This window comes from Symphalangus syndactylus, chromosome 14 (assembly GCF_028878055.3).
Source record: "Symphalangus syndactylus isolate Jambi chromosome 14, NHGRI_mSymSyn1-v2.1_pri, whole genome shotgun sequence".
Lineage (NCBI taxonomy): Eukaryota > Metazoa > Chordata > Mammalia > Primates > Hylobatidae > Symphalangus > Symphalangus syndactylus.
Genome location: NC_072436.2, coordinates 302320 through 374408, shown reverse-complemented (window position 1 = coordinate 374408; position 72089 = coordinate 302320).

The following is a 72089-nucleotide window of genomic DNA, read 5'->3' as shown; positions in this document are numbered from 1 at the left end:
GCTGAGCCTTACTTTTGAAGGAAGAGTTCTGAAACACTCTTTGTGTAGAAACTGCCAGTGGACATTCAGAGCGCTAAGTGGGTAATAGTCAATAAAGGAATATCTTCAACTAAATACTACACAGAAGCATTCTGTGAAACTACTTTCTGTTCTGTGCATTCAACCAAAAGAGGTGAACCTTACTTTTCATTGAGCCGTTCTGAAACACTCTTTCTATAGAAACTGCAATTGGACATTCTGAGCGCTAAGAGGCCTATATTGGTAAAAAGAATATTTTCATATAAACACTACACAGAAGCATTCTGTGAAACTTCTTTCTGATCTGTGCATTCAGCTAACAGAGTTAAACCATACTTTGGATTGAGCAGTTCTGAAACACTCTTTCTGTAGAAAATGCTACTGGACATTTGGAGCGCTAAGTGGGTAATAGTGGAAAAAGGAATATCTTCAAATATAAACTACACAGAATCATTCTGTGAAACTTCTTTCTGATCTGTGCATTCAGCTAACAGAGTTAAAGCATACTTTTGATTGAGCAGTTCTGAACACTCTTTCTGTAGAAAATGCAACTGGACATTTGGAGCGCTAAGAGGGTAGTAGTGGAAAAAGTAATATATTCAAATATAAACTACACAGAAGCATTGTATGAAACTCCTTTCTCTTCTGTGCATTTAACTAACAGAGTTGAACCTTATTTTTGATTGAGCCGTTCTGAAACACTCTTTCTTTAGAAAATGCAAGTGGATATTCGCAGCGCTAAGACGGTAATACTGGAAAAGGAATATATTCAAATATAAACTACACAGAAGCATTCTGTGAAACTTATTTCTGTTCTGTGCATTCAACTAACTGAGTTGAACCATACTTTTGATGGAGCCGTTCTGAAAAGCTCTTTCTGTAGAAACTGCAATTGGACATTCTGAGCGCTAAGAGGCCTATATTTTGAAAAAGAATATCTTCAAATAAAAACTACACAGAAGCATTCTGTGAAACTTATTTCGGATATGGGCATTCAACTAATAGAGTAAAACCATACTTTTGATTGAGCCGTTCTGAACACTCTTTCTGTAGAAAATGCAAGTGGACATTCTGAGCGCTAAGAGTGTAATACTACAAAAAGTAATATCTTCAAATATAAAATACACAGAATCATTCTGTGAAACTTCTTTCTGATCTGTGCATTCAGCTAACAGAATTAAACCATACTTTTCATGGAGCAGTTCTGAACACCCTTTCTGTAGAAAATGCAACTAGACATTTGGAGCGATAAGAGGGTAGTAGTGGAAAAATGAATATATTCAAATATAAACTACACGGAAGCATTCTGTGAAACTTCTTTCTGTTCTGAGCATTCAGCTAACAGAGTTAAACCATACTTTTGACTGAGCAGTTTTGAAACACTCTGTCTGTAGAAAATACAACTGGACATTCGGAGCGCTAAGTGGTTAATAGTGGAAAAAGGAATATGTTCAAATATAAACTACACAGAAGCATTGTATGAAACAACTTTCTGTTCTGTACATTCAACTAACAGAGTTGAAACTTACTTTTGATTGAGCCGTTCTGAAACACTCTTTCTGTAGAAACTGCAATTGGACATTCTGAGCCCTAAGAGGCCTATATTGGGAAAAATAATATATTCAAATAAAAGCTACACAGAAGCATTGTGTGAAACTTATTTCTGATATGTGCATTCAGCTAACAGAGTTAAACCATACTTTTGATTGCGCAGTTCTGAACACTCTTTCTGTAGAAAATGCAAGTTGAAATTCGGAGCGCTAAGAGGGTAATAGTGGAAAAAGCAATATACTCAAATATAAACTACAAAGAAGCATTCTGTGAAACTTCTTTCTGTTCTCTGCATTCAACTAACTGAGTTGAACCTTGCTTTTGATTGAGCCGTTCTGGAACACTCTTTCTGTAGAAAATGTAATTGGACATTCTGAGCGCTAAGAAGCCTATATTGGGAAAAATAATATCTACAAATAAAAACTACACAGAAGCATTCTGTGAAACTTCTTTCTGTTCTGTGCATTCAACTAAAAGTGTTGAACCTTAGTTTTGATTGAGCCGTTCTGAAACACTCTTTCTGTAGAAAATGCAAGTGGACATTCGGAGCGCTAAGTTAGTAATAGTGGAAAAAGGAATATCTCCATATAAAAACTACACAGAAGCATTCTCTGAAACTCCTTTCTGTTCTCTGCATTCAACTAACAGAGCTGAGCCTTACTTTTGGAGGAGCAGTTCTGAAACACTCTTTGTGTAGAAACTGCCAGTGGAAATTCAGAGCGCTAAGAGGGTAATAGTCGAAAAAGGAATATCTTCAACTAAATACTACACAGAAGGATTCTGTGAAACTTCTTTCTGTTCTGTGCATTCAACTAAAAGAGTTGAAACTTAGTTTTGATTGAGCCGTTCTGAAACACTCTTTCTGTATAAAATGAAAGTGGAGATTCGGAGCGCTAAGAGGGTAATAGTGGAAAAAGGATTATCTTCAAATATAAACTACACAGAATGATTCTGTGAAACTTCTTTCTGATATGTGCATTCAGCTAACAGAGTTAAACCATACTTTAATTGAGCAGTTCTGAACATTCTTTCTGTAGAATATGCAACTGGACATTTGGAGCGCTAAGAGGTTAGTAGTGAAAAAAGCAATATATTCAAATATAAGCTACACAGAAGCATTCTGTGAAACTTCTTTCTGATCTGAGCATTCCGCTAACAGAGTTAAACCATACTTTTGATTGAGGAGATTTGAAACACTCTGACTGTAGAAAATGCAACTGGACATTCGGAGCGCTAAGTGGGTAATAATGGAAAAAGGAATATGTTCAAATATAAACAACACAGAAGCATTGTATGAAACTTCTTTCTGTTCTGTGCATTCAACTAACAGAGTTGAACCTTACTTTTGATTGAGCCGTTCTGAAACACTCTTTCTGTAGAAAGTGCAATTGGACATTCTCAGCTCTAAGAGGCCTATATTGGGAATAATAATATCTTCAAATAAAAACTACACAGCAGCATTGTGTGAAACTTATTTCTGATATGTGCATTCAGCTAACAGAGTTAAACCATACTTTTGATTGCACAGTTCTGAACACTCTTTCTGTAGAAAATGCAAGTGGACATTCGGAGCGCTAATACGCTAATAGTGGAAAAAGGAATATATTCAATTATAAACTACACAGAAGCATTCTGTGAAACTTCTTTCTGTTCTGTGCATTCAACTAACTGAGTTGAACCTTACTTTTGATGGAGCCGTTGTGAAACACTCTTTCTGTAGAAACTGCAATTGGACATTCTGACCGCTAAAAGGCCTATATTGGGAAAAAGAATATCTACAAATAAAAACTACACAGAAGCATTCTGTGAAACTTCTTTCGGATCTGTGCATTCAACTAACAGAGTTAAAAGATACTTTTGATTGAGCCGTTCTGAACACTCTTTCTGTAGAAAATGCAAGTGGACATTCGGAGCGCAAAGAGGGTAATAGTTGAAAAAGGAATATATTCAACTATAAACTACACAGAAGCATTCTGTGAAACTTCTTTCTGTTCTGTGCATTCAACTAACAGAGTTGAACCTTAGTTTTGATTGAGCTGTTCTGAAACACTCTTTCTGTAGAAACTACAATTGGACTTTCTAAGCGCTAAGAGGCCTACATTGTTAAAAAGAATATCTTCAAATAAAAACTACACAGAAGCATTCTGTGAAACATATTTCTGATATGTGCATTCAGTTAACAGAGCTAAACCATACTTTTGATTGAGCAGTTATGAAACACTCTTTGTGTAGAAAATATAAGTGGACCTTCGGAGCGCTAAGATTGTAATAGGGGAAAAAGGATTATCTCCAAATAAAAACCACACAGAAGCATTCTCTGAAACTCCTTTCTGTTCTCTGAATTCAACTAACAGAGTTGAGCCTTACTTTTGAAGGAACAGTTCTGAAACACTCTTTGTGTATAAACGGCCAGTGGACATTCGGAGCGCTAAGTGGGTAATAGTCAATAAAGGAATATCTTCAACTAAATACTACACAGAAGCATTCTGTGAAACTACTTTCTGTTCTGTGCATTCAACTAAAAGAGGTGAACCTTACTTTTCATTGAGCCGTTCTGAAACACTCTTTCTATAGAAACTGCAATTGGACAATCTGAGCGCTAAGAGGCCTATATTGGTAAAAAGAATATTTTCATATAAACACTACACAGAAGCATTCTGTGAAACTTCTTTCTGATCTGTGCATTCAGCTAACAGAGTTAAACCATACTTTGGATTGAGCAGTTCTGAAACACTCTTTCTGTAGAAAATGCTACTGGACATTTGGAGCGCTAAGTGGGTAATAGTGGAAAAAGGAATATCTTCAAATATAAACTACACAGAATCATTCTGTGAAACTTCTTTCTGATCTGTGCATTCAGCTAACAGAGTTAAAGCATACTTTTGATTGAGCAGTTCTGAACAATCTTTCTGTAGAAAATGCAACTGGACATTTGGAGCGCTAAGAGGGTAGTAGTGGAAAAAGTAATATATTCAAATATAAACTACACAGAAGAATTGTATGAAACTCCTTTCTCTTCTGTGCATTTAACTAACAGAGTTGAACCTTATTTTTGATTGAGCCGTTGTGAAACACTCTTTCTTTAGAAAATGCAAGTGGATATTCGCAGCGCTAAGACGGTAATACTGGAAAAGGAATATATTCAAATATAAACTACACAGAAGCATTCTGTGAAACTTATTTCTTTTGTGTGCATTCAACTAACTGAGTTGAACCTTACTTTTGATGGAGCCGTTCTGAAAAGCTCTTTCTGTAGAAACTGCAATTGGACATTCTGAGCGCTAAGAGGCCTATATTTTGAAAAAGAATATCTTCAAATAAAAACTACACAGAAGCATTCTGTGAAACTTATTTCGGATATGGGCATTCAACTAATAGAGTAAAACCATACTTTTGATTGAGCCGTTCTGAACACTTTTTCTGTAGAAAATGCAAGTGGACATTCTGAGCGCTAAGAGGGTAATACTAGAAAAAGTAATATCTTCAAATATAAACTACACAGAATCATTCTGTGAAACTTCTTTCTCATCTGTGCATTCAGCTAACAGAATTAAACAATACTTTTCACTGAGCAGTTCTGAACACTCTTTCTGTAGAAAATGCAACTAGACATTTGGAGCGATAAGAGGGTAGTAGTGGAAAAAGGAATATATTCAAATATAAACTACACGGAAGCATTCTGTGAAACTTCTTTCTGATCTGAGCATTCAGCTAACAGAGTTAAACCATACTTTTGACTGAGCAGTTTTGAAACACTCTGTCTGTAGAAAATGCAACTGGACATTCGGAGCGCTAAGTGGGTCATAGTGGAAAAAGGAATATGTTCAAATATAAACTACACAGAAGCATTGTATGAAACACCTTTCTGTTCTGTACATTCAACTAACAGGGTTGAAACTTACTTTTGATTGAGCCGTTCTGAAACACTCTTTCTGTAGAAACTGCAATTGGACATTCTGAGCCCTAAGAGGCCTATATTGGGAAAAATAATATATTCAAATAAAAACTACACAGAGGCATTGTGTGAAACTTATTTCTGATATGTGCATTCAGCTAACAGAGTTAAACCATACTTTTGATTGCGCAGTTCTGAACACTCTTTCTGTAGAAAATGCAAGTGGACATTCGGAGCGCTAATACGGTAATAGTGGAAAAAGTAATATATTCAATTATAAACTACACAGAAGCATTCTGTGAAACTTCTTTCTGTTCTGTGCATTCAACTAACTGAGTTGAACCTTACTTTTGATGGAGCCGTTGTGAAACACTCTTTCTGTAGAAACTGCAATTGGACATTCTGACTGCTAAAAGGCCTATATTGGGAAAAAGAATATCTACAAATAAAAACTACACCGAAGCATTCTGTGAAACTTCTTTCGGATCTGTGCATTCAACTAACAGAGTAAAACCATACTTTTGATTGAGCCGTTCTGAACACTCTTTCTGTAGAAAATGCAAGTGGACATTCGGAGCGCTAAGAGGGTAATAGTTGAAAAAGGAATATATTCAAATATAAACTACACAGAAGCATTCTGTGAAACTTCTTTCTGTTCTGTGCATTCAACTAACAGAGTTGAACCTTACTTTTGATTGAGACGTTCTGAAACACTCTTTCTGTAGAAACTGCAATTGGACTTTCTAAGCGCTAAGAGGCCTACATTGTTAAAAAGAATATCTTCAAATAAAAACTTCACAGAAGCATTCTGTGAAACATATTTCTGATATGTGCATTCAGTTAACAGAGCTAAACCATACTTTTGATTGAGCAGTTATGAAACACTCTTTGTGTAGAAAATATAAGTGGACCTTCGGAGCGCTAAGATTGTAATAGAGGAAAAAGGATTATCTCCAAATAAAAACCACACAGAAGCATTCTCTAAAACTCCTTTCTGTTCTCTGAATTCAACTAACAGAGTTCAGCCTTACTTTTGAAGGAACAGTTCTGAAACACTCTTTGTGTAGAAACTGCCAGTGGACATTCGGAGCGCTAAGTGGGTAATAGTCAATAAAGGAATATCTTCAACTAAATACTACACAGAAGCATTCTGTGAAACTCCTTTCTGTTCTGTGCATTCAACTAACTGAGTTGAACCTTACTTTTGATGGAGCCGTTGTGAAACACTCTTTCTGTAGAAACTGCAATTGGACATTCTGAGCGCTAAGAGGCCTATATTGGTAAAAAGAATATTTTCATATAAACACTACACAGAAGCATTCTGTGAAACTTCTTTCTGATCTGTGCATTCAGCTAACAGAGTTAAACCATACTTTGGATTGAGCAGTTCTGAAACACTCTTTCTGTAGAAAATGCTACTGGACATTTGGAGCGCTAAGTGGGTAATAGTGGAAAAAGGAATATCTTCAAATATAAACTACACAGAATCATTCTGTGAAACTTCTTTCTGATCTGTGCATTCAGCTAACAGAGTTAAAGCATACTTTTGATTGAGCAGTTCTGAACACTCTTTCTGTAGAAAATGCAACTGGACATTTGGAGCGCTAAGAGGGTAGTAGTGGAAAAAGTAATATATTCAAATATAAACTACACAGAAGAATTGTATGAAACTCCTTTCCCTTCTGTGCATTTAACTAACAGAGTTGAACCTTATTTTTGATTGAGCCGTTCTGAAACACTCTTTCTTTAGAAAATGCAAGTGGATATTCGCAGCGCTAAGACGGTAATACTGGAAAAGGAATATATTCAAATATAAACTACACAGAAGCATTCTGTGAAACTTATTTCTGTTCTGTGCATTCAACTAACTGAGTTGAACCTTACTTTTGATGGAGCCGTTCTGAAAAGCTCTTTCTGTAGAAACTGCAATTGGACATTCTGAGCGCTAAGAGGCCTATATTTTGAAAAAGAATATCTTCAAATAAAAACTACACAGAAGCATTCTGTGAAACTTATTTCGGATATGGGCATTCAACTAATAGAGTAAAACCATACTTTTGATTGAGCCGTTCTGAACACTTTTTCTGTAGAAAATGCAAGTGGACATTCTGAGCGCTAAGAGGGTAATACTAGAAAAAGTAATATCTTCAAATATAAACTACACAGAATCATTCTGTGAAACTTCTTTCTCATCTGTGCATTCAGCTAACAGAATTAAACCATACTTTTCACTGAGCAGTTCTGAACACTCTTTCTGTAGAAAATGCAAATAGACATTTGGAGCGATAAGAGGGTAGTAGTGGAAAAAGGAATATATTCAAATATAAACTACACGGAAGCATTCTGTGAAACTTCTTTCTGATCTGAGCATTCAGCTAACAGAGTTAAACCATACTTTTGACTGAGCAGTTTTGAAACACTCTGTCTGTAGAAAATGCAACTGGACATTCGGAGCGCTAAGTGGGTCATAGTGGAAAAAGGAATATGTTCAAATATAAACTACACAGAAGCATTGTATGAAACACCTTTCTGTTCTGTACATTCAACTAACAGAGTTGAAACTTACTTTTGATTGAGCCGTTCTGAAACACTCTTTCTGTAGAAACTGCAATTGGACATTCTGACTGCTAAAAGGCCTATATTGGGAAAAAGAATATCTACAAATAAAAACTACACCGAAGCATTCTGTGAAACTTCTTTCGGATCTGTGCATTCAACTAACAGAGTAAAACCATACTTTTGATTGAGCCGTTCTGAACACTCTTTCTGTAGAAAATGCAAGTGGACATTCGGAGCGCTAAGAGGGTAATAGTTGAAAAAGGAATATATTCAAATATAAACTACACAGAAGCATTCTGTGAAACTTCTTTCTGTTCTGTGCATTCAACTAACAGAGTTGAACCTTAATTTTGATTGAGACGTTCTGAAACACTCTTTCTGTAGAAACTGCAATTGGACTTTCTAAGCGCTAAGAGGCCTACATTGTTAAAAAGAATATCTTCAAATAAAAACTACACAGAAGCATTCTGTGAAACATATTTCTGATATGTGCATTCAGTTAACAGAGCTAAACCATACTTTTGATTGAGCAGTTATGAAACACTCTTTGTGTAGAAAATATAAGTGGACCTTCGGAGCGCTAAGATTGTAATAGAGGAAAAAGGATTATCTCCAAATAAAAACCACACAGAAGCATTCTCTAAAACTCCTTTCTGTTCTCTGAATTCAACTAACAGAGTTGAGCCTTACTTTTGAAGGAACAGTTCTGAAACACTCTTTGTGTAGAAACTGCCAGTGGACATTCGGAGCGCTAAGTGGGTAATAGTCAATAAAGGAATATCTTCAACTAAATACTACACTGAAGCATTCTGTGAAACTCCTTTCTGTTCTGTGCATTCAACTAACTGAGTTGAACCTTACTTTTGATGGAGCCGTTGTGAAACACTCTTTCTGTAGAAACTGCAATTGGACATTCTGAGCGCTAAGAGGCCTATATTGGTAAAAAGAATATTTTCATATAAACACTACACAGAAGCATTCTGTGAAACTTCTTTCTGATCTGTGCATTCAGCTAACAGAGTTAAACCATACTTTGGATTGAGCAGTTCTGAAACACTCTTTCTGTAGAAAATGCTACTGGACATTTGGAGCGCTAAGTGGGTAATAGTGGAAAAAGGAATATCTTCAAATATAAACCACACAGAATCCTTCTGTGAAACTTCTTTCTGATCTGTGCATTCAGCTAACAGAGTTAAAGCATACTTTTGATTGAGCAGTTCTGAACACTCTTTCTGTAGAAAATGCAACTGGACATTTGGAGCGCTAAGAGGGTAGTAGTGGAAAAAGTAATATATTCAAATATAAACTACACAAAAGCATTGTATGAAACTCCTTTCTCTTCTGTGCATTTAACTAACAGAGTTGAACCTTATTTTTGATTGAGCCGTTCTGAAACGCTCTTTCTTTAGAAAATGCAAGTGGATATTCGCAGCGCTAAGACGGTAATACTGGAAAAGGAATATATTCAAATATAAACTACACAGAATCATTCTGTGAAACTTCTTTCTGTTCTGTGCATTCAACTAAAGGAGTTGAATCTTAGTTTTGATTGAGCCGTTCTGAAACACTCTTTCTGTAGAAAATGCAAGTGGAGATTCTGAGCGCTAAGAGGGTAATAGTGGAAAAAGGAATGTCTTCAAATATAAACTACACAGAATCATTCCGTGAAACTTCTTTCTGATCTGTGCATTCAGCTAACAGAGTTAAACCATACTTTTGATTGAGCAGATCTGAACACTCTTTCTGTAGAAAATGCAACTGGACATTTGGAGCGCTAAGAGGGTAGTAGTGGAAAAAGTAATATATTCAAATATAAACTACACAAAAGCATTGTATGAAACTCCTTTCTCTTCTGTGCATTTAACTAACAGAGTTGAACCTTATTTTTGATTGAGCCGTTCTGAAACACTCTTTCTTTAGGAAATGCAAGTGGATATTCGCAGCGCTAAGACGGTAATACTGGAAAAGGAATATATTCAAATATAAACTACACAGAAGCATTCTGTGAAACTTCTTTCTGTTCTGTGCATTCAACTAACTGAGTTGAACCTTACTTTTGATGGAGCCGTTCTGAAAACCTCTTTCTGTAGAAACTGCAATTGGACATTCTGAGCGCTAAGAGGCCTATATTTTGAAAAAGAATGTCTTCAAATAAAAACTACACAGAATCATTCTGTGAAACTTCTTTCTGATCTGTGCATTCAGCTAACAGAATTAAACCATACTTTTCATAGAGCAGTTCTGAGCACTCTTTCTGTAGAAAATGCAACTGGACAATTGGAGCGCTAAGAGGGTAGTAGTGGAAAAAGGAATATATTCAAATATAAACTACACAGAAGCATTCTGTGAAACTTCTTTCTGATCTGAGCATTCAGCTAACAGAGTTAAACCATAGTTTTGACTGAGCAGTTTTGAAACACTCTGTCTGTAGAAAATGCAACTGGACATTCGGAGCGCTAAGTGACTAATAGTGGAAAAAGTAATATGTTCAAATATAAACTACACAGAAGCATTGTATGAAACAGCTTTCTGTTCTGTACATTCAACTAACAGGGTTGAACCTTACTTTTGATTTAGCCGTTCTGAAACACTCTTTCTGTAGAAACTGCAATTGGACATTCTGAGCGCTAAGAGGCCTATATTGGGAAAAATAATATATTCAAATAAAAACTACACAGAAGCATTGTGTGAAACTTATTTCTGATATGTGCTTTCAGCTAACAGAGATAAACCATACTTTTTATTGCGCAGTTCTGAACACTCTTTCTGTATAAAATGCATGTGGACATTCGGAGCGCTAAGAGAGTAATATTGGAAAAAGCAATATATTCAAATATAAACTACACAGAAGCATTCTGTGAAACTTCTTTCTGTTCTCTGCATTCAACTAACTGAGTTGAACCTTGCTTTTGATTGAGCCGTTCTGGATCACTCTTTCTGTAGAAAATGCAATTGGACATTCTGAGCGCTAAGAGGCCTATATTGGGAAAAAGAATATCTACAAATAAAAACTACACAGAAGCATTCTGTGAAACTTCTTTCTCTTCTGTGCATTCAACTAAAAGTGTTGAACCTTAGTATTGATTGAGCCGTTCTGAAACACTCTTTCTGTAGAAAATGCAAGTGGACTTTCGGAGCGCTAAGATAGTAATAGTGGAAAAAGGAATATCTCCAAATAAAAACTACACAGAAGCATTCTCTGAAACTCCTTTCTGTTTTCTGCATTCAACTAACAGAGCTGAGCCTTACTTTTGAAGGAGCAGTTCTGAAACACTCTTTGTGTAGAAACTGCCAGTGGAAATTCAGAGCGCTAAGAGGGTAATAGTCGAAAAAGGAATATCTTCAACTAAATACTACACAGAAGCATTCCGTGAAACTTCTTTCTGTTCTGTGCATTCAACTAAAAGAGTTGAACCTTAGTTTTGATTGAGCCGTTCTGAAACACTCTTTCTGTAGAAAATGAAAGTGGAGATTCGGAGCGCTAAGAGGGTAATAGTGGAAAAAGGATTATCTTCAAATATAAACTACACAGAATCATTCTGTGAAACATCTTTCTGATATGTGCATTCAGCTAACAGAGTTAAACCATAGTTTTGATAGTGCAGTTCTGAACACTCTTTCTGTTGAAAATGCAACTGGACGTTTGGAGCGCTAAGAGGGTAGTAGTGGAAAAAGGAATATATTCAAATATAAGCTACACAGAAGCATTCTGTGAAACTTCTTTCTGATCTGAGCATTCCGCTAACAGAGTTAAACCATACTTTTGATTGAGGAGATTTGAAAAACTCTGACTTTAGAAAATGCAACTGGACATTCGGAGCGCTAAGTGGGTAATAATGGAAAAAGGAATATGTTCAAATATAAACAACACAGAAGCATTGTATGAAACTTCTTTCTGTTCTGTGCATTCAACTAACAGAGTTGAACCTTACTTTTGGTTGAGCCGTTCTGAAACACTCTTTCTGTAGAAACTGCAATTAGACATTCTCAGCTCTAAGAGGCCTATATTGGGAATAATAATATCTTCAAATAAAAACTACACAGCAGCATTGTGTGAAACTTATTTCTGATATGTGCATTCAGCTAACAGAGTTAAACCATACTTTTGATTGCGCAGTTCTGAACACTCTTTCTGTAGAAAATGCAAGCGGACATTCGGAGCGCTAATACGGTAATAGTGGAAAAAGGAATATATTCAATTATAAACTACACAGAAGCATTCTGTGAAACTTCTTTCTGTTCTGTGCATTCAACTAACTGAGTTGAACCTTACTTTTGATGGAGCCGTTGTGAAACACTCTTTCTGTAGAAACTGCAATTGGACATTCTGACTGCTAAAAGGCCTATATTGGGAAAAAGAATATCTACAAATAAAAACTACACAGAAGCATTCTGTGAAACTTCTTTCGGATCTGTGCATTCAGCTAACAGAGTAAAACCATACTTTTGATTGAGCCGTTCTGAACACTCTTTCTGTAGAAAATGCAAGTGGACATTCGGAGCGCTAAGAGGGTAATAGTTGAAAAAGGAATATATTCAAATATAAACTACACAGAAGCATTCTGTGAAACTTCTTTCTGTTCTGTGCATTCAACTAACAGAGTTGAACCTTACTTTTGATTGAGACGTTCTGAAACACTCTTTCTGTAGAAACTGCAATTGGACTTTCTAAGCGCTAAGAGGCCTACATTGTTAAAAAGAATATCTTCAAATAAAAACTACACAGAAGCATTCTGTGAAACATATTTCTGATATGTGCATTCAGTTAACGGAGCTAAACCATACTTTTGATTGAGCAGTTATCAAACACTCTTTGTGTAGAAAATATAAGTGGACCTTCGGAGCGCTAAGATTGTAATAGAGGAAAAAGGATTATCTCCAAATAAAAACCACACAGAAGCATTCTCTAAAACTCCTTTCTGTTCTCTGAATTCAACTAACAGAGTTGAGCCTTACTTTTGAAGGAACAGTTCTGAAACACTCTTTGTGTAGAAACTGCCAGTGGACATTCGGAGCGCTAAGTGGGTAATAGTCAATAAAGGAATATCTTCAACTAAATACTACACAGAAGCATTCTGTGAAACTCCTTTCTGTTCTGTGCATTCAACTAACTGAGTTGAACCTTACTTTTGATGGAGCCGTTGTGAAACACTCTTTCTGTAGAAACTGCAATTGGACATTCTGAGCGCTAAGAGGCCTATATTTTGAAAAAGAATATCTTCAAATAAAAACTACACAGAAGCATTCTGTGAAACTTATTTCGGATATGGGCATTCAACTAATAGAGTAAAACCATACTTTTGATTGAGCCGTTCTGAACACTTTTTCTGTAGAAAATGCAAGTGGACATTCTGAGCGCTAAGAGGGTAATACTAGAAAAAGTAATATCTTCAAATATAAACTACACAGAATCATTCTGTGAAACTTCTTTCTCATCTGTGCATTCAGCTAACAGAATTAAACCATACTTTTCACTGAGCAGTTCTGAACACTCTTTCTGTAGAAAATGCAACTAGACATTTGGAGCGATAAGAGCGTAGTAGTGGAAAAAGGAATATATTCAAATATAAACTACACGGAAGCATTCTGTGAAACTTCTTTCTGATCTGAGCATTCAGCTAACAGAGTTAAACCATACTTTTGACTGAGCAGTTTTGAAACACTCTGTCTGTAGAAAATGCAACTGGACATTCGGAGCGCTAAGTGGGTCATAGTGGAAAAAGGAATATGTTCAAATATAAACTACACAGAAGCATTGTATGAAACAACTTTCTGTTCTGTACATTCAACTAACAGAGTTGAAACTTACTTTTGATTGAGCCGTTCTGAAACACTCTTTCTGTAGAAACTGCAATTGGACATTCTGAGCCCTAAGAGGCCTATATTGGGAAAAATAATATATTCAAATAAAAACTACACAGAGGCATTGTGTGAAACTTATTTCTGATATGTGCATTCAGCTAACAGAGTTAAACCATACTTTTGATTGCGCAGTTCTGAACACTCTTTCTGTAGAAAATGCAAGTGGACATTCGGAGCGCTAATACGGTAATAGTGGAAAAAGGAATATATTCAATTATAAACTACACAGAAGCATTCTGTGAAACTTCTTTCTGTTCTGTGCATTCAACTAACTGAGTTGAACCTTACTTTTGATGGAGCCGTTGTAAAACACTCTTTCTGTAGAAACTGCAATTGGACATTCTGACTGCTAAAAGGCCTATATTGGGAAAAAGAATATCTACAAATAAAAACTACACAGAAGCATTCTGTGAAACTTCTTTCGGATCTGTGCATTCAACTAACAGAGTAAAACCATACTTTTGATTGAGCCGTTCTGAACACTCTTTCTGTAGAAAATGCAAGTGGACATTCGGAGCGCTAAGAGGGTAATAGTTGAAAAAGGAATATATTCAAATATAAACTACACAGAAGCATTCTGTGAAACTTCTTTCTGTTCTGTGCATTCAACTAACAGAGTTGAACCTTACTTTTGATTGAGACGTTCTGAAACACTCTTTCTGTAGAAACTGCAATTGGACTTTCTAAGCGCTAAGAGGCCTACATTGTTAAAAAGAATATCTTCAAATAAAAACTACACAGAAGCATTCTGTGAAACATATTTCTGATATGTGCATTCAGTTAACAGAGCTAAACCATACTTTTGATTGAGCAGTTATGAAACACTCTTTGTGTAGAAAATATAAGTGGACCTTCGGAGCGCTAAGATTGTAATAGAGGAAAAAGGATTATCTCCAAATAAAAACCACACAGAAGCATTCTCTAAAACTCCTTTCTGTTCTCTGAATTCAACTAACAGAGTTGAGCCTTACTTTTGAAGGAACAGTTCTGAAACACTCTTTGTGTAGAAACTGCCAGTGGACATTCGGAGCGCTAAGTGGGTAATAGTCAATAAAGGAATATCTTCAACTAAATACTACACAGAAGCATTCTGTGAAACTCCTTTCTGTTCTGTGCATTCAACTAACTGAGTTGAACCTTACTTTTGATGGAGCCGTTGTGAAACACTCTTTCTGTAGAAACTGCAATTGGACATTCTGAGCGCTAAGAGGCCTATATTGGTAAAAAGAATATTTTCATATAAACACTACACAGAAGCATTCTGTGAAACTTCTTTCTGATCTGTGCATTCAGCTAACAGAGTTAAACCATACTTTGGATTGAGCAGTTCTGAAACACTCTTTCTGTAGAAAATGCTACTGGACATTTGGAGCGCTAAGTGGGTAATAGTGGAAAAAGGAATATCTTCAAATATAAACCACACAGAATCATTCTGTGAAACTTCTTTCTGATCTGTGCATTCAGCTAACAGAGTTAAAGCATAGTTTTGATTGAGCAGTTCTGAACACTCTTTCTGTAGAAAATGCAACTGGACATTTGGAGCGCTAAGAGGGTAGTAGTGGAAAAAGTAATATATTCAAATATAAACTACACAAAAGCATTGTATGAAACTCCTTTCTCTTCTGTGCATTTAACTAACAGAGTTGAACCTTATTTTTGATTGAGCCGTTCTGAAACACTCTTTCTTTAGAAAATGCAAGTGGATATTCGCAGCGCTAAGACGGTAATACTGGAAAAGGAATATATTCAAATATAAACTACACAGAATCATTCTGTGAAACTTCTTTCTGTTCTGTGCATTCAACTAAAAGAGTTGAACCTTAGTTTTGATTGAGCCGTTCTGAAACACTCTTTCTGTAGAAAATGCAAGTGGAGATTCTGAGCGCTAAGAGGGTAATAGTGGAAAAAGGAATGTCTTCAAATATAAACTACACAGAATCATTCCGTGAAACTTCTTTCTGATCTGTGCATTCAGCTAACAGAGTTAAACCATACTTTTGATAGAGCAGATCTGAACACTCTTTCTGTAGAAAATGCAACTGGACATTTGGAGCGCTAAGAGGGTAGTAGTGGAAAAAGTAATATATTCAAATATAAACTACACAAAAGCATTGTATGAAACTCCTTTCTCTTCTGTGCATTTAACTAACAGAGTTGAACCTTATTTTTGATTGAGCCGTTCTGAAACACTCTTTCTTTAGAAAATGCAAGTGGATATTCTCAGCGCTAAGACGGTAATACTGGAAAAGGAATATATTCAAATATAAACTACACAGAAGCATTCTGTGAAACTTCTTTCTGTTCTGTGCATTCAACTAACTGAGTTGAACCTTACTTTTGATGGAGCCGTTCTGAAAACCTCTTTCTGTAGAAACTGCAATTGGACATTCTGAGCGCAAAGAGGCCTATATTTTGAAAAAGAATGTCTTCAAATAAAAACTACACAGAAGCATTCTGTGAAACTTATTTCTGAAATAGGCATTCAACTAATAGAGTAAAACCTTACTTTTGATTGAGCCGTTCTGAACACTCTTTCTGTAGAAAATGCAAGTGGACATTCTGAGCGCTAAGAGGGTAATACTAGAAAAAGTAATATCTTCAAATATAAACTACACAGAATCATTCTGTGAAACTTCTTTCTGATCTGTGCATTCAGCTAACAGAATTAAACCATACTTTTCATTGAGCAGTTCTGAACACTCTTTCTGTAGAAAATGCAACTGCACAATTGGAGCGCTAAGAGGGTAGTAGTGGAAAAAGGAATATATTCAAATATAAACTACACAGAAGCATTCTGTGAAACTTCTTTCTGATCTGAGCATTCAGCTAACAGAGTTAAACCATAGTTTTGACTGAGCAGTTTTGAAACACTCTGTCTGTAGAAAATGCAACTGGACATTCGGAGCGCTAAGTGGCTAATAGTGGAAAAATTAATATGTTCAAATATAAACTACACAGAAGCATTGTATGAAACAGCTTTCTGTTCTGTACATTCAACTAACAGGGTTGAACCTTACTTTTGATTTAGCCGTTCTGAAACACTCTTTCTGTAGAAACTGCAATTGGACATTCTGAGCGCTAAGAGGCCTATATTGGGAAAAATAATATATTCAAATAAAAACTACACAGAAGCATTGTGTGAAACTTATTTCTGATATGTGCGTTCAGCTAACAGAGATAAACCATACTTTTTATTGCACAGTTCTGAACACTCTTTCTGTAGAAAATGCAAGTGGACATTCGGAGCGCTAAGAGGGTAATATTGGAAAAAGCAATATATTCAAATATAAACTACACAGAAGCATTCTGTGAAACTTCTTTCTGTTCTCTGCATTCAACTAACTGAGTTGAACCTTGCTTTTGATTGAGCCGTTCTGGATCACTCTTTCTGTAGAAAATGCAATTGGACATTCTGAGCGCTAAGAGGCCTATATTGGGAAAAAGAATATCTACAAATAAAAACTACACAGAAGCATTCTGTGAAACTTCTTTCTCTTCTGTGCATTCAACTAAAAGTGTTGAACCTTAGTATTGATTGAGCCGTTCTGAAACACTCTTTCTGTAGAAAATGCAAGTGGACTTTCGGAGCGCTAAGATAGTAATAGTGGAAAAAGGAATATCTCCAAATAAAAACTACACAGAAGCATTCTCTGAAACTCCTTTCTGTTCTCTGCATTCAACTAACAGAGCTGAGCCTTACTTTTGAAGGAGCAGTTCTGAAACACTCTTTGTGTAGAAACTGCCAGTGGAAATTCAGAGCGCTAAGAGGGTAATAGTCGAAAAAGGAATATCTTCAACTAAATACTACACAGAAGCATTCCGTGAAACTTCTTTCTGTTCTGTGCATTCAACTAAAAGAGTTGAACCTTAGTTTTGATTGAGCCGTTCTGAAACACTCTTTCTGTAGAAAATGAAAGTGGAGATTCGGAGCGCTAAGAGGGTAATAGTGGAAAAAGGATTATCTTCAAATATAAACTACACAGAATCATTCTGTGAAACTTCTTTCTGATATGTGCATTCAGCTAACAGAGTTAAACCATAGTTTTGATAGTGCAGTTCTGAACACTCTTTCTGTTGAAAATGCAACTGGACGTTTGGAGCGCTAGGAGGGTAGTAGTGGAAAAAGGAATATATTCAAATATAAGCTACACAGAAGCATTCTGTGAAACTTCTTTCTGATCTGAGCATTCCGCTAACAGAGTTAAACCATACTTTTGATTCAGGAGATTTGAAAAACTCTGACTGTAGAAAATGCAACTGGACATTCGGAGCGCTAAGTGGGTAATAATGGAAAAAGGAATATGTTCAAATATAAACAACACAGAAGCATTGTATGAAACTTCTTTCTGTTCTGTGCATTCAACTAACAGAGTTGAACCTTACTTTTGATTGAGCCGTTCTGAAACACTCTTTCTGTAGAAACTGCAATTAGACATTATCAGCTCTAAGAGGCCTATATTGGGAATAATAATATCTTCAAATAAAAACTACACAGCAGCATTGTGTGAAACTTATTTCTGATATGTGCATTCAGCTAACAGAGTTAAACCATACTTTTGATTGCGCAGTTCTGAACACTCTTTCTGTAGAAAATGCAAGTGGACATTCGGAGCGCTAATACGGTAATAGTGGAAAAAGGAATATATTCAATTATAAACTACACAGAAGCATTCTGTGAAACTTCTTTCTGTTCTGTGCATTCAACTAACTGAGTTGAACCTTACTTTTGATGGAGCCGTTGTGAAACACTCTTTCTGTAGAAACTGCAATTGGACATTCTGACTGCTAAAAGGCCTATATTGGGAAAAAGAATATCTACAAATAAAAACTACACAGAAGCATTCTGTGAAACTTCTTTCGGATCTGTGCATTCAAGTAACAGAGTAAAACCATACTTTTGATTGAGCCGTTCTGAACACTCTTTCTGTAGAAAATGCAAGTGGACATTCGGAGCGCTAAGAGGGTAATAGTTGAAAAAGGAATATATTCAAATATAAACTACACAGAAGCATTCTGTGAAACTTCTTTCTGTTCTGTGCATTCAACTAACAGAGTTGAACCTTACTTTTGATTGAGACGTTCTGAAACACTCTTTCTGTAGAAACTGCAATTGGACTTTCTAAGCGCTAAGAGGCCTACATTGTTAAAAAGAATAACTTCAAATAAAAACTACACAGAAGCATTCTGTGAAACATATTTCTGATATGTGCATTCAGTTAACGGAGCTAAACCATACTTTTGATTGAGCAGTTATGAAACACTCTTTGTGTAGAAAATATAAGTGGACCTTCGGAGCGCTAAGATGGTAATAGAGGAAAAAGGATTATCTCCAAATTAAAACCACACAGAAGCATTCTCTAAAACTCCTTTATGTTCTCTGAATTCAACTAACAGAGTTGAGCCTTACTTTTGAAGGAACAGTTCTGAAACACTCTTTGTGTAGAAACTGCCAGTGGACATTCGGAGCGCTAAGTGGGTAACAGTCAATAAAGGAATATCTTCAACTAAATACTACACAGAAGCATTCTGTGAAACTCCTTTCTGTTCTGTGCATTCAACTAACTGAGTTGAACCTTACTTTTCATGGAGCCGTTGTGAAAAACTCTTTCTGTAGAAACTGCAATTGGACATTCTGAGCGCTAAGAGGCCTATATTGGTAAAAAGAATATTTTCATATAAACACTACACAGAAGCATTCTGTGAAACTTCTTTCTGATCTGTGCATTCAGCTAACAGAGTTAAACCATACTTTGGATTGAGCAGTTCTGAAACACTCTTTCTGTAGAAAATGCTACTGGACATTTGGAGCGCTAAGTGGGTAATAGTGGAAAAAGGAATATCTTCAAATATAAACCACACAGAATCATTCTGTGAAACTTCTTTCTGTTCTGTGCATTCAACTAAAAGAGTTGAACCTTAGTTTTGATTGACCCGTTCTGAAACACTCTTTCTGTAGAAAATGCAAGTGGAGATTCTGAGCGCTAAGAGGGTAATAGTGGAAAAAGGAATGTCTTCAAATATAAACTACACAGAATCATTCCGTGAAACTTCTTTCTGATCTGTGCATTCAGCTAACAGAGTTAAACCATACTTTTGATTGAGCAGATCTGAACACTCTTTCTGTAGAAAATGCAACTGGACATTTGGAGCGCTAAGAGGTTAGTAGTGGAAAAAGTAATATATTCAAATATAAACTACACAAAAGCATTGTATGAAACTCCTTTCTCTTCTGTGCATTTAACTAACAGAGTTGAACCTTATTTTTGATTGAGCCGTTCTGAAACACTCTTTCTTTAGAAAATGCAAGTGGATATTCGCAGCGCTAAGACGGTAATACTGGAAAAGGAATATATTCAAATATAAACTACACAGAAGCATTCTGTGAAACTTCTTTCTGTTCTGTGCATTCAACTAACTGAGTTGAACCTTACTTTTGATGGAGCCGTTCTGAAAAACTCTTTCTGTAGAAACTGCAATTGGACATTCTGAGCCCTAAGAGGCCTATATTTTGAAAAAGAATGTCTTCAAATAAAAACTACACAGAAGCATTCTGTGAAACTTATTTCTGAAATAGGCATTCAACTAATAGAGTAAAACCTTACTTTTGATTGAGCCGTTCTGAACACTCTTTCTGTAGAAAATGCAAGCGGACATTCTGAGCGCTAAGAGGGTAATACTAGAAAAAGTAATATCTTCAAATATAAACTACACAGAATCATTCTGTGAAACTTCTTTCTGATCTGTGCATTCAGCTAACAGAATTAAACCATACTTTTCATTGAGCAGTTCTGAACACTCTTTCTGTAGAAAATGCAACTGCACAATTGGAGCGCTAAGAGGGTAGTAGTGGAAAAAGGAATATATTCAAATATAAACTACACAGAAGCATTCTGTGAAACTTCTTTCTGATCTGAGCATTCAGCTAACAGAGTTAAACCATAGTTTTGACTGAGCAGTTTTGAAACACTCTGTAGAAAATGCAACTGGACATTCGGAGCGCTAAGTGGCTAATAGTGGAAAAAGTAATATGTTCAAATATAAACTACACAGAAGCATTGTATGAAACAGCTTTCTGTTCTGTACATTCAACTAACAGGGTTGAACCTTACTTTTGATTTAGCCGTTCTGAAACACTCTTTCTGTAGAAACTGCAATTGGACATTCTGAGCGCTAAGAGGCCTATATTGGGAAAAATAATATATTCAAATAAAAACTACACAGAAGCATTGTGTGAAACTTATTTCTGATATGTGCGTTCAGCTAACAGAGATAAACCATACTTTTTATTGCACAGTTCTGAACACTCTTTCTGTAGAAAATGCAAGTGGACATTCGGAGCGCTAAGAGGGTAATATTGGAAAAAGCAATATATTCAAATATAAACTACACAGAAGCATTCTGTGAAACTTCTTTCTGTTCTCTGCATTCAACTAACTGAGTTGAACCTTGCTTTTGATTGAGCCGTTCTGGATCACTCTTTCTGTAGAAAATGCAATTGGACATTCTGAGCGCTAAGAGGCCTATATTGGGAAAAAGAATATCTACAAATAAAAACTACACAGAAGCATTCTGTGAAACTTCTTTCTCTTCTGTGCATTCAACTAAAAGTGTTGAACCTTAGTATTGATTGAGCCGTTCTGAAACACTCTTTCTGTAGAAAATGCAAGTGGACTTTCGGAGCGCTAAGATAGTAATAGTGGAAAAAGGAATATCTCCAAATAAAAACTACACAGAAGCATTCTCTGAAACTCCTTTCTGTTCTCTGCATTCAACTAACAGAGCTGAGCCTTACTTTTGAAGGAGCAGTTCTGAAACACTCTTTGTGTAGAAACTGCCAGTGGAAATTCAGAGCGCTAAGAGGGTAATAGTCGAAAAAGGAATATCTTCAACTAAATACTACACAGAAGCATTCCGTGAAACTTCTTTCTGTTCTGTGCATTCAACTAAAAGAGTTGAACCTTAGTTTTGATTGAGCCGTTCTGAAACACTCTTTCTGTAGAAAATGAAAGTGGAGATTCGGAGCGCTAAGAGGGTAATAGCGGAAAAAGGATTATCTTCAAATATAAACTACACAGAATCATTCTGTGAAACTTCTTTCTGATATGTGCATTCAGCTAACAGAGTTAAACCATCGTTTTGATAGTGCAGTTCTGAACACTCTTTCTGTTGAAAATGCAACTGGACGTTTGGAGCGCTAGGAGGGTAGTAGTGGAAAAAGGAATATATTCAAATATAAGCTACACAGAAGCATTCTGTGAAACTTCTTTCTGATCTGAGCATTCCGCTAACAGAGTTAAACCATACTTTTGATTCAGGAGATTTGAAAAACTCTGACTGTAGAAAATGCAACTGGACATTCGGAGCGCTAAGTGGGTAATAATGGAAAAAGGAATATGTTCAAATATAAACAACACAGAAGCATTGTATGAAACTTCTTTCTGTTCTGTGCATTCAACTAACAGAGTTGAACCTTACTTTTGATTGAGCCGTTCTGAAACACTCTTTCTGTAGAAACTGCAATTAGACATTATCAGCTCTAAGAGGCCTATATTGGGAATAATAATATCTTCAAATAAAAACTACACAGCAGCATTGTGTGAAACTTATTTCTGATATGTGCATTCAGCTAACAGAGTTAAACCATACTTTTGATTGCGCAGTTCTGAACACTCTTTCTGTAGAAAATGCAAGTGGACATTCGGAGCGCTAATACGGTAATAGTGGAAAAAGGAATATATTCAATTATAAACTACACAGAAGCATTCTGTGAAACTTCTTTCTGTTCTGTGCATTCAACTAACTGAGTTGAACCTTACTTTTGATGGAGCCGTTGTGAAACACTCTTTCTGTAGAAACTGCAATTGGACATTCTGACTGCTAAAAGGCCTATATTGGGAAAAAGAATATCTACAAATAAAAACTACACAGAAGCATTCTGTGAAACTTCTTTCGGATCTGTGCATTCAAGTAACAGAGTAAAACCATACTTTTGATTGAGCCGTTCTGAACACTCTTTCTGTAGAAAATGCAAGTGGACATTCGGAGCGCTAAGAGGGTAATAGTTGAAAAAGGAATATATTCAAATATAAACTACACAGAAGCATTCTGTGAAACTTCTTTCTGTTCTGTGCATTCAACTAACAGAGTTGAACCTTACTTTTGATTGAGACGTTCTGAAACACTCTTTCTGTAGAAACTGCAATTGGACTTTCTAAGCGCTAAGAGGCCTACATTGTTAAAAAGAATAACTTCAAATAAAAACTACACAGAAGCATTCTGTGAAACATATTTCTGATATGTGCATTCAGTTAACGGAGCTAAACCATACTTTTGATTGAGCAGTTATGAAACACTCTTTGTGTAGAAAATATAAGTGGACCTTCGGAGCGCTAAGATGGTAATAGAGGAAAAAGGATTATCTCCAAATTAAAACCACACAGAAGCATTCTCTAAAACTCCTTTATGTTCTCTGAATTCAACTAACAGAGTTGAGCCTTACTTTTGAAGGAACAGTTCTGAAACACTCTTTGTGTAGAAACTGCCAGTGGACATTCGGAGCGCTAAGTGGGTAACAGTCAATAAAGGAATATCTTCAACTAAATACTACACAGAAGCATTCTGTGAAACTCCTTTCTGTTCTGTGCATTCAACTAACTGAGTTGAACCTTACTTTTCATGGAGCCGTTGTGAAAAACTCTTTCTGTAGAAACTGCAATTGGACATTCTGAGCGCTAAGAGGCCTATATTGGTAAAAAGAATATTTTCATATAAACACTACACAGAAGCATTCTGTGAAACTTCTTTCTGATCTGTGCATTCAGCTAACAGAGTTAAACCATACTTTGGATTGAGCAGTTCTGAAACACTCTTTCTGTAGAAAATGCTACTGGACATTTGGAGCGCTAAGTGGGTAATAGTGGAAAAAGGAATATCTTCAAATATAAACCACACAGAATCATTCTGTGAAACTTCTTTCTGTTCTGTGCATTCAACTAAAAGAGTTGAACCTTAGTTTTGATTGACCCGTTCTGAAACACTCTTTCTGTAGAAAATGCAAGTGGAGATTCTGAGCGCTAAGAGGGTAATAGTGGAAAAAGGAATGTCTTCAAATATAAACTACACAGAATCATTCCGTGAAACTTCTTTCTGATCTGTGCATTCAGCTAACAGAGTTAAACCATACTTTTGATTGAGCAGATCTGAACACTCTTTCTGTAGAAAATGCAACTGGACATTTGGAGCGCTAAGAGGTTAGTAGTGGAAAAAGTAATATATTCAAATATAAACTACACAAAAGCATTGTATGAAACTCCTTTCTCTTCTGTGCATTTAACTAACAGAGTTGAACCTTATTTTTGATTGAGCCGTTCTGAAACACTCTTTCTTTAGAAAATGCAAGTGGATATTCGCAGCGCTAAGACGGTAATACTGGAAAAGGAATATATTCAAATATAAACTACACAGAAGCATTCTGTGAAACTTCTTTCTGTTCTGTGCATTCAACTAACTGAGTTGAACCTTACTTTTGATGGAGCCGTTCTGAAAAACTCTTTCTGTAGAAACTGCAATTGGACATTCTGAGCCCTAAGAGGCCTATATTTTGAAAAAGAATGTCTTCAAATAAAAACTACACAGAAGCATTCTGTGAAACTTATTTCTGAAATAGGCATTCAACTAATAGAGTAAAACCTTACTTTTGATTGAGCCGTTCTGAACACTCTTTCTGTAGAAAATGCAAGCGGACATTCTGAGCGCTAAGAGGGTAATACTAGAAAAAGTAATATCTTCAAATATAAACTACACAGAATCATTCTGTGAAACTTCTTTCTGATCTGTGCATTCAGCTAACAGAATTAAACCATACTTTTCATTGAGCAGTTCTGAACACTCTTTCTGTAGAAAATGCAACTGCACAATTGGAGCGCTAAGAGGGTAGTAGTGGAAAAAGGAATATATTCAAATATAAACTACACAGAAGCATTCTGTGAAACTTCTTTCTGATCTGAGCATTCAGCTAACAGAGTTAAACCATAGTTTTGACTGAGCAGTTTTGAAACACTCTGTAGAAAATGCAACTGGACATTCGGAGCGCTAAGTGGCTAATAGTGGAAAAAGTAATATGTTCAAATATAAACTACACAGAAGCATTGTATGAAACAGCTTTCTGTTCTGTACATTCAACTAACAGGGTTGAACCTTACTTTTGATTTAGCCGTTCTGAAACACTCTTTCTGTAGAAACTGCAATTGGACATTCTGAGCGCTAAGAGGCCTATATTGGGAAAAATAATATATTCAAATAAAAACTACACAGAAGCATTGTGTGAAACTTATTTCTGATATGTGCGTTCAGCTAACAGAGAAAAACCATACTTTTTATTGCACAGTTCTGAACACTCTTTCTGTAGAAAATGCAAGTGGACATTCGGAGCGCTAAGAGAGTAATATTGGAAAAAGCAATATATTCAAATATAAACTACACAGAAGCATTCTGTGAAACATCTTTCTGTTCTCTGCATTCAACTAACTGAGTTGAACCTTGCTTTTGATTGAGCCGTTCTGGATCACTCTTTCTGTAGAAAATGCAATTGGACATTCTGAGCGCTAAGAGGCCTATATTGGGAAAAAGAATATCTACAAATAAAAACTACACAGAAGCATTCTGTGAAACTTCTTTCTCTTCTGTGCATTCAACTAAAAGTGTTGAACCTTAGTTTTGATTGAGCCGTTCTGAAACCCTCTTTCTGTAGAAAATGCAAGTGGACTTTCGGAGCGCTAAGATAGTAATAGTGGAAAAAGGAATATCTCCAAATAAAAACTACACAGAAGCATTTTCTGAAACTCCTTTCTGTTCTCTGCATTCAACTAACAGAGCTGAGCCTTACTTTTGAAGGAGCAGTTCTGAAACACTCTTTGTGTAGAAACTGCCAGTGGAAATTCAGAGCGCTAAGAGGGTAATATTCGAAAAAGGAATATCTTCAACTAAATACTACACAGAAGCATTCTGTGAAACTTCTTTCTGTTCTGTGAATTCAACTAAAAGAGTTGAACCTTAGTTTTGATTGAGCCGTTCTTAAACACTCTTTCTGTAGAAAATGAAATTGGAGATTCGGAGCGCTAAGAGGGTAATAGTGGAAAAAATATTATCTTCAAATATAAACTACACAGAATCATTCTGTGAAAATTCTTTCTGATATATGCATTCAGCTAACAGAGTTAAACCATAGTTTTGATAGAGCAGTTCTGAACACACTTTCTGTAGATAATGCAACTGGACGTTTGGAGCGCTAAGAGGGTAGTAGTGGAAAAAGGAATATATTCAAATGTAAGCTACACAGAAGCATTCTGTGAAACTTCTTTCTCATCTGAGCATTCAGCTAACAGAGTTAAACCATACTTTTGATTGAGGAGATTTGAAACACTCTGTCTGTACAAAATGCAACTGGATATTCGGAGCGCTAAGTGGGTAATAATGGAAAAAGTAATATGTTCAAATATAAACTTCACAAAAGCATTGTATGAAACTTCTTTCTGTTCTGTGCATTCAACTAACAGAGTTGAACCTTACTTTTGATTGAGCCGTTCTGAAACACTCTTTCTGTAGAAACTGCAATTGGACATTCTGAGCGATAAGAGGTCTATATTGGGAAAAATAATATCTTCAAATAAAAACTACACAGCAGCATTTTGTGAAAGTTATTTCTCATATGTGCATTCAGCTAACAGAACTATACCATACTTTTGATTGCGCAGTTCTGAACACTCTTTCTGTAGAAAATGCAAGTGGACATTCGGAGCGCTAATAGGGTAATAGTGGAAAAAGTAATATATTCAATTATAAACTACACAGAAGCATTCTGTGAAACTTCTTTCAGTTCTGTGCATTCAACTAACTGAGTTGAACCTTACTTTTGATGGAGCCGTTGTGAAACACTCTTTCTGTAGAAACTTCAATTGGACATTCTGACCGCTAAAAGGCCTATATTGGGAAAAAGAATATCTACAAATAAAAACTACACAGAAGCATTCTGTGAAACTTCTTTCGGATCTGTGCATTGAACTAACAGAGTAATACCATACTTTTGATTGAGCCGTTCTGAACACTCTTTCTGTAGAAAATGTAAGTGGACATTAAGAGCGCTAAGAGGGTAATAGTTGAAAAAGGAATATATTCAAATATAAACTACACAGAAGCATTGTGTGAAACTTCTTTCTGTTCTGTGCATTCAACTAACAGAGTTGAAACTTACTTTTTATTGAGCCGTTCTGAAACACTCTTTCTGTAGAAACTGCAATTGGACTTTCTAAGCGCTAAGAGGCCTACATTGTTAAAAAGAATATCTTCAAATAAAAACTACACAGAAGCATTCTGTGAAACTTATTTCTGATCAGTGCATTCAGTTAACTGAGCTAAAACATACTTTTGATTGAGCAGTTATGAAACACTCGTTCTGTAGAAAATGCAAGTGCACATTCTGAGAGCTAAGATTGTAATAGAGGAAAAAGTAATATCTCCAAATAAAAACTACACAGAAACATTCTCTGAAACTCCTTTCTGTTCTCTGCATTCAACTAACAGAGTTTAGCCTTACTTTTGAAGGAGCAGTTCTGAGACACTGTTTGTGTACAAACTGCCAGTGGACATTCGGAGCTCTAAGTGGGTAATAGTCAAAAAAGGAATATCTTCAACTAAATACTACACAGAAGCATTCTGTGAAACTTCTTTCTGTTGTGTGCATTCAACTAAAAGAGGTGAACCTTATTTTGATTGAGCCGTTCTGAAACACTCTTTCTATAGAAACTGCAATTGGACATTCTGAGCGCTAAGAGGCCTATATTGGTAAAAAGAATATCTTCATATAAACACTACACAGAAGCATTCTGTGAAACTTCTTTCTGATCTGTGCATTCAGCTAACAGAGTTAAACCATACTTTTGATTGAGCAGTTCTGAAACACTCTTTCTGTAGAAAATGCAACTGGACATTTGGAGCGGTAAGTGGGTAATAGTGGAAAAAGTAATATCTTCAAATATCAACTACACAGAATCATTTTGTGAAACTTCTTTCTGATCTGTGCATTCACCTAACAGAATTAAACCATACATTTGATTGAGCAGTTCTGAACACTCTTTCTGTAGAAAATGCAACTGGACATTTGGAGCGCTAAGAGTGTAGTAGTGGAAAAAAGGATATATTCAAATATAAACTACACAGAAGCATTCTGTGAAACTTCTTTCTGTTCTTTGCATTCAACTAACTGAGTTGAACCTTACTTTTGATGCAGCCGTTCTGAAACACTCTTTCTGTAGAAACTGCAATTGGACATTCTGAGCGCTAAGAGGCCTATATTGGGAAAAAGAATATCTTCAAATAAAAACTACACAGAAGCATTCTGTGAAACTTATTTCTGATATGGGCATTCAACTAATAGAGTAAAACCATACTTTTGATTGAGCCGTTCTGAACACTCTTTCTGTAGAAAATGCAAGTGGACATTCGGAGCGCTAAGAGGGTAATACTAGAAAAGGTAATATCTTCAAATATAAACTACACAGAATCATTCTGTGAAACTTCTTTCTGATCTGTGCATTCAGCTAACAGAATTAAACCATACTTTTCATTGAGCAGTTCTGAACACTCTTTCTGTAGAAAATGCAACTGGACATTTGGAGCGCTAAGAGGGTAGTAGTGGAAAAAGTAATATGTTCAAATATAAACTACACAGAAGCATTGTATGAAACAGCTTTCTGTTCTGTACATTCAACTAACAGGGTTGAACCTTACTTTTGATTTAGCCGTTCTGAAACACTCTTTCTGTAGAAACTGAAATTGGACATTCTGAGCGCTAAGAGGCCTATATTGGGAAAAATAATATATTCAAATAAAAACTACACAGAAGCATTGTGTGAAACTTATTTCTGATATGTGCGTTCAGCTAACAGAGAAAAACCATACTTTTTATTGCACAGTTCTGAACACTCTTTCTGTAGAAAATGCAAGTGGACATTCGGAGCGCTAAGAGGGTAATATTGGAAAAAGCAATATATTCAAATATAAACTACACAGAAGCATTCTGTGAAACTTCTTTCTGTTCTCTGCATTCAACTAACTGAGTTGAACCTTGCTTTTGATTGAGCCGTTCTGGATCACTCTTTCTGTAGAAAATGCAATTGGACATTCTGAGCGCTAAGAGGCCTATATTGGGAAAAAGAATATCTACAAATAAAAACTACACAGAAGCATTCTGTGAAACTTCTTTCTCTTCTGTGCATTCAACTAAAAGTGTTGAACCTTAGTTTTGATTGAGCCGTTCTGAAACACTCTTTCTGTAGAAAATGCAAGTGGACTTTCGGAGCGCTAAGATAGTAATAGTGGAAAAAGGAATATCTCCAAATAAAAACTACACAGAAGCATTCTCTGAAACTCCTTTCTGTTCTCTGCATTCAACTAACAGAGCTGAGCCTTACTTTTGAAGGAGCAGTTCTGAAACACTCTTTGTGTAGAAACTGCCAGTGGAAATTCAGAGCGCTAAGAGGGTAATATTCGAAAAAGGAATATCTTCAACTAAATACTACACAGAAGCATTCTGTGAAACTTCTTTCTGTTCTGTGAATTCAACTAAAAGAGTTGAACCTTAGTTTTGATTGAGCCGTTCTTAAACACTCTTTCTGTAGAAAATGAAAGTGGAGATTCGGAGCGCTAAGAGGGTAATAGTGGAAAAAATATTATCTTCAAATATAAACTACACAGAATCATTCTGTGAAAATTCTTTCTGATATATGCATTCAGCTAACAGAGTTAAACCATAGTTTTGATAGAGCAGTTCTGAACACACTTTCTGTAGATAATGCAACTGGACGTTTGGAGCGCTAAGAGGGTAGTAGTGGAAAAAGGAATATATTCAAATGTAAGCTACACAGAAGCATTCTGTGAAACTTCTTTCTCATCTGAGCATTCAGCTAACAGAGTTAAACCATACTTTTGATTGAGGAGATTTGAAACACTCTGTCTGTACAAAATGCAACTGGATATTCGGAGCGCTAAGTGGGTAATAATGGAAAAAGTAATATGTTCAAATATAAACTTCACAAAAGCATTGTATGAAACTTCTTTCTGTTCTGTGCATTCAACTAACAGAGTTGAACCTTACTTTTGATTGAACCGTTCTGAAACACTCTTTCTGTAGAAACTGCAATTGGACATTCTGAGCGATAAGAGGTCTATATTGGGAAAAATAATATCTTCAAATAAAAACTACACAGCAGCATTTTGTGAAAGTTATTTCTCATATGTGCATTCAGCTAACAGAACTATACCATACTTTTGATTGCGCAGTTCTGAACACTCTTTCTGTAGAAAATGCAAGTGGACATTCGGAGCGCTAATAGGGTAATAGTGGAAAAAGTAATATATTCAATTATAAACTACACAGAAGCATTCTGTGAAACTTCTTTCAGTTCTGTGCATTCAACTAACTGAGTTGAACCTTACTTTTGATGGAGCCGTTGTGAAACACTCTTTCTGTAGAAACTGCAATTGGACATTCTGACCACTAAAAGGCCTATATTGGGAAAAAGAATATCTACAAATAAAAACTACACAGAAGCATTCTGTGAAACTTCTTTCGGATCTGTGCATTGAACTAACAGAGTAATACCATACTTTTGATTGAGCCGTTCTGAACACTCTTTCTGTAGAAAATGTAAGTGGACATTAAGAGCGCTAAGAGGGTAATAGTTGAAAAAGGAATATATTCAAATATAAACTACACAGAAGCATTGTGTGAAACTTCTTTCTGTTCTGTGCATTCAACTAACAGAGTTGAAAGTTACTTTTTATTGAGCCGTTCGGAAACACTCTTTCTGTAGAAACTGCAATCGGACTTTCTAAGCGCTAAGAGGCCTACATTGTTAAAAAGAATATCTTCAAATAAAAACTACACAGAAGCATTCTGTGAAACTTATTTCTGATCAGTGCATTCAGTTAACAGAGCTAAAACATACTTTTGATTGAGCAGTTATGAAACACTCGTTCTGTAGAAAATGCAAGTGCACATTCTGAGCGCTAAGATTGTAATAGAGGAAAAAGTAATATCTCCAAATAAAAACTACACAGAAGCATTCTCTGAAACTCCTTTCTGTTCTCTGCATTCAACTAACAGAGTTTAGCCTTACTTTTGAAGGAGCAGTTCTGAAACACTGTTTGTGTACAAACTGCCAGTGGACATTCGGAGCGCTAAGTGGGTAATAGTCAAAAAAGGAATATCTTCAACTAAATACTACACAGAAGCATTCTGTGAAACTTCTTTCTGTTGTGTGCATTCAACTAAAAGAGGTGAACCTTATTTTGATTGAGCCGTTCTGAAACACTCTTTCTATAGAAACTGCAATTGGACATTCTGAGCGCTAAGAGGCCTATATTGGTAAAAAGAATATCTTCATATAAACACTACACAGAAGCATTCTGTGAAACTTCTTTCTGATCTGTGCATTCAGCTAACAGAGTTAAACCATACTTTTGATTGAGCAGTTCTGAAACACTCTTTCTGTAGAAAATGCAACTGGACATTTGGAGCGGTAAGTGGGTAATAGTGGAAAAAGTAATATCTTCAAATATCAACTACACAGAATCATTCTGTGAAACTTCTTTCTGATCTGTGCATTCACCTAACAGAATTAAACCATACTTTTGATTGAGCAGTTCTGAACACTCTTTCTGTAGAAAATGCAACTGGACATTTGGAGCGCTAAGAGTGTAGTAGTGGAAAAAAGGATATATTCAAATATAAACTACGCAGAAGCATTCTGTGAAACTTCTTTCTGTTCTTTGCATTCAACTAACTGAGTTGAACCTTACTTTTGATGCAGCCGTTCTGAAACACTCTTTCTGTAGAAACTGCAATTGGACATTCTGAGCGCTAAGAGGCCTATATTGGGAAAAAGAATATCTTCAAATAAAAACTACACAGAAGCATTCTGTGAAACTTATTTCTGATATGGGCATTCAACTAATAGAGTAAAACCATACTTTTGATTGAGCCGTTCTGAACACTCTTTCTGTAGAAAATGCAAGTGGACATTCGGAGCGCTAAGAGGGTAATACTAGAAAAGGTAATATCTTCAAATATAAACTACACAGAATCATTCTGTGAAACTTCTTTCTGATCTGTGCATTCAGCTAACAGAATTAAACCATACTTTTCATTGAGCAGTTCTGAACACTCTTTCTGTAGAAAATGCAACTGGACATTTGGAGCGCTAAGAGGGTAGTAGTGGAAAAAGTAATATGTTCAAATATAAACTACACAGAAGCATTGTATGAAACAGCTTTCTGTTCTGTACATTCAACTAACAGGGTTGAACCTTACTTTTGATTTAGCCGTTCTGAAACACTCTTTCTGTAGAAACTGAAATTGGACATTCTGAGCGCTAAGAGGCCTATATTGGGAAAAATAATATATTCAAATAAAAACTACACAGAAGCATTGTGTGAAACTTATTTCTGATATGTGCGTTCAGCTAACAGAGAAAAACCATACTTTTTATTGCACAGTTCTGAACACTCTTTCTGTAGAAAATGCAAGTGGACATTCGGAGCGCTAAGAGGGTAATATTGGAAAAAGCAATATATTCAAATATAAACTACACAGAAGCATTCTGTGAAACTTCTTTCTGTTCTCTGCATTCAACTAACTGAGTTGAACCTTGCTTTTGATTGAGCCGTTCTGGATCACTCTTTCTGTAGAAAATGCAATTGGACATTCTGAGCGCTAAGAGGCCTATATTGGGAAAAAGAATATCTACAAATAAAAACTACACAGAAGCATTCTGTGAAACTTCTTTCTCTTCTGTGCATTCAACTAAAAGTGTTGAACCTTAGTTTTGATTGAGCCGTTCTGAAACACTCTTTCTGTAGAAAATGCAAGTGGACTTTCGGAGCGCTAAGATAGTAATAGTGGAAAAAGGAATATCTCCAAATAAAAACTACACAGAAGCATTCTCTGAAACTCCTTTCTGTTCTCTGCATTCAACTAACAGAGCTGAGCCTTACTTTTGAAGGAGCAGTTCTGAAACACTCTTTGTGTAGAAACTGCCAGTGGAAATTCAGAGCGCTAAGAGGGTAATATTCGAAAAAGGAATATCTTCAACTAAATACTACACAGAAGCATTCTGTGAAACTTCTTTCTGTTCTGTGAATTCAACTAAAAGAGTTGAACCTTAGTTTTGATTGAGCCGTTCTTAAACACTCTTTCTGTAGAAAATGAAAGTGGAGATTCGGAGCGCTAAGAGGGTAATAGTGGAAAAAATATTATCTTCAAATATAAACTACACAGAATCATTCTGTGAAAATTCTTTCTGATATATGCATTCAGCTAACAGAGTTAAACCATAGTTTTGATAGAGCAGTTCTGAACACACTTTCTGTAGATAATGCAACTGGACGTTTGGAGCGCTAAGAGGGTAGTAGTGGAAAAAGGAATATATTCAAATGTAAGCTACACAGAAGCATTCTGTGAAACTTCTTTCTCATCTGAGCATTCAGCTAACAGAGTTAAACCATACTTTTGATTGAGGAGATTTGAAACACTCTGTCTGTACAAAATGCAACTGGATATTCGGAGCGCTAAGTGGGTAATAATGGAAAAAGTAATATGTTCAAATATAAACTTCACAAAAGCATTGTATGAAACTTCTTTCTGTTCTGTGCATTCAACTAACAGAGTTGAACCTTACTTTTGATTGAACCGTTCTGAAACACTCTTTCTGTAGAAACTGCAATTGGACATTCTGAGCGATAAGAGGTCTATATTGGGAAAAATAATATCTTCAAATAAAAACTACACAGCAGCATTTTGTGAAAGTTATTTCTCATATGTGCATTCAGCTAACAGAACTATACCATACTTTTGATTGCGCAGTTCTGAACACTCTTTCTGTAGAAAATGCAAGTGGACATTCGGAGCGCTAATAGGGTAATAGTGGAAAAAGTAATATATTCAATTATAAACTACACAGAAGCATTCTGTGAAACTTCTTTCAGTTCTGTGCATTCAACTAACTGAGTTGAACCTTACTTTTGATGGAGCCGTTGTGAAACACTCTTTCTGTAGAAACTGCAATTGGACATTCTGACCGCTAAAAGGCCTATATTGGGAAAAAGAATATCTACAAATAAAAACTACACAGAAGCATTCTGTGAAACTTCTTTCGGATCTGTGCATTGAACTAACAGAGTAATACCATACTTTTGATTGAGCCGTTCTGAACACTCTTTCTGTAGAAAATGTAAGTGGACATTAAGAGCGCTAAGAGGGTAATAGTTGAAAAAGGAATATATTCAAATATAAACTACACAGAAGCATTGTGTGAAACTTCTTTCTGTTCTGTGCATTCAACTAACAGAGTTGAAAGTTACTTTTTATTGAGCCGTTCGGAAACACTCTTTCTGTAGAAACTGCAATCGGACTTTCTAAGCGCTAAGAGGCCTACATTGTTAAAAAGAATATCTTCAAATAAAAACTACACAGAAGCATTCTGTGAAACTTATTTCTGATCAGTGCATTCAGTTAACAGAGCTAAAACATACTTTTGATTGAGCAGTTATGAAACACTCGTTCTGTAGAAAATGCAAGTGCACATTCTGAGCGCTAAGATTGTAATAGAGGAAAAAGTAATATCTCCAAATAAAAACTACACAGAAGCATTCTCTGAAACTCCTTTCTGTTCTCTGCATTCAACTAACAGAGTTTAGCCTTACTTTTGAAGGAGCAGTTCTGAAACACTGTTTGTGTACAAACTGCCAGTGGACATTCGGAGCGCTAAGTGGGTAATAGTCAAAAAAGGAATATCTTCAACTAAATACTACACAGAAGCATTCTGTGAAACTTCTTTCTGTTGTGTGCATTCAACTAAAAGAGGTGAACCTTATTTTGATTGAGCCGTTCTGAAACACTCTTTCTATAGAAACTGCAATTGGACATTCTGAGCGCTAAGAGGCCTATATTGGTAAAAAGAATATCTTCATATAAACACTACACAGAAGCATTCTGTGAAACTTCTTTCTGATCTGTGCATTCAGCTAACAGAGTTAAACCATACTTTTGATTGAGCAGTTCTGAAACACTCTTTCTGTAGAAAATGCAACTGGACATTTGGAGCGGTAAGTGGGTAATAGTGGAAAAAGTAATATCTTCAAATATCAACTACACAGAATCATTCTGTGAAACTTCTTTCTGATCTGTGCATTCACCTAACAGAATTAAACCATACTTTTGATTGAGCAGTTCTGAACACTCTTTCTGTAGAAAATGCAACTGGACATTTGGAGCGCTAAGAGTGTAGTAGTGGAAAAAAGGATATATTCAAATATAAACTACGCAGAAGCATTCTGTGAAACTTCTTTCTGTTCTTTGCATTCAACTAACTGAGTTGAACCTTACTTTTGATGCAGCCGTTCTGAAACACTCTTTCTGTAGAAACTGCAATTGGACATTCTGAGCGCTAAGAGGCCTATATTGGGAAAAAGAATATCTTCAAATAAAAACTACACAGAAGCATTCTGTGAAACTTATTTCTGATATGGGCATTCAACTAATAGAGTAAAACCATACTTTTGATTGAGCCGTTCTGAACACTCTTTCTGTAGAAAATGCAAGTGGACATTCGGAGCGCTAAGAGGGTAATACTAGAAAAGGTAATATCTTCAAATATAAACTACACAGAATCATTCTGTGAAACTTCTTTCTGATCTGTGCATTCAGCTAACAGAATTAAACCATACTTTTCATTGAGCAGTTCTGAACACTCTTTCTGTAGAAAATGCAACTGGACATTTGGAGCGCTAAGAGGGTAGTAGTGGAAAAAGTAATATGTTCAAATATAAACTACACAGAAGCATTGTATGAAACAGCTTTCTGTTCTGTACATTCAACTAACAGGGTTGAACCTTACTTTTGATTTAGCCGTTCTGAAACACTCTTTCTGTAGAAACTGAAATTGGACATTCTGAGCGCTAAGAGGCCTATATTGGGAAAAATAATATATTCAAATAAAAACTACACAGAAGCATTGTGTGAAACTTATTTCTGATATGTGCGTTCAGCTAACAGAGAAAAACCATACTTTTTATTGCACAGTTCTGAACACTCTTTCTGTAGAAAATGCAAGTGGACATTCGGAGCGCTAAGAGGGTAATATTGGAAAAAGCAATATATTCAAATATAAACTACACAGAAGCATTCTGTGAAACTTCTTTCTGTTCTCTGCATTCAACTAACTGAGTTGAACCTTGCTTTTGATTGAGCCGTTCTGGATCACTCTTTCTGTAGAAAATGCAATTGGACATTCTGAGCGCTAAGAGGCCTATATTGGGAAAAAGAATATCTACAAATAAAAACTACACAGAAGCATTCTGTGAAACTTCTTTCTCTTCTGTGCATTCAACTAAAAGTGTTGAACCTTAGTTTTGATTGAGCCGTTCTGAAACACTCTTTCTGTAGAAAATGCAAGTGGACTTTTGGAGCGCTAAGATAGTAATAGTGGAAAAAGGAATATCTCCAAATAAAAACTACACAGAAGCATTCTCTGAAACTCCTTTCTGTTCTCTGCATTCAACTAACAGAGCTGAGCCTTACTTTTGAAGGAGCAGTTCTGAAACACTCTTTGTGTAGAAACTGCCAGTGGAAATTCAGAGCGCTAAGAGGGTAATATTCGAAAAAGGAATATCTTCAACTAAATACTACACAGAAGCATTCTGTGAAACTTCTTTCTGTTCTGTGAATTCAACTAAAAGAGTTGAACCTTAGTTTTGATTGAGCCGTTCTTAAACACTCTTTCTGTAGAAAATGAAAGTGGAGATTCGGAGCGCTAAGAGGGTAATAGTGGAAAAAATATTATCTTCAAATATAAACTACACAGAATCATTCTGTGAAAATTCTTTCTGATATATGCATTCAGCTAACAGAGTTAAACCATAGTTTTGATAGAGCAGTTCTGAACACACTTTCTGTAGATAATGCAACTGGACGTTTGGAGCGCTAAGAGGGTAGTAGTGGAAAAAGGAATATATTCAAATGTAAGCTACACAGAAGCATTCTGTGAAACTTCTTTCTCATCTGAGCATTCAGCTAACAGAGTTAAACCATACTTTTGATTGAGGAGATTTGAAACACTCTGTCTGTACAAAATGCAACTGGATATTCGGAGCGCTAAGTGGGTAATAATGGAAAAAGTAATATGTTCAAATATAAACTTCACAAAAGCATTGTATGAAACTTCTTTCTGTTCTGTGCATTCAACTAACAGAGTTGAACCTTACTTTTGATTGAACCGTTCTGAAACACTCTTTCTGTAGAAACTGCAATTGGACATTCTGAGCGATAAGAGGTCTATATTGGGAAAAATAATATCTTCAAATAAAAACTACACAGCAGCATTTTGTGAAAGTTATTTCTCATATGTGCATTCAGCTAACAGAACTATACCATACTTTTGATTGCGCAGTTCTGAACACTCTTTCTGTAGAAAATGCAAGTGGACATTCGGAGCGCTAATAGGGTAATAGTGGAAAAAGTAATATATTCAATTATAAACTACACAGAAGCATTCTGTGAAACTTCTTTCAGTTCTGTGCATTCAACTAACTGAGTTGAACCTTACTTTTGATGGAGCCGTTGTGAAACACTCTTTCTGTAGAAACTGCAATTGGACATTCTGACCGCTAAAAGGCCTATATTGGGAAAAAGAATATCTACAAATAAAAACTACACAGAAGCATTCTGTGAAACTTCTTTCGGATCTGTGCATTGAACTAACAGAGTAATACCATACTTTTGATTGAGCCGTTCTGAACACTCTTTCTGTAGAAAATGTAAGTGGACATTAAGAGCGCTAAGAGGGTAATAGTTGAAAAAGGAATATATTCAAATATAAACTACACAGAAGCATTGTGTGAAACTTCTTTCTGTTCTGTGCATTCAACTAACAGAGTTGAAAGTTACTTTTTATTGAGCCGTTCGGAAACACTCTTTCTGTAGAAACTGCAATCGGACTTTCTAAGCGCTAAGAGGCCTACATTGTTAAAAAGAATATCTTCAAATAAAAACTACACAGAAGCATTCTGTGAAACTTATTTCTGATCAGTGCATTCAGTTAACAGAGCTAAAACATACTTTTGATTGAGCAGTTATGAAACACTCGTTCTGTAGAAAATGCAAGTGCACATTCTGAGCGCTAAGATTGTAATAGAGGAAAAAGTAATATCTCCAAATAAAAACTACACAGAAGCATTCTCTGAAACTCCTTTCTGTTCTCTGCATTCAACTAACAGAGTTTAGCCTTACTTTTGAAGGAGCAGTTCTGAAACACTGTTTGTGTACAAACTGCCAGTGGACATTCGGAGCGCTAAGTGGGTAATAGTCAAAAAAGGAATATCTTCAACTAAATACTACACAGAAGCATTCTGTGAAACTTCTTTCTGTTGTGTGCATTCAACTAAAAGAGGTGAACCTTATTTTGATTGAGCCGTTCTGAAACACTCTTTCTATAGAAACTGCAATTGGACATTCTGAGCGCTAAGAGGCCTATATTGGTAAAAAGAATATCTTCATATAAACACTACACAGAAGCATTCTGTGAAACTTCTTTCTGATCTGTGCATTCAGCTAACAGAGTTAAACCATACTTTTGATTGAGCAGTTCTGAAACACTCTTTCTGTAGAAAATGCAACTGGACATTTGGAGCGGTAAGTGGGTAATAGTGGAAAAAGTAATATCTTCAAATATCAACTACACAGAATCATTCTGTGAAACTTCTTTCTGATCTGTGCATTCACCTAACAGAATTAAACCATACTTTTGATTGAGCAGTTCTGAACACTCTTTCTGTAGAAAATGCAACTGGACATTTGGAGCGCTAAGAGTGTAGTAGTGGAAAAAAGGATATATTCAAATATAAACTACGCAGAAGCATTCTGTGAAACTTCTTTCTGTTCTTTGCATTCAACTAACTGAGTTGAACCTTACTTTTGATGCAGCCGTTCTGAAACACTCTTTCTGTAGAAACTGCAATTGGACATTCTGAGCGCTAAGAGGCCTATATTGGGAAAAAGAATATCTTCAAATAAAAACTACACAGAAGCATTCTGTGAAACTTATTTCTGATATGGGCATTCAACTAATAGAGTAAAACCATACTTTTGATTGAGCCGTTCTGAACACTCTTTCTGTAGAAAATGCAAGTGGACATTCGGAGCGCTAAGAGGGTAATACTAGAAAAAGTAATATCTTCAAATATAAACTACACAGAATCATTCTGTGAAACTTCTTTCTGATCTGTGCATTCAGCTAACAGAATTAAACCATACTTTTCATTGAGCAGTTCTGAACACTCTTTCTGTAGAAAATGCAACTGGACATTTGGAGCGCTAAGAGGGTAGTAGTGGAAAAAGGATTATATTCCAATATAAACTACACAGAAGCATTCTGTGAAACTTCTTTCTGATCTGAGCATTCAGTTAACAGAGTTAAACCATACTTTTGACTGAGCAGTTTTGAAACACTCTGTCTGTAGAAAATCCAACTGGACATTCGGAGCGCTAAGTGGGTAATAGTGGAAAAAGGAATATGTTCAAATATAAACTACACAGAAGCATTGTATGAAACAGCTTTCTGTTCTGTACATTCAACTAACAGAGTTGAAACTTACTTTTGATTTAGCCGTTCTGAAACACTCTTTCTGTAGAAACTGCAATTGGACATTCTGAGCCCTAAGAGGCCTATATTGGGAAAAATAATATATTCAAATAAAAACTACACAGAAGCATTGTGTGAAACTTATTTCTCATATGTGCGTTCAGGTAACAGAGTTAAACCATACTTTTGATTGCGCAGTTCTGAACCCTCTTTCTGTACAAAATGCAATGTACATTCGGAGCGCTAAGAGGGTAATAGTGGAAAAAGCAATATATTCAAATATAAACTACACAGAAGCATTCTGTGAAACTTCTTTCTGTTCTTTGCATTCAACTAACTGAGTTGAACCTTGCTTTTGATTGAGCCGTTCTGGAACACTCTTTCTGTAGAAAATGCAATTGGACATTCTGAGCGCTAAGAGGCCTATATTGGGAAAAAGAATATCTACAAATAAAAACTACAGAGAAGCATTCTGTGAAACTTGTTTCTGTTCTGTGCATTCAACTAAAAGTGTTGAACCTTAGTTTTGATTGAGCCGTTCTGAAACACTCTTTCTGTAGAAAATGCAAGTGGACATTTGGAGCGCTAAGATAGTAATAGTGGAAAAAAGAATATCTCCAAATAAAAACTACACAGAAGCATTCTCTGAAACTCCTTTCTGTTCTCTGCATTCAACTAACAGAGCTGAGCCTTACTTTTGAAGGAGCAGTTCTGAAACACTCTTTGTGTAGAAACTGCCAGTGGAAATTCAGAGCGCTAAGAGGGTAATAGTCGAAAAAGGAATATCTTCAACTAAATACTACACAGAAGCATTCTGTGAAACTTCTTTCTGTTCTGTGCATTCAACTAAAAGAGTTGAACCTTAGTTTTGATTGAGCCGTTCTGAAACACTCTTTCTGTAGAAAATGAAAGTGGAGGTTCGGAGCGCTAAGAGGGTAATAGTGGAAAAAGGAATATCTTAAAATATAAACTACACAGAATCATTCTGTGAAAATTCTTTCTGATATGTGCATTCAGCTAACAGAGTTAAACCATAGTTTTGATAGAGCAGTTCTGAACACTCTTTCTGTAGAAAATGCAACTGGACATTTGGAGCGCTAAGAGTTTAGTAGTGGAAAAAGGAATATATTCAAATATAAGCTACACAGAAGCATTCTGTGAAACGTCATTCTGATCTGAGCATTCAGCTAACAGTGTTAAACCATACTTTTGATTGAGGAGATTTGAAACACTCTGTGTGTAGAAAATGCAACTGGACATTCAGAGCGCTAAGTGGGTAATAATGGAAAAAGGAATATGTTCAAATATAAACTACACAGAAGCATTGTATGAAACTTCTTTCTGTTCTGTGCATTCAGGTAACAGAGTTGAGCCTTACTTTTGATTGAGCCGTTCTGAAACACTCTTTCTGTAGAAACTGCAATTGGACATTCAGAGCGCTAAGAGGCCTATATTGGGAAAAATAATATCTTCAAATAAAAACTACACAGCAGCATTGTGTGAAACTTATTTCTGATATGTGCATTCAGTTAACACAGCTGAACCATACTTTTGATTGCGCAGTTCTGAACACTCTTTCTGTAGAAAATGTAAGTGGACATTCGGAGCGCTAATACGGTAATAGTGGGAAAAGGAATATATGAAATTATAAACTACACAGAAGCATTCTGTGAAACTTCTCTCAGTTCTGTGCATTCAACTAACTGATTTGAACCTTGCTTTTGATGGAGCCGTTGTGAAACACTCTTTCTGTAGAAACTGCAATCGGACATTCTGACCGCTAAAAGGCCTATATTGGGAAAAAGAATATCTACAAATAAAAACTACACAGAAGCATTCTGTGAAACTTCTTTCGGATCTGTGCATTGAACTAACAGAGTAAAACCATACTTTTGATTGAGCCGTTCTGAACACTCTTTCTGTAGAAAATGTAAGTGGACATTAAGAGCGCTAAGAGGGTAATAGTTGAAAAAGGAATATATTCAAATAAAAAGTACACAGAAGCATTCTTTGAAACTTCTTTCTGTTCTGTGCTTTCAACTAACAGAGTTGAACCTTACTTTTGATTGAGCCGTTCTGAAACACTCTTTCTGTAGAAACTGCAATTGAACTTTCTAAGCGCTAAGAGGCCAACATTGTTAAAAAGCATATCTTCAAATAAAAACTACACAGAAGCATTCTGTGAAACTTATTTCTGATCAGTGCATTCAGTTAACAGAGCTAAACCATACTTTTGATTGAGCAGTTATGAAACACTCGTTCTGTAGAAAATGCAAGTGGACATTCGGAGCGCTAAGATTGTAATAGAGGAAAAGGGAATATCTCCAAATAAAAACTACACAGAAGCATTCTCTGAGACTCCTTTCTGTTCTCTGCATTCAACTAACAGAGTTTAGCCTTACTTTTGAAGGAGCAGCTCTGAAACACTCTTTGTGTAGAAACTGCCAGTGGATATTCGGAGCGCTAAGTGGGTAATAGTAAAAAAGGAATATCTTCAACTAAATACTACACAGAATCATTCTGTGAAACTTCTTTCTGATATGTGCATTCAGCTAACAGAGTTAAACCATAGTTTTGATAGAGCAGTTCTGAACACTCTTTCTGTAGAAAATGCAACTGGACATTTTGAGCGCTAAGAGTTTAGTAGTGGAAAAAGGAATATATTCAAATATAAGCTACACAGAAGCATTCTGTGAAACTTCATTCTGATCTGAGCATTCAGCTAACAGAGTTAAAGCGTACTTTTGATTGTGGAGATTTGAAACACTCTGTCTGTAGAAAATGCAACTGGACATTCGGAGCGCTAAGTGGGTAATAATGGAAAAAGGAATATGTTCAAATAAAAACTACACAGAAGCATTGTATGAAACTTCCTTCTGTTCTGTGCATTCTAGTAACAGAGTTGAGCCTTACTTTTGATTGAGCCGTTCTGAAACACTCTTTCTGTAGAAACTGCAATTGGACATTCTGAGCGCTAAGAGGCCTATATTGGGAAAAATAATATCTTCAAATAAAAACTACACAGCAGCATTGTGTGAAACTTATTTCTGATATGTGCATTCAGCTAACAGAGCTAAACCATACTTTTGATTGCGCAGTTCTGAACACTCTTTCTGTAGAAAATGCAAGTGGACATTCGGAGCGCTAATACGGTAATAGTGGGAAAAGGAATATATGAAATTATAAACTACACAGAAGTATTCTGTGAAACTTCTTTCAGTTCTGTGCATTCAAATAACTGATTTGAACCTTACTTTTGATGGAGCCGTTGTGAAACACTCTTTCTGTAGAAACTGCAAACGGACATTCTGACCGCTAAAAGTCCTATATTGGGAAAAAGAATATCTACAAATAAAAACTACACAGAAGCATTCTGTGAAACTTCTTTCGGATCTGTGCATTGAACTAACAGAGTAAAACCATACTTTTGATTGAGCCGTTCTGAACACTCTTTCTGTAGAAAATGTAAGTGGACATTCAGAGCGCTAAGAGGGTAATAGTTGAAAAAGGAATATATTCAAATAAAAAGTACACAGAAGCATTCTGTGAAACTTCTTTCTGTTCTGTGCATTCAACTAACAGAGTTGTACCTTACATTTGATTGAGCCGTTCTGAAACACTCTTTCTGTAGAAACTGCAATTGGACTTTCTAAGCGCTAAGAGGCCTACATTGTTAAAAAGAATATCTTCAAATAAAAACTACACAGAAGCATTCTGTGAAACTTATTTCTGATCAGTGCATTCAGTTAACAGAGCTAAACCATACTTTTGATTGAGCAGTTATGAAACACTCGTTCTGTAGAAAATGCAAGTGGACATTCGGAGCGCTAAGATTGTAATAGAGGAAAAGGGAATATCTCCAAATAAAAACTACACAGAAGCATTCTCTGAGACTCCTTTCTGTTCTCTGCATTCAACTAACAGAGTTTAGCCTTACTTTTGAAGGAGCAGTTCTGAAACACTCTTTGTGTAGAAACTACCAGTGGACATTCGGAGCGCTAAGTGGATAATAGTCAAAAAAGGAATATCTTCAACTAAATACTACACAGAAGCATTCTGTGAAACTTCTTTCTGTTCTGTGCATTCAACTAAAAGAGGTGAACCTTATTTTTATTGAGCCGTTCTGAAACACTCTTTCTATAGAAACTGCAATTGGACATTCTGAGCGCTAAGAGGCCTATATTGGTAAAAAGAATATCTTCATATACACACTACACAGAAGCATTCTGTGAAACTTCTTTCTGATCTCTGCATTCAACTAACAGAGTTAAACCATACTTTTGATTGAGCAGTTCTGAAACACTCTTTCTGTAGAAAATGCAACTGGACATTTGGAGCGGTAAGTGGGTAATAGTGGAAAAAGTAATATCTTCAAATATCAACTACACAGAATCATTCTGTGAAACTTCTTTCTGATCTGTGCATTCAGCTAACAGAATTAAACCATACTTTTGATTGAGCAGCTCTGAACACTCTTTCTGTAGAAAATGCAACTGGACATTTGGAGCGCTAAGAGGGTAGTAGTGGAAAAAGGGATATATTCAAATACAAACTACACAGAAGCATTCTGTGAAACTTCTTTCTGTTCTTTGCATTCAACTAACTGAGTTGAACCTTACTTTTGATGCAGCCGTTCTGAAACACTCTTTCTGTAGAAACTGCAATTGGACATTCTGAGCGCTAAGAGGCCTATATTGGGAAAAAGAATATCTTCAAATAAAAACTACACAGAAGCATTCTGTTAAACTTATTTCTGATATTGGCATTCAGCTAATAGAGTTAAACCACAGTTTGATTGAGCAGTTCTGAACAATCTTTCTGTAGAAAATGCAAGTGGACATTCGGAGCGCTAAGAGGGTAATAGTGGAAAAAGGAATATATTCAAATATAAACTACACAGAAGCATTCTGTGAAACTTCTTTCTGTTCTGTGCATTCAACTAAAAGAGTTGAACCTTACTTTTGATTGAGCAGTTCTGAAACACTCTTTCGGTAGATAATGCAACTGGACATTTGGAGCGCTAAGTGGGTAATAGTGGAAAAAGGAATATCTTCAAATATAAACTACACAGAAGCATTGTATGAAACTTCTTTCTGTTCTGTGCATTCAACTAACACTATTGAACCTTATTTTTGATGGAACAGTTCTGTAACACTATTTCTGTAGATACTGCAATTGGACATTCAGAGCGCTAAGTGGCCTATATTGGGAAAAAGAATTTCTTCAAATAAAAACTACACAGAAGCATTCTGTGAAACTTCTTTCTCATCTGTTCATACAGCTAACAGAGTTAAACCATTCTTTTGATTGAGCAGTTCTGACCACTCTTTCTGTAGAAAATGCAAGTGGACATTCGGAGCGCTAAGATTGTAATAGTGGAAAATGGAATATCTCCAAATAAAAACTACACAGAAGCATTCTCTGAAACTCCTTTCTGTTCTCTGCATTCAACTAACAGAGCTGAGCCTTACTTTTGAAGTAGCAGTTCTGAAACACTCTTTGTGTAGAAACTGCCAGTGGACATTCGGAGCACTAAGACGGTAATAGTCGAAAAAGGAATATCTTCAACTAAATACTACACTGAAGCATTCTGTGAAACTTCTTTCTGTTCTGTGCATTCAACTAAAAGAGTTGAACCTTAGTTTTGATTGAGCCGTTCTGAAACACTCTTTCTGTAGAAAATGCAAGTGGAGATTCGGAGCGCTAAGAGGGTAATAGTGGAAAAAGTAATATCTTCAAATATCAACTACACAGAATCATTCTGTGAAACTTCTTTCTGATCTGTGCATTCAGCTAACAGAGTTAAACCATACTTTTGATTGAGCAGTTCTGAACACTCTTTCTGTAGAAAATGCAACTGGACATTTGGAGCGCTAAGAGGGTAATAGTGGAAAAAGGAATATATTCAAATATAAACTACACAGAAGCATTCTGTGAAACTTCTTTCTGATCTGAGCATTGAGCTAACAGAGTTAAACCATACTTTTGATTGAGCAGTTTTGAAACACTCTGTCTGTAGAAAATGCAACTGGACATTTGGAGCGCTAAGTGGGTAACAGTGGAAAAAGGAATATGTTCAAATATAAACTACACAGAAGCATTGTATGAAACTTCTTTCTGTTCTGTGCATTCAACTAACAGTGTTGAACCTTACTTTTGATTGAGCCGTTCTGAAACACTCTTTCTGTAGAAACTGCAATTGGACATTCTGCGCGCTAAGAGGCCTATGTTGGGAAAAATAATATCTTCAAATAAAAACTACACAGAAGCATTGTGTGAAACTTATTTCTGATATGTGCATTCAGCTAACAGAATTAAACCATACTTTTGATTGCGCAGTTCTGAACACTCTTTCTGTAGAAAATGCAAGTGGACATTCGGAGCGCTAAGAGGGTAATAGTGAAAAAGGAATATATTCAAATCTAAACTACACAGAAGCATTCTGTGAAACTTCGTTCTGTTCTTTGCATTCAACTAAAAGAGTTGAACTATATTTTTGATTGAGCCTTTCTGAAACACTCTTCCTGTAGAAACATTCAGGCTGTAGATATCACCAGTGTACCTTGCCTTCCTGGTAATAATGACATAATCTTTCTTCCTCCCCTGGCCACTCTCAGCCTTGGAAGTTACTGGCTAGTGGATAGTAGATACTGGATGAGCCATCACACGGTGGCCCTGGCACAGAAAGCCTGGGTGACACGGCTCCACACAGCATAATTCAGACGGGCTGTGGGAAATATCATGTGGGGAAGCAATGTCGTTTCAACAAAGAACTCAGCAGGATAAATACGACCAATCTCATGTCTCACAAATGATCACTTGTGTCTGAATGTCTTCCATTTCTGTTCGTATTCATGCCTTATGGGTTAAGTCTCATCCCCAAGTATGTTTCTAGTGAATATGAAAGACCCTATTGTCACATATTTCTTTCTTTATATGCAACTACCACCATTTCATTAACTTTTGCTTAAAGGAACAATTTTTAAAAGTAACCTGACATGTTACTTTACCATTTTTTGATCAATTTATTTTGTGTCTTCTTTACATATATTTTGAAGGGCCATATCTGAAACAGAACTTTCCTTTTTCATTAAAAAACTAGCATATGTGGGCTATGTGCCTTTATATTCATTTTATTGACTATTTTACAATGAACAGTCTTATATTTTACTTTATACTAATTCCTCCAGATTAATGACAAGTATTTAACCTAACATATTGATCCATCTCACTTAATATTAGTTTAACTTCAATTAATTCCTTCCTTTTTACTCATAATCAACATTTTTCCTGATGAGAAATTAAGAAAGAAGATATGTTTGGCACCTCTGTCCATATCTTTGCCCATTTCTTACTCCTCTAAGAAGGCAAGAGATTCTAATCTGATTACACATTACCAATTAATTGGGCCACATTTACTTGTGGGCCATCTGGCTGAATATTTTTTAATCATGAGCAAACCATGGTGCTCTTCTTCTCTCTTGCCCCTGCCTTAACGCAGTAAGGCATTTTCCTTGGCTTATTTCCTTCTCATTGCAGCAGAGTTGAAATGTGAGACGGGGTGTAGCTTCTCCTAACCCCTGGCACATCATCTGATGGAACTGAAGAGTGAGAAATGACCTCCACGGACCTGGAGCCTCAGCTTCAGGTCTCCACCGAGATGCCACATTGGAGGCAAGCTCAACGCAATGCCTTTATTAGAAACGTTTTTAAAAGGGAACCCGTATTCACGTTTGTCAGGACACTGCTTATCTCTCTAGTTGAACCCGTATAACTTACTTTATAAGATGGTAAGATACAAAGACTCTTAATCTTCCATCTACCAGGACTCTTGACATAAATTGAAAGCTCACTTATAACAGCTCTAGCATCCCAAGTGCCTTTGACTACACTCCAATTTAACTTATTGTTCAGTTTTTATATAAATGTCTTCCTTATATTGTGCTTAATTTTCTTATTAATTTAACATTTTCAGAAGAATACTCATTCTGAGAAGTTCACAAATCAGTTAGGCTTAAGTTTTTAAATAAATGTTTTAAAAATATTAAAGGCACACGTATGAAACAATGATACTAGACTTAATTATGGAGAGCAGCCTCCCCTACAAATTTCAGCCACAACACAAGAGCAGTAAGCAGATCAGTCCCCTCACCTTCATTCCAACATTTCAAGTGACTGGGGAAAGAATAGGGACAAAATAAAATAAATCAAAATAAAGGTTTCTTGTGGAACACTGAAAAATTATTATGTGCTAAAGTGTAAGAATGCTTTATATCCATCCCATCGTTTGTCCTGGGAGGTACTTTCTATTATTGATTTCATTTGACAAATGAGGAAACAGAGGTCTGAATAGGTAGAGAAACAATTGTCAACTTTCTACTTCTTAGTATAACTTTACTACCTCTGAGGCCTGCCTGCATTCCTGCACTGGGGTTTCATGGACATTGCTCGAGACCACTGGCCCTATGTCTGTCATCTTTTATGTTTCATTTATAAACACCCTCAGCTCTTGATCTGTGAGGGTCTTAATAAATAGAGCTGTATTAAATTTTTGCGCTTTAAAAATAATATATGATATTAAGAAATAGTATTTCTGATAACAGCTTAAGCCATAATATGAAGTGTGCTGATACAAGAGGAGTTTGTAGGTCTTAAAAAAAAAAAACAAAAAAAAAACTAAGCTTTAATTTAGTACAAGTTTCTGACTTTCCTGCTAAAATTTATCTAGGAGTATATATAAAGAAAAGGCCTTATTGAATAAACTGGTAAATGCATCTCTCAAGTTTTATTTTATATTCAACATAATATGAAGTAAAAATAAAAATAAAATACAACTAAGAAATATAGCATTGGCTACTTTTCGAAACATTTCTCCACAAAATAGGGGGTAAAATATGAAAAAGTTTTGACACAATGTTTTGAGTCTCTATTTATTTATAACCTAAAGGAAATAAGAATTTGATATGCCTCAAGGAAAAAAAATCCAACGAAGAGTTTTTTTGTGGGGGAAAGAAAGCCTACTATCCAGCCTCAGAGATTAGATTTAAAAGCCAAAGAAAACTTTGTTAGATTATAGTGTGACAGAGCAAACCAATCTTTAAATCTACCAAAACACTTCTAGAATGCTAGAACACAGTATGTGTGAGAAAATAACAAGTGTTTTGAGAAACATCATTTTTTAATGTCCTAAACCACTGACTTACAACATATGAAAAGATGTGGCATGACACGAATTTGAGAATATATACTGTAGAACAGCTATTAACAAGCTTTTCTTGGTACTGAAGTGTGTTCCACAAAACAGTTTTTACTCTTACATGAAGAAGACAGTGAACCAAAGTAAATTAAACTACCAGAAACAGGTGTTAGCTTGACATTAAGAACCCACAAATCTACATTTGTTTCCATTCCTAAAAATCAGCTTTCAATTAATAATAATATAATCATTAAAAAATATATATTTTTAAAGCGTCTGTTTACTTTCCTTAACTTGTAAATCACTACTGGTGTTTCCAACTCTCTTAGTGAATTTAAATGACAATATCATTCCTTAATTTTTCTATGACCTGAAAACGTCCGATTAGAAAATGAGCAAATTGCTCACAATGCTGATAAAAATCAAAGTAAAAGCTTGTATTTAAGAACATCAGTCTCTACTAAAACGAGAAATACCTAAAAATACGAATATATCCGAAATGTCGCAAAGCACATAAACCAGGTTGAAATAAAAATTTGAATGGGGAATTATGTAACATAAAGCCAGATAACCCAACCAGTTCATACATTTTATACTCAATATAGGATATTATAAATTAGATAGTTACTGATGAGATAATAGCTTTTATAGTTAACTCTGTAGTAATTAAGCAGGATGGCAAGGCAGCAAAGAGGTCAAATTAATTTCTGAGTTCTTCCATTTATCTTTAGAAATGATAGGGAAAATTCTAACTCCAAAAGTGTTTTGTGGGAATCTAAAGAACAGTTTTGACAAAGAGGGGGTCTCAAGAAAGCATTTATGATTAAGCAACCTGACATAAACAGTAACTGCAAATTATTAGAACCAGTTGATGTTTATCTAAATGGATAAATCATTCATCTGAATAATTATCAACCCAGACAAACTATAGGCCCTGAAATTGCAATTATGAAAGAGAACCAATCAAATGTTAAGACCAAATTTAAAATTTTAGCAATGGTAGAAACTATGAATCATAAAATGCTACCTTTGACTCAAGAAATGCAACCCTTGGTTAGACAGCATATTAAAAACTAGATGGCGAATGAGGTATTTGTATGGTTTCTTTTTATACTTGTTTTTGTGACATTAAGAATCTCAAAGAATCACAAATTCAAATAAAGCAATAGGCCTCTTCTCTCTGAGTTTAGCTTAGACCTTCCCTTACCTAACACGTCTGAACGTGTTCTTTGTTCTTGAACAAGATTTCGCCATTAAAACTCACACAGAAAGAACTTGTCAAGACTTTACTAAACAAAGTTTAGGATGTTTCTAATTTTCATTAAAAAATAGTGTAGGAATTTTAATGAGATTACATAATTTCTAAGTCAGTTATTTAAGACCCACCAAATTACAATAATTTATTTCTTTCAGGAAAAAAAAAAAAACTAGCCATCAGCCTGCTGTCCGGCTTCATCAGCTCTAGACGCAAACAGGAAACTAAGGCAATATTCCATTGAGAGCTGATGGTGGTTTATACCAAGTAGTGTCAGTGCAAATTACCTTAACAGGCATTCAGTTTAAAAGTAGACTTGCAGGATTTCCTGATGGATTGAATCTGGGAAAACTAGAAATAGCAGGTAAGGATAACTTCATAGAGTTTGGTTTAAATTATCGAAGAATAAAACTGTCATTTATTGAGCTGGCCAAGTTGCGGCAGAACCAGGTTTAGGGAGAAAATCAGAGGGTCAATTTTGCAAATAATAACCTTGAGTTACTTATTAGATTTCAAGAAGTGATATCAACTAGGTGGCTCAATGTACAATTCTAGAGTTCTACAGCACAATGAAGGCTGGGGATTAAACACTTGAAAATCGGCAGTATACGCATAGGAGTTAAAGCATGACACCATCTGAGATAAAAAAGAAAATGCATTTAAATAAAGTAAATAAATGCCAGAATCATCCCTTCTGTGCTGTAACTGAGAAATCAGGAAGATGTTGGTGAACGAAGGAACGCAGGAAGCAGCAGCTGTAACAAGGTGAATGGAACTGACAATACTGTGACCTGGAACCCAGGTGACAAACATGTTTCAAGGAGAAGTCAGTGATTACCTGTGTCAAATTCTGTGAAAAGGACTAAAAGTTGAAGAATATGGAGATCAATGTTGTCCTTGGCAACAACAAATTTTGGACAGTAGAAAAGGAGAAGGCAGATTGGGGTGGAATCTTTAAAAACCAAGATGAAAGGATTTGGGTATAATGGGTGCATGGAGTTTTGCTCTGAGGATCAGAGAACGGAGGCAGTATCTTGAGAGATTTGTAGAATGTGGAAAGGTATTTTAAAATAAGAATAATTGTAGCATGTTTGCATATGAAGAATATTATTAATTAGCAAGAGGAGAATTGATGATGCAGAAGAAAGGGAAAAGTTGGGGGAATGATGTTCCTGCATTAGGTGAGAGGTGACAGTGTCTGGCACACAGGTAGAAGGCTTAGCATTTCCTATGAACACACTGTGGCCTCTTAGGGCACCTTCTCCATGGCACCCACAGTGACAGTTTCTCGTATTAAACCAGACCATAAGGTATGGCTGGTTACAAACTCCTCAGTGGCTTTCCATCTCATTCAAAGTAAAAGCCTGAGGTGTTACGGAGGCCTACAAGGAACTATGTAATTTGGCTCCATTACCCCGCTGTCCCCTTCTGCTCTCACTGTCCTTTTGCTGACTACAGCCCAGTCAGACAGAACTCCTTACCCTCCCTCAAACACACCAGACACCTGCACGCCTCTGTACCTGCAAAGTCTGTGCTCTTAACAACTAGGCTATTCTGCAGGGCTTGCCTTCTCTTTTCATTTGTGCCTTTGCTCACATTTCACCTGCTTAATGAAGTCTTTCCTGACCTTGTAACCCTCCACCCTCCACGTGTACTTCTTCTCCTTAGCACTCACCAATACACGACATATTAAGAGTTTTAAATATTTTCTTTGATAATTGTCTTACCCCTTTAGATTTTAAGAGAACACAAATTTTTACCCGTCGTTCACTGCTATATATCCAGCAGCTAAATTACTATCCATCACATATTACATGTTCAGTAAGTTTGCCAGATAAATGAATAAAATGATATTTTAGGGCTTAACCTCAAATTTTTACTACTTTGCATAAAAATCCTAAAACAACAATGTTTAAACTATATGCAATCATGTACACTAGAGGGTATTGTAGTTTTCAGTGAGATTTCTCGTAAGACTAGAAGGCAAAAATAAATACTGGTAACTAGAGCACTGGTGAAAGTTTACAAAATAAATACATTTCCTACTTTGTAATTGGAAGAAACCAGGCCCTCTCGCAAAGGTTTTTGATATGACACCAAGTACAGATAAATGCTACAGGATAATAATAATATAAAAAAGATTCTTTTTCTACTTAATTGTGCGGAGCCTGATATATTTATGGATCTTTAGGTAAACAATAGTTTTTTTTAAAAAAAAATTTCCAAGGCTCTGGTATCTATTGTAAAGAAAAGCAGTGAATCGCAGGAATTCTGTAAACTATTTGACTAAATTTGGCTGCCAATCTCTACCATGTTTTCCAAACATTTGTTCAGAAAGATTCCTCTTAGTCCCTGTTACTAGTATACACAATAGCTGTTATTTGCTGATTATTATGCAGATATTGTCCTCCTTTGATCTTGATATACAATAATTAATCATACAACAGATGTGAGCTGTGTTGTATTCTTTATTATCCCCATTTTTAACAGAAGGGAACTGGGGCTTAGAAAAATCAGATAACTGGCCTGTGATCACATTTCTGATTTGTGTCTAATCTGGGATTCAAACCAAAAAAGCTGACTCCAGAATTCACAACCTGAACCACTTTGCTCAGCTATTGCCTCGGGCTTCCTGTGTCAGCCACACAACCTCAGGAACCCTACAGTCATCGAGCTGGAGACTCGTATTTGTCCATGGAAAGTGTCTTTGTTTCGAAAGAGCTAATAAAGAATTCACATTAAGGCAAAAGACAATTGAAAAGAAATTGCTGGCTTCAAACACGCAGCCAAGAAGATAACACCCGGATTCCAAAAGATTCTGATGCAATCTAAGCTAACTTGATTGATTATATCTATCAGCTTAATTATCTTTTAATATTTATATATTATTTCTTAAATTCTTAAAACTCAACATGAAATTTTAAAGAGAACAGAAAAGAACTTATTATAAAGTACCACTAAGATAAATGTCTGAAAACCTAATTTCTAATTTCATTTCTTTGTCAGTCTAACTGATTGCATTCCTTAACATAGGTGAGCCTATGTTTTTTCACATATAAAATTGGCAGACTAAATCATATTTCTCTATTCCTTTCTTCTCTGTGGATTCTAATATCCTTAAAATAAAGTTTTCTCTTAAATTTATTCTTGCTAATTTGAAAAATGTTCAACAAACATCTCAATTTTTGCAAAGTCTTATTAGACTTATGTCTATTGTATTATTCTTAAGAAAATGGTTCATTATAAAAAATATTTGGTTCCGTAATTTAGTATTTTGTACAACTAAAGAAGTTAACTTATATAAAATATTAGCAAATAATTAAATAATTTTGAGTATTCATTTGCATTATCCATTCTAAGTTATAAATTGGTGTAAGACTACAGATTTAATGCAGAGACTGGATGCTGACTAATCATTTTGATGTAAGCTTACAAAGAATAATTTCAACACTCTCCAAACTGGAATGATTTATTAGCATGTCATGCTATTTATTGTGTGATATGATAAATATAATATGATTCATCATGACATTCTATAAATATTGCAAAGGATTATTAAAGCGATAAAATCCATTGGCAGAAATATAATGAGACCATGTCACATTTGTACGAAAGCTACATGATAAGAGGCTGTTGTAACCTTAGACGGATTTAAAGTGAGAATTCTTAGAACAACAAAGCAAAAGAAAACAATCCTAAATCGTACCTAGGGTTCAATAAAGAGCAGCTGTTGAGAGCAGGGAATAATACAGAAGTACAGAAAGCTTATCATCTGCACTGCCATGGGATGGACAATTTTTCAATACAGGGACTATTCTTTAAATAGTTAATCTAAAATATTTCAGACAAAATTTGGAATAACCACTGCACTGAATCAACATGTCTAAGTAAAACTACAAATGGCAGCATATATGTGAGTGTATATATATATACACATGCTTATATTTAGTTTAAAAATTGGTATGAATGTGAAAACTCATATCAGGCTGTATTTTTAGGCATTTAAAATTTTACTTTGTCAAATAATTTTTATTTCTTCCATAACATTACAAAAATATAACCCTTTGGAGGAAAGGTTATTATAAGGGAAATTTCATTTTCTAAGTAGAGGCTTTTTAGGTTTCTGATGCTTTTACAGACAGAATTTGCCAAAGATTTTGTTTCTTATAGTTCAAAATATGGTTAACTAGTGGCCAACAATCTTTGGCATCGATTTGGAAGTAAGTATTCAACACAACACGATTGTTATGTCTTTACCAATGATTTTTGAATCATATACACAGTGTTTTAAAAGCCGCTTTGCAGTCATCTTCCTTGAGATTGTAAATTGTTCTCGCACATTATTTAAAATATCCTGAGAATAAGCACTAATTACTACTTTACAATTGAGCAAAGAAAAACATATTCTATAATTCTAGGATAAGCAACCACAATGATTGTTGAAAGCACTTTTTTGTGAGGAAATCAAGTTAACTCTGACAACAGAGAGATACGGAGCCTGTGTCTCTCACCACATTAATGAAATCTTTACGGGCTACAAATCTTTCGGTTTCTTACAATAATTTTTATGCTATTATATTTATTAACCACTTTTGCTTCATTTCTTTCTGAAAGTTGTTTCAACTTATCTATTTCCCTATATATGGACAATCTGGAATGCAAATATATATATAATAACAATCTGGAATGCAAATTGATTAATGACTATACATATAATCTTTGTTATACTCCTGTGATAAAGATATACAAGTCAAACACAAACAAACAAAGAAAAAAAACTTACCTTTATTTTATGGCAGCATGGCACATTTGAAATAAAATTGGAAAAGATAGGTATTATTAGGTACATACACCCTTTAAAATATTTAGATCTTTCTCTTTTTTATTTTTAAAATGTTATTTCCAGGAGCATAGATTCAAGCTGCCCTGAATAGACACTTCCTCAAATATCTTAGCTCTATTGTGCTTTTACATTGTATGTATTCTTTCAGGCCCCCAACTTTTATTTTCATTAAAAGAAAATCAGTTTAAAAGACCTGATTCAGATGTACTTATATTTGCTAAAGGAATAAAAGTAATTATTAGAAAATCTTTCTTTCTTTTTAAGGATTGTTAGAGCTAATCATATATTAGCATTCAGATAAATTTCAAATCACCAATAATTTGTCTTTAAATTTGGTCATCAGAGGACCAAACCGTAATTCTCTAATGACAGTGGAACTACCTAGGAGCTTGGCCCAGAGGACAAGGGTTGTGCTAGTTCCCTGGACTGGTTCACGGCTGAGTCCTCGAATTTGAAGGCAACCATCTATAATGGGAGAGGCCAGAGGATTTGCAGCTGAGCTTCCTCAGCAAAATACTTAACTCCTCATCAGCTGTGTAACCTTCATAATATGTCAGTTTCCTCTTGCTGCATAACAGATTACAACAAAATTAGAAGTGTAACACAACACAAGTGTATTATTTCACATTTTCCATGGGTCAGGAATCTGAGTGTGTGACTCAACTGCATCCTCTGCTCTGGGTCTCACAAGTCTGAAATCAAGGTGTCAACCGGTCTGCAATTCTCACATGAAACTCGGAGGTCTTTTTCCAGTCTCATTCTGATTGATGGCAGAACTCAGCTTCTTGCAGTTAGAGGACTGACGTCCCTGTTTCTCTGCTGGTTGTCAACGAGAGTTGCTTTCAGCTCTTGGAGGCCACCTTCAGATCCAAGCCATATGGCCCTCTCAACACATAGCAGCTTACTTCTCTAAAGCTAGAGGAAACTCTCCAGCCTGCTATAAGGGAGGCTTATGTAACAAGAAATAATCCCAAGAGGATCACTCTTGTGGTATAATTTGCTTAGTTATATTCACACACACCAATTCCACTTAAAGGTAGGGTATTAAACAAAGCACATGTACACAGGAGACAAAACAGATGTACAGAGATTTTACTCTGCCATAAGTCTGCTGAGTGACCTTTGTCAAGTTACATCTCAGTATATGAATAAGCTTAGCACCTATCTCAAAAGTTTGGTAGAAAGAAAAGTTAACACAGGCTGGGTACAGTGGCTTATGCCTGTATTGCCAGCACTTTGGGAGGTCGAAATGGGAGGATAGCTTGAGGCCAGGAGTTCCAGACAAGCCTGGATCGCAGAGTGAGGTCTCATCTCTACAAAAAAAATAATAAAATTGGTCATGTGTGGTGGCAACACCTGCAGTCTCAGCTACCTGGGGGTCTGAGGTGGGAGGATTGCTTGAGCCCAAAGGGAGTCAAGACTGCAGTCAGCCACCGTTGCACCACTGCACTCCAGCCTGGGCAGCAAAGTGAGACTCTGTCTCAAAAAAAAAAAAAAAAAAGGCCGGGCGCGGTGGCTCACGCTTGTAATCCCAGCACTTTGGGAGGCTGAGGTGAGCGGATCACGAGGTCAGGAGATCGAGACCACGGTGAAACCCCGTCTCTACTAAAAATACAAAAAAATTAGCCGGGCGTGGTGGTGGCGCCTGTAGTCCCAGCTACTTGGAGGCTGAGGCAGGAGAATGGCGTGAACCCGGGAGGTGGAGTTTGCAGTGAGCCAAGATTGTGCCACTGCACTCCAACCTGGGTGACAGAGTGAGACTCCGCCTCAAAAAAAAAAAAGGGGGGGAGGAGGGCAGCATAAAAAAATTCTCAGAGCAACGTCTACGGTCTGGACTCAGTGAATGGCAGCTATTTTTAGACTTCGCCCAGTAACTCAAAAGGCCCCATGCCCTCTGCCACATTACATTACGCTCATGATTAACAATGCAAAACTTTTGCATAGCTGCCAAGTATGGTGACTCATTCCGTCTTTAAAGACTATAGTTAGTGTTACCTTGCATAAACATAGGTTAAGTATTTGAGTATCAGTTGTTTAAATGAGCTGATATGTGACAAAATGTAACCAGGCTTTTAGAATGAATGAATCTAATAAGCTTAATCAAGAACTTACAGTAATAGATTTCTTACTTATGAATAGAAAATCACTTAAATGAACTCTGATTGTTAAAAATGACATAGACAAGTATTAGTATCAGTAGGCATAATTTTCTCCTATATTAACTCCAACATATATGATTTTAACAATTTTGAAATCTCCCCAAATGTTTTCTGTGATTTCTCACCATTATCTGGGGGAAAACAGAACAAAGCTATGATTTGCTAGGGTCAAGCAACGATTCCGTTCTGACAGCCCTATAGCTAACACTGTTCATGCTTTTTGATCTGCATTTCTTTGAATACTGTGCCTGTGTCTGGGAAAATTTCACCTTATAAATTCTTCTCTAAGATGAAAGCAAAAACCCAATTTCCTTTGCATCTAGAACACAGGCCTATAACCCAAGTAAGAAGAAGAATGCCAGGTAAGACTGAGTATTGACTTCACTTTTTATCAATGAAGGAGGGAGAAACTTGGATTTGAAATTTCGCGTTTTGTGACTGACAAAACCTGGTACAAAGTTTTGCTAATGTCGTAAAACTACAGTGACTCGTACACCTGTAATTGTTTGGGGATCACATTAGTGAAGTAGTCGGACAGCATATAACTCTGCTAGGATTTCTGATAAAAAAAAATATGTTTCAATTGAAATTTGTAAGTTAACTTTTAAAACAAATTATTTTAGACGTGCTGTTTTGATTATCTTATTAATATTTAAATTTTACTGTTGCACCCAAAAATCAGTTATGCCTTTCAAAGATTGTTTTAAGAGTTGGCTCCATCTTTGTGGTGGGCAGAACTAGGCCATATCCCCCAAGAATGTCCGCATTCTAATCTCTGTACACCTGTGAATATGTTAGGTTACATGGCACAGGGAAAGTTAAGATTGCTAGCCAATTGGCCTCAAAATAGGTAGATTATTTAGAGTCATCCCAGCAAGCCCAGTGACATCAGAATGGTCTTTAAAATGGGAAAGAGAAGCTGAAGAGCGAGAGTCAGAGGGAGATGTGACTATGGAAGAAAGAAACAGAGAGAGCAGTGTTGCTGGCTTTGAGGATGCTGTGGGACCACAGGAATGCGGGTGGCCCCTGCCGGATAGAAAAAGAAAGGAAATGGACCCTGTAGAACCTCCAGAAAGGAATTCAGTCCTGCTGATACCTCGATTTCAGCCCACTGAGACCCTTGTTGAATTTCTAAGATACATAATTTAAGATAATGGATTTCTGGGGTTTTAGCCACCAAGCCATTAGAGGTAATTTGTTACAGCAGCTGCATAGAACTAACACAATTAAAAAGTGTGACTTTACTTTCTCCAGGAGGGAAATTTCTGGTGCTTCCAGCTGTATATCCAAAAAGTATTTGGTAAACAGGTTCATCTAGATAAAATATGTTTTTTTCACAAATTTCAACAGAACATGTCTCTACTATCAAACAACTCTGTTAATAACTCCTGGTCAAATATAGAAAATACAGGCAAGCAATATTTTATATCTGTGTCCACCTTTAGTTACAGAGTAAACAATGACTACAGGTTCCTTTAAAAGTAAAAAATACATCTTACCAAAAAAAGAAAAAAACAATCTGAATAATGAGACTATACTTAAACACAGAGAGCTCAAACAACTCAGCTGAAATGCGATGTGTTTCCTAATTATTAACTTGGTTGCTGACCATGAGATGCAGGATGCAGGTGTTCAAAGGAAGCATGCACTTTACCTGAATTTATTCAGTAAAACAATTCCAGCTTCTAAAATTGGTTTTAGGAATGATAACGACATTTTTTTTAAACTTTGACATTAAATTAACTTGTTGCTGAGAATTTGCACATGTGAATTCACCTTGACATTGATTTTTCGCAATCTTTATAAAGAAGAATAACATAAATAAACATGGCATTTTCCAGGTGGCTGCAAATCATACCAGGGAAAATAAAATCCTCAAATCGAGTGGAGTTTTGCAATAATCTTGTCCTTGGGGTGAAACTATAGCAAGAACATGCTTCTAGGATTTCTAATGTTGAAACACTGACCGCTGTCCAAGGTGAAAGAACATTAAATCAAATTCCAAGGTGGGAACAGGGATGATCATGAGATGGCGAAGTTTGAGATTTCTTATTCTCTGTTATTTCTCTGCCCATAACAAATCATTTTTCCAAGTTAAGAGTCACAGACAAGATCTATTAATTATCTTTCACACAGCAGTAAGAAGGAGATGTCTATTCCTGACTTGAAAAAATTCAAAAGAGTTGTAACATTGGTGTGACACCTTAAGCAAAAACCTTGGACTAGTTATTTACAGTTGTAAAGGGACCCAAATTAGCCACAGCAGTCAGATTATATTTACACTTCCCATTGTTAGGGATGAAAATCCTCGGTGACAGTCACCAGCAGAAATCGCTGCCAGCCTTCGAAACGACCACCTTCTGTGGAAGCCAATGTTTTCCCAGAAGACAACAGATCCGGGGCCAAAATGTCCTGTGCTGATTAAAATAACTAACCCTAGCATAATTTTATAAACCTCAGAGAGATGCAACAGCAGATGGGTTTTATTATTTACTAAAAGGTAAGATATTTCTCAAGATTATGGTTACAGATATAGTTAATCGTTCCTTCACCACATGGGATTATTAATACAATACCCATATTAGGTTTTATTCTATTTCTGATGTACACAAAAATCAGGTCTCTGTGTGAAAATGCTTTTTAATTTATGTATGAATGAACATTCAGCATAGATGTGATTGCTAATAATTTTCCCACAGGTAGTTTTTGGATTATAAGAGCAGGGAAATGATTTATAGTTATAGTCAGTGATGATAATCAAATACTCAAATCACATTTTCTTTTTTTAAAAAAAAACATTTTCTAGCCGATTCTGCTGGAAATCACACCAAAATACCTTGATGTGATAATGTCTTAAAAATATATAAAAGAATTTCTCTGGTACCAAAACAGAGATATAGACCAATGGAACAGAACAGAGCCCTCAGAAATAACACCACACATCTACAACCATCTGATCTTTGACAAACCTGACAAAAACAAGAAATGGGGAAAGGATTCCCTATTTAATAAATGGTGCTGGGAAAACTGGCTAGCCATATGGAGAAAGCTGAAACTGGATCCCTTCCTTACACCTTATACAAAAACTAATTCAAGATGGATTAAAGACTTACATGTTAGACCTAAAACCATACAAACCCTAGAAGAAAACCTAGGTAATACCATTCAGGACATAGGCATGGGCAAGGATTTCATGTCTAAAACACCAAAAGCAATGGCAACAAAAGCCAAAATTGACAAATGGGATCTAATTAAACTCAAGAGCTTCTGCACAGCAAAAGAAACCACCATCAGAGTGAACAGGCAACCTACAGAAAGGGAGAAAATTTTCACAACCTACTCATCTGACAAAGGGCTAATATCCAGAATCTACAATGAACTCAAACAAATTTACAAGAAAAAAACAAACAACCCCATCAGAAAGTGGGTGAAGGACATGAAAAGACACTTCTCAAAAGAAGACATTTATGCAGCCAAAAAACACATGAAAAAATGCTCATCATCACTGGCCATCAGAGAAATGCAAATCAAAACCACAGTGAGATACCATCTCACACCAGTTAGAATGGCCATCATTAAAAAGTCAGGAAACAACAGGTGCTGGAGAGGATGTGGATAAATGGATAAATAGGAACACTTTTACACTGTTGGTGGGACTGTAAACTAGTTCAACCATTGTGGAAGTCAGTGTGGCGATTTCTCAGGGATCTAGAACTAGAAATACCATTTGACCCAGCCATCCCATTACTGGCCATATACCCAAAGGATTATAAATCGTTGCTACTATAAAGACACATGCACACATATGTTTACTGAGGCACTATTCACAATAGCAAAGACTTGGAACCAACCCAAATGTCCATCAGTGATAGACTGGATTAAGAAAATGTGGCACATATACACCATGGAATACTATGCAGCCATAAAAAAGGATGAGTTCATGTCCTTTGTAGGGACATGGATGAAGCTGGAAACCATCATTCTCAGTAAACTGTCACAAGGACAAAAACCAAACACCACATGTTCTCACTCATAGGTGGGAATTGAACAATGAGAACACATGGACACAGGAAGGGGAACATCACACTCCGGGGACTGTTGTGGGGTGGGGAGAGGGACAGCATTAGGAGATATACCTAATGTTAAATGACGAGTTAATGGGTGCAGCAAACCAACACGGCACATGGATACATATGTAACAAACCTGCACGTTGTGCACGTGGACCCTAAAACCTAAAGTATAATAATAATTAAAAGAAAAAGGCAAAGAAACCATCTTGCAACCAAATAGCAAAAAAAAAAAAAAAAGAGTTTCTGCTGTTTCGACATGTGATAGTTCATGTGTAACGTTCATCAACAAGTGGAAATTGTCACTCTACCTATTTAATCAATTAGGTCGCAATGAGTTTTATAATTACCCACTAGGTGCTTCAGGCAAAAGGCAGTATTACATTCATAATATGAACTTATTAGAACTTCTAAATACATTCAGTAGTAATAACTATAGTATCTGTTTTCCTTTTAAAAATATTCTCTACAGAAAACCAAACACCGCGTGTTCTCACTCCTAAGTGGGAGTTGAACAATTAGAACACGTGGACACAGGGAGGGGACATCACACACTGGGGCCTGTCAGGGGTGGGAGTTATGGGAGGGAGAGCATTAGGAGAAATGCCTAATGGAGGTGATGGGTTGATGGGTGCAGCTATCCACCATGGCACATGTAGACCTACGTAACAAACCTTCACATTCTGCACATGTGTCCCAGAAGTGAATGTATAGTTTAAAAAAGGGGAAAAAAAAAGCTCTTTATAATGATTACAATTCTGAAAGTTACAACACTATCCTCCTAAAATAACATTATTGGATTTCTTTTATCTACCTCACTCAGGTTCCATTTTTAATCATAACCCTTCACAAACACATGGTAAAAGCAGTGATTTACTGTACTGGATTTTTAACTACCTATCTACATTTATGCTTTGCTGTTAAATCTGTCATTCCTGACAAACACAGCTAAACAAAAACATTTGTTTATGGTATGAGATTAGGAACAAAAATCAAGAAAAATGATTTAGAACAGGGAATGATCTTATTTTTCAGACCAAAAAACTAATTGAATTGTTACTTCAACAAGGAAAGATAAAACAAAGGACATTTGGTGAATATTTGCAAAAAGGGAAAAAAAAGCTGGTCTCATTGGTCAGCAGCAGTGATCTACAGCTCTGTATAATACGGTTCCAGCTCTATAAATCTGTTCTACTCCACAATACTTTCCCGAGAAAGTGATATATCTCTAAAAAAGTTCCATCTACGTGTCACCCTGAAAGCTTACTATGCTGAGGATAATTCCAAATGCAGAAGTGTGCAGCACAACCCCTTTTTGTGACCCAAAACTGACTTATTTATCAACCATGAACATGTTTATAAAGGAAATATGGAAATATTCTAGCTTTTTAAGAGAATGCTTGTCTCCTTTAAAGTATTTCGAACCTTCCAAAGCTTCTAAATATTAACATCTCTAAGCATAAGAGCTTTGTTCCTCCTGAGGTACTGAGGATCATTCATACTGAATTACTGAAGTAACAAATGTGTCGTATAAACCCAAGGATGGAGAGTCTAAATGACTTTAAGAAACTCCTTCAATGTCATAGGCACTGCAGGCTGTGAGTGGCACACATTTGAATAAGCCTGCATACGCCTAGTATCAGATTGAAGCACGTATAAATAAAAGGCCCTAGAAGGTGAGAGATGATGGTAACTTAAAATATTACACACAAAGGAACGGAATCCAGATGCTCATGATAAAATATTTTAAGATCTCATTTTGTTTCTAACTGGTCTTTAGAAAATTTGGGGAACTCCAAAATTAAGTAGACAGAATATTTAGGTAAATAACATATTTTAAATACATACACATGCATACACAACATAATTATTTTTTTTTAAAAAAGACCATAATTTTTAGCTGTTTTGTTTTGTTTTAATGAAGGATTGAAACTGCATACTATTAACATATGCCCCAAAATTGCAATTTGCTACATCTGACATTACACTTTCCTCTATTATAGGGTAGACTTTAGCAAATCAATTTGCAGATTATAAAGTGCTACCAATCACCACTTCTGAATTCATAATCTACTGATGTATGTTTAAGATGTGTACCTCCTTAAATTGCCATAAACATCTGCAACCCTCCCATCATAAATGTTCCTCAGAATGTTACAAGACTCAAATTTAAGTCTATGCTAAGTATTCTGAAGGCAATTGCTTCAGTGTAGTGATACATGTAAGATCCTTTTTCTTTTCTTTTTTTTTGGTAACCTCCTCTATAAACAGGCAACAAAACCTCAGTATTTTAAAAGTGAATGGGTTATTTTTTTTCGATTTTATTTTGGAGACCCTTTTAGAACATGTAGTTAAAATTACATACAACCAACATGATCGTGCCTTTTAAAAAGTCACCATTTTTTAAAGAAAATATCATGTAATTTAAAGGTTTTAAAAGCAGGGTTAGTATTAGAACTATATTATATGGGCCAATGGCTTCTGTTTAAGAATATTTTGTTTCAGTCTGAATACAGTCATCCCTTGGTACCTGTGGGGCGCTTGTTCCAGAACGGACCCTCCTCAGAATCTGCAGATACTCAAGTCCTTTACATAAAATGGTGTAATATGTGTATATAATCTATGCACATCCTCCCGTATACTTTAAATTATCTACAGAGTTGTTATAATACTTAATACAATATGAATGCTATGTAGTTGTTATACTGTATTGTTTTTAATTTGTGTTATTTGTATCTTTTTTTGTTTTTCATTTTTTCAAATATTTTCAATTAGCACTTGGTTGAATCCATGGATGCAAAACCAGAGGATGTATTTTTAATCTCCAAAGTGTTGAATGAGTCGTGAGTCACAAAAACTAGTAAAATTAGTCAATCAAGTTTGTTTTTAAAAGCTGGTGGTCCAGCCGGGTGTGGTGGTGGTGCCTGTAGTCCCAGCTACTTGGGAGGCTGAAGCAGGAAAATCGCTTGAACCCAGGAGGTGGAGGTTGCAGCTAGCCGAGATGGCACCACTGCACTCCAGCCTGGCAACAGAGTGAGACTCCATCTCAAAAAATGAAATTAAAAAAATAAATAAATAAAATAAAAGCTGGTAGTCAACAGTTGATTAGATTTAAAAAATGTATATATACACCATGGAATACCATACAGTCATAAAAATAATAAAATCATGCCCTTTGCAGCAATGTGGATGGAGCTAGAGGCTATTATTCTAAGTGAACAAACCCAGAAGCAGGAAATCAAATCATTTCATATTCTCACAAGTAGGAGCTAAATAATGGGGACACATGGACATAAAGATGGAGATAACAGACACTGAAAACTCCAAAAGCGGGGAGGGCGATGGGAATGAGGGTTCATAAACTGCCTATTGTGTATAATGTTCACCATTTGGGTGACAGGTGTACTAGAAGCACATTCCCTACCATCACGCATGGAATAGCCATGTAACAAATAATCTATGTATCTAAAATTAGACATAAGATAAATACAATAAAAAGATGGTGGTGACAATTAGTAAGGTCTGCCTGATATGGTTTGGCTTTGTGTCCCCACCCAAATCTCATCTTGAATTGTAGCTCCCAGAATCCCCACAGGTTGTGGGAGGGACCCCGTGCGAGATACTGAATCATGGAGGTGGTTATTTTCCATGCTGTTCTCGTGATGTTGAATAAGTCTCATGAGAGCTGATGGTTTTATAAAGCACATGCCCTCTTCCCTGCTGCCATGTAAGATGTGACTTTGCTCCTCATTCACCTTCAGCCATGATTGTGAGGCCTCTCCAGCAATGTAGAACTGTGAGTCCATTAAACCTCTTTCCTTCATAAATGACCCAGTCTCGGGTGTGTCTTTATTAGCAGCATGAGAACAGACTAGTACACTGCACTTTCAAACTGATAATCAATCAACTCAAGGATATGTCCAGAGATTCCTCACCTCCCCAAACTCCAGCTTAAGGGTTTCAGGGCTGACACGGGATGTGTCAGTTTATGCAAGCTAATGCATAAGCAAGCATACCAAGAGGACAGCTAGAAAATCTCTGCTCTTCTCTCCAACTTTCCCTGATAAACTATGCCAAAAATGCGTTTCAAACTTCCATGTTTAAAATTATTTTTGAAATAATTATTATGCACCTCCACTGATAGGCTCATAGGACTTAATGTGAATAATATAATACATAATCCAAATCCTGTTGGAATTCCCAGTGTCTGTTATCTCTGTTTATGTCCATGTGTCCTTACTCTTCAGCTCCTACTTATAAGTGACAACATGCAATAGGCATGTAAACAAGAAGGCATTAAACTTGGAGGGAATAAAACTAGAAGTATTTTTGGCCGGATAGAAAAATGAAAGTCATGATAACAGTGAACAACAGGGGTATAGTTAACTTTAGTTGACGTTTCTGAATTTCTGTCTAAACTCACTCTATGACTACTACTTTTAGAAGTTTATTCCTCAAGAGAAGTGACTTGACATGTCAGTAAGTAGATTTTCCAATTATTGGAGGTAGGGCTAGGCAGGAGAGGTTTTTCAATCTGAACTAAAGAACTAAATTCAGATAAAATATTTTATACAAATTACACAATACTGTATACAATTTATACAAACATAAACTAAGACATTTCACCTCACCAAATCAGGATTCATTCATGATAGGGGTTGCCTTATGATTGTAATTACTTATAACATTTAAATATTCGAGTAAAAATATAACTCTCAATTACAAAAAGGCAGGACTTAAAACATATTTCCATAAAGACATAAAACTTAAATTTCCCTATATGTTTGTTAATGTCTTTGGTCAATTTAGTTTCAAATAGATAAATTACATTGTTAGACAATGGTAATAAATATATAAAGTACGGATTATTGACTTAAATTTAGTATGTTTGCACGATATTTTTGGGAAATAGGCAAATGTTTATTAAACTATAAAAAGCTCTGAAAAACTATTTTATGAGTACTACTGTATCTGCTAGCCCACTTAATCTACATCAACAAGAGTTCATACAAGAAGATATATCATCAGGAAGCCAGGATTTCAATTTGCCTCTTATCACAGTAATATGAAGTCAATCTCCAAAATAAAAAAGGTGGGTGGAAGAAGTTAATGAACGCATTTATCTTAATGTATGGAAAATCTAATGCCAAAACAGCACATGATATTGTATTCACTATTTTCCTAGTGCATCCTACATTATGGAAGAGTTATTTTATAGCATCTGATAACATTTCTTTTGACTTCTATTTGTATGAAATAATAGTTTAAATATAAAGAAATGTTTTCATGTAGAATGTATTCAAATGCTAAAATATACATACATGTTATTCTCATCACAGTTGTAACAAATCTTTGCTTATTAATGAACTACCTTTAAATAATAGAACATTGTTTAGGTTTTGAAATGAAAGGAAAAGAACATCTACAATGCAGTTTTAACCTTTTTACAACTAGAAAATAGTCTCAGACTTTAAGTGTTTTATTTAAATTTAACTCTAGAAATAACAGTGCACTTCTCAAAGCTCTGTAAGTCTCAGTAACTTTGTATTAGTTGTAAAATTTAAAGAACTAAGTCAGCAGACTTGGCCCTCAGATATTTTATTTTAAAAACAAAAACTAAATGAATCATGTACTTTAACGTAAAAAGTAAAACTGACCCTGAATAAGTTCAGTGGATTATATCAATGTCAGCATCTTTGTTACGATACTGTCCTATAGTTTGGCCTACATGACCACTGCGGGAAGCTAGGCAAGTGGCAACAAAATATCTCTGTATTATTTCTTATAACTGCCTATGAACATATAATTATCTCAGAATTAAAGCTTAATTCATAAAACTAGCTTCTTTCAAATATAAATAACCAAAGGTTATATTTCCTGAGGAAAAATCCAGACTTGAACACTTTCAATGTTTAGAATTTCCCCAGTCAATTTAACATGTGATATGACCATTAGCTATTTTGAAGGTGACAACTTTGTGTTCCCTTGTCCGAAACACAGAATGAGTTTTACAAAATATCACTTACAAAGAGATTGGTCAGTTTATCACATCAGATCTGAAGATATGAATGTTAGATTATGCAGGGAAAATTTCAATTTGGAACCACAAACAATAATTCCTGAGAAATCTGCTGTAAAAAGACATCAACATAGTGAAGGATTACAAAGATTTCTGGTTCTTATATTTTGCTTTATAAAGCAGAAAGAGTATTTGCCAAAGTCCTTACAGAAACACTGAGAAATTTTACTTTAATCAGAAAATAAGGAGATACCCTAAGTTTTAAAAATACTTCACGCAAAATGTGTATCATGCAGTTTAACAAAAAGAATCTCAAGGACAGCATCTGAAATAATTGGGGTAGGAAATTCCATAAGCAAACATTACTAATTTAGATTAACCAAGCATTTCTTTGCTAGAAATTAAACCCATTATTTTATTTCACCAATTAACTTTATTATGGAACACAAACCATCTATGCGTGCATGTGTCAGTCCCAGCATACACATTTGATGCTAGATGATAAATGTTGCAATTTGCAGGGTAAAGTTAGTATTTGCATTACTCCGTTGTCTCTTAATTTTAAACAGAATTGGCACCTCTTCCTGGAAGACATCCTGTCCTTTCCTGTGCCATTTCAAGGGTTGTTAACTTTTTCTGACTGCTGTAGTTCTTAACACATCCTATGACACTGTTGTTTACATATGGGTTTTTAAAATAGATTGAGAACTTTTTAATTTATGAAGTGTGTGTAAAAGAATGTATGATCATTCATATTCCCATTTCATGAAAAAATAAATCATATTTTGGACGTAAAAATTGTTAAAGGAAAGCTTTTCTATAAATATTTTCTTTTAATAGTACTTTTAATCATTGAAATTTAGATCATTCAATTATGGAGATTTCTTCATTGAAGAGAAAATATCTCTTCAAAACTCTAAATAAGCTGAGCTTTATCAACTAAATTTATAGGAATACAGGCTTCAGAGGTATTAATTTATCTTACAATATTTTCCCTTCTAAAATTTGTCATGTTTTGTCACAGGTTTAAAGTGCAAGGCAACTATTGACATGAAAGATAATGTGGTATATGTAGTATAAGTGAACCTGATCTTTTCTCAAATATTTATTATTTTTATTTTCTTTGCTGTCAAGAAGAGTGGTAACAAATACGTATTATTTGTAAAGCCCCACAAAATTTGCATGAAAATAATTGTTGCATGAACTAGACATGCTTTCTGTGATATTAATCTGCAATATTCTGCAAGCCCCCAAAAAAATTCACATTCATTACAAGAAGCTTATTTCAGCATTTTACCTGTCAGAAACAGTGATTAATGTAGTTCAAATTATTTCATCAGCTAAATTCCCTTGAGATGTGTAAGATAAGGTGGTTCTTCAGAGGAACTTTGGACGGGAACTTATGACTGTAGTGACATGAATACATATGAAAGTACTTCATTTTTAAAATATAGAAAACAGACATGAAGAAAATGTACTTTAGAGTTTCATATCACTGAAATCATTTTTTTCAAATGAGGCACTAAGTAAGTGCATACGTCAATTTTTTTCCCAGCCTAGGCAATATGGCAATATATATAAGAACAAGTAAATATAACAAACAGTACAAGATTCATCTGGAGAAAAATAATTATACACGTGATAAAATACGAAAGAACAGAAGAAAACTCAATTGTTGATGTGGGATAAACTCATCACAGGATATCAATATATCACCAAGGTTTGCACATTTAAAACATGGGCAGGCCACAAGGAGGAGCTCTTGTGCAGGGATAGTGGCCTTTAATCTTCTATCTTCACTGTTTAATGAAAACGATAGGAATGTTAGTAATTTCAAAAAGCATCACAGCAGTATTCATTAGAGAAGAATTGTGTGAACTGCCTTTCACCTGCTGAGCCCTGTTGGAAGGAATCAGCTGTAGGAGGGAAGAAGGCATTTATAAAGGCAAAAGATCTGGAAACAGCTCTGGCCATCAGGTACTGAGAGAGAAGAGGGAGAGCACAGCAAGCACACAGCCGTTGCGAACTCGATGGAGAAATAAACACTGTAAGAGGCAGTGGCCACAAGAACCAGCCTGTGGGTGGTATTTACAACTTAACTGTACCTCCTAGCTGGGTGTATTAGTCAGGGTTCTCTAGGGCGACAGGACTAATAGGATAGATGTATGCATGAAAGGGAGTTTATTAGGAGAATTGACTCACATGATCTTAAGGTGAAGCCCCCAATACGCCATCTGCAAGCTGAGGACCCAGGAAGCCAGTCTGAGTCCCAAACTGCAAAAGCAGGGAAGCCAGCAGTGTCCCCTTCAGTGTGTGGCCGAAGACGCGAGAGCCCCTGGCAAATCACTGGTGTAATCCAAGAGTCTGAAAGCTGAAGAACTCAGAGTCCGATGTTCGAGGGCAGAAAGCACCCAGCACGGGAGAAAGATGGAGACCTGAGGACTTAGCCAGTCTGGTCCTTCTGCGTTCTCCTGCCTGCTTTTATCTTAGCCACAATGGCAGCTGCTTAGACAGCGCCCACTCAGATTGACGGTGGGTCTGTGTCTCTTAGTCCACTGACTCAAATGCTAATGTCCTTTGGCAATACCCTCAAAGACACACCCAGGAACAGTTATTTGCATCTTTCAACCCAATCAAGTTGACACTCGTTATTAACCATCACACTGGGGAATAGCAAGCATCAGCTACCAACTATTCTCTACTCATTTAATCAAAGCTTTGCTATGCTTGGGTTGTATTACAACACGAAGAAGAAGAGGCCTATCTTTTTATCATTTTTAATACACTGGGGCAGGAGGCAGAAATACAGAGGACTCTACCAATTGACCTGATTTCCAGAGAGGGACTATGCACTACCAGGAGTGAAAAATTTGCAACATGCCACCCAGGGTACGAGGACACACACATATCTTCCTCGTTTGATGAAAAAGTGGCACAAATTAGAGGACACTGGACAATAACTTTTATGAATTAAATTCAGAGAAGAATATGTGTAAATAATAAAGTAAGAGGAGGTGCTTCTCTAAAGAGCGTGATATAAATAACTTTACTTAGAAAATATTTAAGGTCTAAATATTTTCTCATTGTTTGTCCTTGTTGGAATATTGAATACATAGACACTAAAGGAACGCTTGTGGCCAGGCTCTGTGGCTCTCGCCTGTAATCCTAGCACTTTGGGAGACTGAGGGAGATGGATCACTTGAGTCCAGGAGTTTGAGATCAGCCTGGGCAATATGGAAAACTCTGTCTCTACACACACAAAATATATATATATACACTTAAATTAACCAGGGGTGGTGGCATGCGCCTGTGGTCTCAGCTACTCCAGAGGCTGAGGTGACAGGACTGCTTGAGCCCAAGAGGTCGTGGCTGAAGCAGTGAGCTGTGGTCACATCATTGTACTCCATCCTGGGCAGCACAGCAAAACCCTGTCTCAAAAAAACAAAAGCAAAAACAAAAAATGCTTGTGATAAACGTGAGACACTGAGATTAAATGGAAAAGGGTGTTCCTTACACCCACCGCCTAGCTACCCAGCTCAAAATAAGAAGTTGCTGAGGCTGGGCACGGTGGCTCACGCTTGTAATCCCAGCACTTTGGGAGGCCGAGGCGGGCGGATCACGAGGTCAGGAGATCGAGACCACGGTGAAACCCCGTCTCTACTAAAAATACAAAAAATTAGCCGGGCGTGGTGGCGGCGCCTGTAGTCCCAGCTACTCGGAGAGGCTGAGGCAGGAGAATGGCGGGAACCCGGGAGGCGGAGCTTGAAGTGAACCGAGATCGCGCCACTACACTCCAGCCTGGGTGACAGAGCGGGACTCCGTCTCAAAAAAAAATAAAAAAAAAAAGAAGTTGCCGAAACCCTTAGGGTCCCTGAGGGTCCCTCAACCTGACAACTCTCTCCCCCAAAGAGATTACCATTATCCTGTATCTTGTGTGGTTTTTAATTCCTCTTTATTTTTATTAATAGTTGTACCATCATATGTGCCTCTAATATGTTGTTTAGTGTTGCATGCTTTGAACTTTATTCAAGTATACTCAAGAAGTATGTATCTTTCTGTGGTGTGCTATTTTCATTCAACATTGTGTTCCTGAGATTAATCTTGTTAACATTTACAGTTCCGGTCCCTCATTCACACTGCTGTGTAGTATTCCATTTGTAAACATGCTATGATTTGTTAACTTGCTCTCCTGCTAATCTTCAGTGCCCCGTTACCGTAGACAGAGCTGCCATGGATGCTCTTGTGTGTCCTTATGCACATGTGTCTGAGCTTCCTTGCTAGCTTTTTAGGGGTTGTGAGCATCTTAAAACATATTGTATAATTTCATATTGTTTTTTCAACCAGTGTGACAATCCATAATCTCATCTGCAGTGCATAAGGGCTGCAATATTCCCATGTTCAAATTGTCATTCATATGATCAAAAACATTGACTAATTATTTACTGCTTACTATATTAAGTAAAAATATTTGCAGTTTACGTACAAACTCATTTTTCTGGCTTATCACTGTCTGTTTGCTACTCTAAAACATAAACCTGAGTGCCAATCATGATGTGTGCCTCCCTGTCATTGCAGGAAAAATTCACAATTTTCAAGTTATACAAATACAAGTTTAATTTTAATTTTATCTAAAATGGTATGATTTCAATCAGAATTGCCCTATCACTAGCAGAAGATAGAGCTTTGCCAAACCCCACCGTGCAAAGGAAGTGTGCATATAGGTTAAGAGATGTGAATGCAACTATTTTCTTTTTTTTTTAGCATAAAATACCTGCCCACCTAAGGGAATGCAAACAATTTACTCCACTTATCATTCTCAACATGTTGACAATGCATTCCATAAAATGTTTTACGATGACTAAATGAGATAATATATGAAAAGCCGCTAATACAACGCTCAGTATCAAGCAGACATTCAATAAAGCTATTGTTATTCAGCAGCAACGCATTGATAAATCACCAACTTTGAGGGC